The sequence below is a fragment of the Bos indicus x Bos taurus genome, chromosome 18 (assembly GCF_003369695.1).
Source record: "Bos indicus x Bos taurus breed Angus x Brahman F1 hybrid chromosome 18, Bos_hybrid_MaternalHap_v2.0, whole genome shotgun sequence".
Taxonomy (NCBI): domain Eukaryota; kingdom Metazoa; phylum Chordata; class Mammalia; order Artiodactyla; family Bovidae; genus Bos; species Bos indicus x Bos taurus.
This window is the reverse complement of record NC_040093.1, coordinates 236539-304045: the sequence shown is the minus strand read 5'-3', so window position 1 is coordinate 304045 and position 67507 is coordinate 236539. Positions and strand designations below refer to the sequence as shown.

General features: G+C 46.7%; 2 protein-coding genes, 1 long non-coding RNA gene and 1 other non-coding gene across 15 annotated transcripts; 2 read left to right on the top strand and 2 right to left on the bottom strand.

Annotated features, from left to right (window-relative positions):
* Positions 1–7515: 7515 nt before the first annotated feature.
* Positions 7516–20701, bottom strand: ZNF329 (zinc finger protein 329). 4 transcript variants are annotated; one of them, XM_027514577.1, is made up of 4 exons: positions 20406–20685; positions 17983–18130; positions 17199–17329; positions 7516–10109 (listed from the first exon to the last, which is right to left on the bottom strand). In XM_027514577.1, exon 4 carries the CDS (start codon positions 10087–10089, stop codon positions 8473–8475), a length of 1617 nt encoding a protein of 538 aa, XP_027370378.1. In that variant the 5' UTR covers positions 10090–10109; positions 17199–17329; positions 17983–18130; positions 20406–20685; the 3' UTR covers positions 7516–8472. The 4 variants fall into 4 exon arrangements, with proteins under 4 accessions (XP_027370378.1, XP_027370379.1, XP_027370377.1 ...); XM_027514578.1 differs by lacking the exon at positions 17983–18130 and having other exon boundaries at positions 20635–20701; XM_027514576.1 differs by lacking the exon at positions 17983–18130.
* Positions 20702–34470: 13769 nt separating this feature from the next.
* ZNF274 (zinc finger protein 274) lies at positions 34471–57933 on the top strand. Of its 9 annotated transcripts, none has more exons than XM_027514546.1 (8): positions 34474–34954; positions 35370–35445; positions 36176–36302; positions 37039–37134; positions 51831–52313; positions 55079–55164; positions 56085–56211; positions 56617–57933. In XM_027514546.1, exons 1-8 carry the CDS (start codon positions 34701–34703, stop codon positions 57525–57527), a joined length of 2160 nt encoding a protein of 719 aa, XP_027370347.1. In that variant the 5' UTR covers positions 34474–34700; the 3' UTR covers positions 57528–57933. The 9 variants fall into 9 exon arrangements, with proteins under 9 accessions (XP_027370348.1, XP_027370355.1, XP_027370347.1 ...); XM_027514548.1 differs by lacking the exon at positions 34474–34954 and adding an exon at positions 34955–35172; XM_027514547.1 differs by lacking the exon at positions 37039–37134 and having other exon boundaries at positions 34471–34954.
* On the top strand, positions 42280–42381 carry LOC113876903. The gene has a single exon (XR_003506635.1). It is a non-coding gene; the product is annotated as a U6 spliceosomal RNA (small nuclear RNA).
* A 3141-nt stretch (positions 57934–61074) lies between the features above and the next one.
* LOC113875899 lies at positions 61075–63289 on the bottom strand. The gene is made up of 2 exons (XR_003506354.1): positions 62218–63289; positions 61075–62123 (listed from the first exon to the last, which is right to left on the bottom strand). It is a non-coding gene; the product is annotated as an uncharacterized LOC113875899 (long non-coding RNA).
* Between the last annotated feature and the right edge of the window lie 4218 nt (positions 63290–67507).

Sequence of the window (67507 nt, the reverse complement as noted above, 5' to 3'; positions counted from 1 at the left end):
GTTGGCTCAGGCATTAGGAGTCTGTGCTGAGGGTCTTACCTCACATCCAAACGTGAAGGGAAATGAATCACTGAGAACAAATTTGGTTAAAAAACAAAACAAAACGGGAAGATTAATCTGCCCCAGTCTCCCTTTCAGAAGTCTCCCCTACGGGGAAGCCGGAACCCCTGCAGAAGCCACGGCCCTTTACCCACACTCCCGGGCAGGCTGCTTCCGGCGGGGCTGGGGCACGGGCAGCGTTGTTCTCGGAGAGTTGTCTCAGTTTTGTGTGCCCTCTCAGTAGCACAATTCTCAAGAGAGTTTTTTTTTGTCATCCAGAGGCTGGAGCTGGAGAGCTAGTAGATATCACTGAGACTTCTGCAAACTGTCCTGTCTATGCACTCAGGTGCTGGTTGGCTGAGAGAGTCCTGGGTTAAGTTATATTTTGAGGCTCGGGTTTCATGGATTTGTCACAAAAGTGAAAGAAGTCATACTCCAAGGTCATTCACTAACTCCTGCCCCCCTTCCAAGGTCTAATACCTAATTTCATCTTGGCAATTTTAAATTTTTCCTCCCAAAGAGGCACTCCTCAGTCGTGTGAGCCTCGAATCCAATGAATCTGGACTGATCCCTGACTCAAGATACTTGAGACACATTTATAGTGATGATGCTCATATATTTTATATATGCACTGAAGACATACATACCAAATATTGTACACAGAAAAACGAGTCATCTATACACTCAAAAGTCAAAAGTAATAGTTCCTATGTTCTGGGAACATGAGAAAATATTTCTTCTTCTTTTTTTTTTTTTAAGTTTTCCATGATTGGGAGAAGTTTTTTCAAAATAGTGGAAAGTAAATTTTATAGAAGCCCAGTAAATAATTTTCAAGATAATTAAAAGCAAAACAAATATAACCAAAATTCCATGACTCCAAAAAACTATTTTAAGTTTTACACTTTCTCTGCTATGATTTGACCACATTCACTGCTTTATAGTTACAACAAAATAAATATTTATAATTTACTTACTAAGCAGTGCTTAGAAATATATTTTTCCGTGTTCCCACACAGTCTTCTTAATTATCATTATGCTTATTATTCCTTTGAATGACCCTACCAAAATTCAGGTCCTAGTTCCTCTGTAATTGGGTATTTAACTCCATGTAAATGAACATCCTAGTTATTTTGTTTTTAGTATCCGACATAGGTCCAGGAAGGATTTCAGCCTCAATGTATACAGCTTTCTCCTTCCCCTGCCCCACCACCTCCCAGCTAACTGTTTAAAAAAAAATTATTTTTGGCCGTGCCACACAGTTTGTGGACTTTCGTTCCCCACCTGGGGTCAGACCCGTGCCCTGTGCATTGGAATCTCAGAGTGTTAATCACTGGACCACCAGGGAAGTCACTCCTCACTAACTCTTTAGGAAAATCATCATGTCTTTACATTTCAAGAAACACAGGTGTCAAAGTAAGTCTTAAGCAATGGGGCTGTTTGTGTTCCAAGTATTTGCACTGATTGACACTGATTTACAAAGCTCATCAACTCAGGCAATTATGGGGGCATGTATTAGTCTGCTTGGGCTGCCATAACAAACAGGTCAGCTGGCTTAAACAACAGAAATTTATTGCTGGAAGCTGGAAGTCCAAGTTATGGAGTTACAGAGTTACAGAGGCTGAAAGTCCAAGATCAAGGTGCTGTCAGGGTTGGTTTCTGGTGAGACCGTTTTCTCTAACTTCCTCTGTGCACACTTGGCAAGAGAGAGTAATCTTTGCTTTTTCTTCTACTTCTTGTGAGGCCACCAGTCCTATGGAAGTAGGCCCCACCTGTATGACCTCATTTAACCTTAATTATCTCCCTAAAGGCCCTACCTCTAAATTATGGCTTAGGGCTTCAACACATGAACTGGGGAGGGGGAGCATGGCAGCACATGACTCATCCATAACAGAAGGTAGTTAAGCACATTGGAATTCATTCCCATCTTGCCAGGTTGCCTTTTATGTGATTTTACCTCCCCCGTCCCTTTGAACATAGGCACCCTCTGACACAACAGGCTTCCCTGGTGGCTCAGTGGTAAAGAATCTGCCTGCCAATGCAGGAAACACAGGTTCAATCCCTGAGTTGGGAAGAACCCCTGGAGAAGTAAATGGCAAGCCACTCCAGTATTCTTGCTGGGAAATCCCACGGACAAAGGAGCCTGGTGGGCTACAGTCCACGGGGTTTGCAGAGTCAGACATGACTTAGGGACTAAACAAACTCTGACACTCCGTGTGAACCCACTGACACTCAAGCAGCAGCAACCACTACAAGACAGGGATGTGAATGAGGCAATAAATCCTTGATTATATGAAGCCCCTGTGATTTGGGCATGATTACAACAGAACTATGGTGCTGGAGAAGACTCCTGAGAGTCCCTTGGACAGAAAGATCAAACCAGTCAATCCTAAAGGAAATCAACCCTGAATATACATTGGAAGGTTGATGTTGAAGCTGAATCCCTAATATTTTGGCCACCTGATGTGAAGAGCTGACTCACTGAAAAAGCCCCTGATGCTGGGAAAGATTGAAGGCAGGACAAAGGGGTGACAGAGGATGAGATGGTTGGGTGGCATCACCGACTCAATGGACATGAGTTTGAGCCAACTCTGGGAGCTAGTGAAGGACAGACAGGCCTGGCATGCTGGTGTCCATGGGGTTGCAAAGAGTCAGACATGACTTAGCAACTGAACAACAGACTTCCTGCCCCAAAACTGACAGAAATAGGCAATGGTATCTATAGAAAGCAGTTAAGTTTATCTCAGGCAAAAAAAAAAAAAGAACAATGCTACAATCTGAGACTAAAGGCAGAAATCAAAAGATCACCTTATGCAGCCCAAGGAGTTAAGTTCCCCTTGTTCATGCAGACAGAGCTCATCAGCCTTTACTTGTGTTTTCGTTTTTTTTAAAATCACAATCCTCCCCACTCCCTACCAAGTAAAATACACATTTTACATGGCATCCAGTTTTCATATTTAGATATATGGCTGAAAAGTTTCATAAAACAGTATTTGCCTTTACTATATTATGAATTTTGACTTTTTTATTCTATGTCATTACTTTGTAATGTTGGTGGTCACCTGCTGGTTTGATTTCACAACTCACTAATGAGCTGAAACATGGTTTGAAAACACTCCATTACTAGGCTCTGAGTGTTTTTGTGATCTTTATAAGCCACTCCATACCTATAAAGACATGTGAGTTAAACTAAAATAGTATGCTACTGAGTATTCAGACGTGAATGTGACATCACGTGCTTATGAAAAGGCCAAAACAGCTGGCAAGATTTCTGCTTGAACAACAGCCTTCAGAAGTTCTACCAAGAGGAACAGAAACAAGGCTGACTTGGAGAAAGAGCTGGCAGATGATGCACTTTAAGGCAATTACACACTTTGCACAGAGACCAATGTTCCAATGTGTGGGTGGTGCTGAAGTGGGCATAGACGAAAGCAGAGTCCGTTCATTCTTGACGGCTTGTGTTCAAGGGTCAGCCCTCTTTAGCTCTGTTTGCAAGACGAGGGCTTCCTCGCAGCCCTTCCAGGGTTCTACCTGCTTTAGCCACATTAGCTCATTTAGAAAACGGGCGGACTTACACCCACACAGACACCACAGGAAACCACAGAAGGGTTTGGAAGGAACCTGATGTGTGATTCGGAACATTCAGGCAGGCAGCTGTCCTCCGTGCCCGCACGTACAGCAAAGTGGCCCATCTCTGCCTCAGAGTGAACAGGGCAAACGTCACCTTCCACGTGTTCTGGGACCTGCCAAGCCTCTGCTGGCCCGGGCTCCACGTGCAGCCTGGTGAGGCCCAGGGCCCTCTCAGACGCACAGACTCCTTCTCATGGTCTCCTGGTGCCCGGCCAGGGCCAGGCTGAAGTGGACGTTTCCAGCAGCCCTGCTCACCTAGAGCTTCCTGCTGTGGCTCTTGAGATGATCTGTGAAATGGCAGGTCCCCCCCGCCAGGTCTCCCCACAGGGCCTGCAGGCCCCTGGCTTCCCTTGGGACCCCCGACCCCCACCCAAGTTCACGTACTGCAGGGCAGCAGACGGCTTGAAGTGCCCTGGTCCTGCCTGGCCACAGCAGCACCTTCTTCGTGTGGCATTGCTGGCGGCTGCTCCTGCTGGAGACACCCTGGGGCCCTGCCCACCCACACCCTCCACGTGAGGCCTGTTTCTTCCCCAGCCTTGCTGCGGGGTGCCTGGGGTGACAGGCAGTAGGGCTCTCCCCAGCTACGCCACTCTCCTGGCTGGCTCCTGGATGACTGACAGCTGCGGGCTATGGTGAGAAGGCCTGGTACCCCTCCCGAGGATCCATAAACTTCTGCAGCTGGCTTTCGTCCCACATGGCAGTGCCCCCAAGGAGCAAATGAGAAGTTCTCTCGTGAACGTCTCACATGCTGTCTTTGCTTTCCCGCCGCTTCCTGCTGCCTGAAACAAGGTCACGTGAATGGACCTGACTCATGGGGCTCAGAGAAGGAGATGGCTGCGGGAGCAGGTATGGGTGAGGATGGAGGGTCTGGGCAAGCAGGGAGGAGTGGGCAAGGGCATGCCATCATCGACGAACTGAGGGAGCTGTGGACTCAGGCAGGATCAGTTGCTGAGGGCCATGGCGCGGGACAGGGTGGTCCCCAGTCTGCTTTCCCATCTCTGAGTCCCTGAGCTCGTGGCTGCCTGAAAGGCCCTCGCTCCCCGCCCACCGTATCGCTGAAGCGGCCACATGATTCAGTGCTGGCACAAAAGCACAAGCGGAAGGGCTCCTCCTGCCGTGAGAGCCGGGCCAGTCAGCCCGGACTGCGAGCTGACGCCGGCAATGGGCTGTCTGAGCTGGGACTGTCACCAGGAGGGCCAGACGCACCCACGTTGTAACTAGTGTTACGCTGGAGGCCCCAGCGATGCCCGTCTCCTGTGATTCATGCCCTTGGGTACACCCCTGCTACGCCCGAGCCCACCCCCTACACACACACACACGCACACACACACGCACGCACAGTGGCTTGGCCACGTGACCTATATAGCCTACCGGACATTAGCACACACGATGCAAAGGCTTGATAAGCACCCGTACAACAGTACTTGCTGTGTTGGTCGCTCAGTCCTGTCCGACTCTTTGTGATCCTGTAGACTGTAGCTCAACAGGCTCCTCTGCCCATGCGATTATTCAGGCAAGAACACTGGACAGGGCTGCCATGTCACAGTGCCTACCCTCCTAGAGTGCTCCCTCCTGAACCCAGCTGCCTGCCACACCGTGAGGCAGTGAAGCAACATGAACAAGAACCCAGGCCGACAGCTTCAGCTGAGCTCTGCGCCAAGGGCCAATGCCAATTGCCAGGGGGTGAGTGAGGCCACCCAGGACACGCCAGCCTGACTCAAGCCTCCAAGTGACACAGCCCAGCAGAAGGGCTGCCCGGCTGACCCAGGCAGTCCACAGAATGATAGTACCCAACACTGCTGTCCTTAAGTGACTACGCTTTGCGGTGGTTTTAGTACACGGCAGGAGATCACTGCAGCGGCCAGCGTTTGGGAAGGACAGGTGGTGGGCGGATGAGTGAGGTCAAAGTGGAGATCTCTACCGAGGACCTTGGGAAATGTGTTCAATGTCAAATACATTTAGCATGTCTTTAAAACAGGGTGGGGTCCCAACTGAAGACCCCGTGGGGTCAGGATTCCTGAGACCAGCAGGGAGGGGGAGGGTGAGCAGGGATGCTGCAGAGGCAGGTCTCGCCCACAGCGGTGGAGTCTGAGGATCTTTCTCCAGTGGGGCTGCGCTGGTCCCCCACCCCGCCCTCCCCTGTATGAAGGTACCTCTGGAGACTTCAGCTCCTGAAACAGCGGTGCAGCCACAACTGAGGCTCCTGATCCAGAGAGGCCGGCCTCTCCGTGTCAGGCCCACAGTGAGATGCTTGGGGAGCACCGTCCTGGTTCTGCCCAGGGGCCCCGTTTTCCGGCCTGGCCCAGGGCTCCGCGGCCGCAGCTTGCCGACCTTCTTGGGGCCAGGCCCGTCCTGGGCACGCAGGGTGCTGCACGGCACTCCAGCCTCTCACTTTTAGATGCCAGGATGGACACCCGAAGTGGCCCCCAGACACTGCCCACCACCTGCGCTGAGGACCAGTCCTTTAGTCCCCAGAGGCTCTTCTGTCCCTCCACCGCACACGGGCTCCGCGCCTGCGCTCAGGGTGGCAGGGCCACAACAGGGCAGACAGACATCGACAAAAGCCAGGCAGGAGATGAGATCGGGAGTCCTGGCTGGTGGGATCGGGAAGCCAAGGAAGGCAGACGCAGCAGGAAGGGTGAGGAGGGGAGCAAGAGCACACTGGGCATGGCCAGAGGGGCAGAGAGGAGGCTGCAGTGGCCACAGTGGGTTGGGGGGCAGCGTGTGGTCAGGGGCCACTTGGCAGGACCTCCCAGGAGGCGATGGGAGGGCTTGCGTCAGAGCCCCTCCCCGATCTCGGGGAGCTCCAATTCCCCCACCTCCAGCCTCAGCTCAGGACCAAGCTCATCCCCATTTCCCGGGGAGGTGGAGGCCTGGGTACCCACCCTGCTCCTCCTCTGGCCTCCCTGGGGCGGCTGGGGGTGCACTGATGATGGGGGGAGATGCTGACAAGCCAGGGTGGACGGGCCTGGGAGCGGCCAGGAGAGGGCCCTCCGGCTTCCACTCGGCCTCTGTGAGCTCGGCCTCTCTGATCTCCTCCACGACGTACCTCTGTTCCAGAAGAACAGGGTCTGGAGCCGGAGAGGCTGGGAGAAGGCGAAGTTGAGGACCTTGGATCTCACGGCTTTGTTGTTCAGTCACCAAGTTGTGTCCGACTCTTTGTGACCCCATGGACTGCAGCTCGCCAGGCCTCCCTGTCCATCACCATCTCCCAGAGCTTGCTCAAACTCATGTCCATTGAGTTGGTGATGCCATCCAACCATCTCATCCTCTATTGTTCCCTTCTCCTCCTGCCTTCAATCTTTCCCAGCATCAGGGGCTTTTCCAATGAGTCAGCTCTTTTACCACAAACCTAGCAGCTTAATATAATGCAGATTTATCATCTCACAGCCCTGATTACTTCAGTGGCCTCCCCCCTACAGGAACCACCCGGGGCTCTGAGGCCACGCTGACCAGTGGCAGCAGGCCACAGTCAGTGCTGGTCAGCCTAGGAGGGAGGCCCCAGGTCCTCCTGGACCTCTCTGTGGCCTGCTCCTCCCATCCTCCACGGGAACACCCTCTCATCATCCAGATTCTGAAGAGAGAAATTATCCTCATGCCCTGAGCTGTGGATGCTAAACCCAGAACAGATTCTGCCTGGACACTCCCGTCCATGGGGGGCAGGGGTTCCCCCTGGATACCCCTCCTCCATTCCCCCATCCATTCTTACATAAACTGCCCTGAGACCCTGACCCAGGCACTTCTGGTCTGAAAAAGGTCCAAAAAAACCCCACCTTTTCACTCCTCAACAAATTATTGAAACAACAACACATGATTTGTGATGGAGGAAAAATCACACACAGTCAACAGTCCCTTAGAAAAACCACGTTTATTTCTCTGTGATCAACTTCCAACCTACATCTGTATGTGTGCGTGCCTTTACATGGCTGCAGCAATGCAAATCTCTTTTATGCTCAGTTGCTAGCCATATTGTAAGTATTTTCAATACAAAACAAAATCTTTATCATTATGATTCGGCACGGCTGCACAAGTCCTGTGTCCCAGATGAACAATGCGGGGTGACAACACAAACACGACAACTCAGTGTTTTCTGTTCGCTTGGCTCAGCAACTAAAGCGATGCCTCGCGTTTCTCAGCAGCAGCCCCTTCCCTCTTGGAGGAATCCACTCAGTCTCCTCTTAGAAGAAACGTCATTGTTCATTCACAAGCAACTTCCTCACCCATCTGCCCCTGCTGAAACGAGTCCACAGCACTGGCAGGACAGCAACATGGGAATCCACTCAAACAGTGATCTCCTGTAACTCTGCAGTCGTTGCAGGGTGTAGCAGTGTGTAGGCTTTTGCTGATACAGATAAAGCACGTAAGGGCCCCAGCCAGAAGTCTCCCTCACTGGGCTCTAGTAGGAGTCTGCCTACTGACTGGGAGGCCAACTCCCTGTCAAGGACTCCTCACTCTGATTACAGAAGAGCCTTGCGGTCCCAGGATTCCAACGTTCGGGCGGGTGGCTTCTCCAGGGGAGCGCAGGCTTTACTCCAGCGTGTGCGTCGTCACGTACGTGCACCGTCACACGTGGTACAGGCGGGCCCATCCAAGACGACTCCACCGTGTCTATCACCGTCCTGTATTCTCCTCAGGAGTTCCCGAACCTACAGCCCAAACAGTGCGGCTCAGGAACACCTCACATCTGTCGGTTCACTGCAGGGCTCAGAGAAGTGCCTTCCCCTGCCAGGGAGGAGCCACCCCTGGAGACCCTCCTCGCACACGAAGGTGTCTGAGAGCCAGTCGGGAGAGCGCGGCCCGTGCTCACTAAACGCCCACGGGCTGCTCGCCGGGGTGTGAGCGCTGGTGTCGGGCGAGGGCGGAGCCTCTCCGGAATGTCTTCCCACACTGCGGACAGTGGCCGGGGCCCGCCCTGCTGTGGAGTCTCTGGTGCACCGCCAGGTGAGAGTTCTGCCGGAAGGACTTGCCGCACTCGGGGCACCGGTATGGCGTCTCCCTGGTGTGGATCCTCCTGTGCTTGGTCAGACAGGAGCTGTCCCTGAAGGCCCGGCCGCACTGATTACACTCGTAGGGCTTCTCGCCGGTGTGAGTCCTCTGGTGCCGGATGAGGCCAGCGATGTTCCGGAACAGCTTCTGGCACTGGTCGCAGCCGTAGGGCTTCTCGCCAGTGTGAATCCTCTGGTGCCGGATGAGGTACGCGCTCTCGATGAAAGTCTTCCCGCACTCTTTGCACTCGAAGGGCTTCTCCCCCGAGTGAATCTTTTGATGCACGATGAGGTGGGAATTGCGGTTGAAGGACTTCCCGCATTCTGTGCACTCAAAGGGCTTCTCTCCAGTGTGAGTCCTCTCGTGCTGGGTGAGGTATGAGCCGTCTCGGAAGGCCTTCCCACATCTGCTGCATTCATAGGGCTTCTCGCCAGTGTGGATCCTGAGGTGCACGGTGAGGTGGGAGATGTCTGTAAAAGGCTTCCCACACTCGTTACAGCGGTATGGCTTCTCCCCCGTGTGAGTCCTCTGATGGAGGATCAGGGACGAATTTCGGTTGAAGGTTTTCCCACATTCCGGACACTCATAAGGTTTCTCCCCGGTGTGAATTCTCTGGTGTTGTGTCAGAGCTGACCCGTCACTGAAGGCCTTCCCGCATTTACTGCACTTGTAGGGCTTCTCTCCTGTATGGATTCTTTGGTGCACAATTAGGTTGTAGTTCTTGCTGAAGGACTTTCCACACTCATTACAAGTGTAAGGCTTCTCCCCAGTGTGAGTTCGGTGATGCAAGACAAGAGAAGAGTTTCGCTTGAAGCACTTGCCGCACTCGGTACATTTATACAACTTCTCTCCAGGGCTGCTCCTCCTGCTTTCACTAAGAGATGGACTCAGGGTAAAAAGGCCCCCAAAGTCCTCGCCTTCATACAGTCTCTTCCCTCGTGTCACGATTTTCTGTTGGCCAAGGGGGGTAAGGTGGCTGAGAGGCCTAACACTGTCAGGGCATCTATAAGGCGTCTCTCGGGTCTGAGTTCTTCCACACTGAGTCACTTCCACGGAATGGCCGAAGGCTTTCCCACAGGAGTCCCTGTCACCCGCTCTCTTAGCTGTGTAGCTCTTCTGACCATTATGTGAAGCTGGGTCACAATCCAGACTTTTAACATCTGAGCCACCTACACGGAAACCGTTTGTCGCAGGAACTCTCTGACCTTGTGGAAGATCTGCGCTCACGCTCAAATGCTTCCTAAACCCAGGATGTTCAGGAGCTGCCTCCCGGGCCCCTGGCTCCTCCTGAGTTAAGGCTGATCGCCTCGAACGTCCCTCTGGGTTCTCAGAGTCCCAGCTGGCCCCTGGAGTGCAAAGGCGAAGAGCCTCTCTCGAGAATGCCTCCATCTCCACGTCGCAGGACAGTCCTTCCTCAGGCACATTCCAAGCTGTCATTTTCAATCTTCTGTCCCGGGCTGGAAAGTAAAGAGTGAAAAAGACTTAAGCCCATGAAGCTGAGTCTAGAAGAGGAATGAAAAACGGTGACAGGCCAGGTGTGTGTTTGTGTCTTTTCACTTGTTTTCTTTTTGAAATTCATATATGAACAGTGAAAGTCAAGGATGGAGCCAAGAGCAAGTTCAAGAAGAACCATGTGGCATTTCCCTCTTCCCAGAGACCAGACAGGAGGAATGGTGCTGGGGTGATGGTCACTAAGAGGACTAGTCTCAGACAAGGGAGACCAGGGGCCATGTCACGGCTCACACGGGAGCACCATCTCAGCCACTCTGTGCTCGTCCTCATGACCCCTCCCCACCAGTGGTCAGCACATACTCCAGAGCAACACCCAGCAATGGTCTTACATCAGCACTGAACAGGCAGTCCTCAACCACCTCTGTGGTCAGAGCTCTGCCTTTATGGACTGGACACAGCATGAGCCTACTTTCCTGAAACCTGACATTCCGAGATCTGTCATCAACCTCCCTGTAAAACTTCCAAGTCCACAAAGCAGTGGTTCTCAACCCCCAAAAGACACCAGGCACCATGTGGGGACAGTTCTGGTTGACACGACTGGGGAGCAGATGCTACTGGAAACTAGGGATGTTGCTGAACACCCTTGAAAACACAAGACAGCCCTTCACAACAGTGACCAGACCCGAAGGTCAACAGTGTTGCAACAGAAAAATCCTATTAGAGGAGGAAAAAATAAAGACAAACAAAAAACCCAGATTGATCCAGAAGAAGGTGGTAAGGTAAAAGTTCAGAAAGGACACATTAGAATAGAAACTATAAAATAGGACATCACCAATAACAATAAATGTGAATGACTTTGATGGGTAAGATAAAGAAACTGTGTCAGACTGCGTTAAAAAAATGTGTTTGTAACAGACACCAAAAGCAAAACAACACAGAAGACAAAACCAAAGGTTTGAGCAGACACATGCTCTCCAAACAGAGACTGTTGGTTCTTTGCTAACCAACAACAAACTTCAAAGATGACAACAGGGCTCTGTCACAGTCTACATTAACATTTTGCCTGCAAACACACCACAAGGTCAGCAAATATAACCATACTGGGTGGGTTCAACAGGCCTCCTTCCGAAATGGAAATACAGAAAGACTGAATACAGACACGCATGAGAATGTAATTAGCCTGGCCACACAGCTGCATGAAGGACCACTGCCAACAATCAGAGCCAAAGGCTTCCCACAAGTGGAACATACGCTACACTGGCCATAAACCCGGCCAAAGAACAGGTTCAACAAAGGCCAGACCACAGTCTTTTGACTACAGATGCAGTCAAGTTAAACACCAGTAACAGGAGGTGTGGCGGCCTGGGCGGGAGCAGGGCTTGGGGTAGACTGGATACATGTGTATTTGCTGCTGAGTCCCTTCGCTGTTCACGTGAAATTATTACACCACAACACTGGTAATCAGCTATGCCCCAGTACAAAATAAAAAGTTTAAAGTTAAGGGAGAAAAAAAATACAGTAACAGAATGAGCATCAAATACACAAGAAAATAATTAAGTTTTTTAAAACGCTCTTTATTTGGAAGAGTGAAAACCTGTTTCTCAGTAATTCACAGATCAAATAGAAATCCTGATGAAAATTAGCAAGCACTGACTTAGAAAACAGAGAACAGAACCACCGATGATGATGACACAGCTCAAAACACGTGGCAAAGGAAGACGCAGCTAAAGTAGTTCCTCGGCAGAAGATGTTGGTCTTTAATGCTGGGCGTCTGGGGAGAGGCCTGAGCTGGGTTTTTTTATTTGTTTGTTTGTGGCCGAGCTGCACAGCTTGCACGGAGAAGGCAATGGCACCCACTCCAGTACTCTTGCCTGGAAAATCCCATGGACGGAGGAGCCTGGTGGGCTGCAGTCCATGGGGTCGCACAGAGTCGGACACGACTGAAGCGACTTCACTTTCACTTTTCACTTTCATGCACTGGAGAAGGAAATGGCAACCCACTCCAGTGTTCTTGCCTGGAGAGTCCCAGGGACAGGGGAGCCTGGTGGCTGCCGTCCACAGGGTCGCACAGAATCGGACACGACTGGAGCGACTTAGCAGCGGCAGCAGCACTGCTTGTGGATCTTAGCTCCCCAACCAGGGACTGCGCCTGTGCCCTCAGCAACGAAGCGCAGAGTCCTAATCACCAGACCTGCAAAGAGACTGCGCCTGTGCCCTCAGCAACGAAGCGCAGAGTCCTAATCACCAGACCTGCAAAGAGACTGCACCTGTGCCCTCAGCAACGAAGCGCAGAGTCCTAATCACCAGACCTCCAAAGAATTCCCCAATGCTTGTATTTTAAAGAGAAGGCTGAAAGGTAATGAGATCATTGTTCAAATTTAAGAAGCTACACAGGAAACCAACAGAAGGTGGTAAGAAGGAGATAATAAAGGTAAAGGCAAAAATTACAGAAGCCAAAAACAAAGAAACATCCAAGAATATGAAGAAAACCAAAAGTCTGTTACATGAAACAACTAATGAAATCATTTTTGACAAGAATAATCATTAAAAAATAAGAAGGCATACAAGGTGATATTCAGCTTTAATTAAGGGGGATTTAATTAAGAAAGAGAAGAAAGTTATCAAAACGGCAACATTGGATTTATCCCAGGAAAGCAAGGACTATGAAATATTAGAATATCTACTGATACGATTCCCCACATTTTCAGATCAACATAGAAGACACCCCCTACACCCAAGAGGAGAGTGAAAAAGTTGGCTTAAAGCTTAACATTCAGAAAACTAAGATCATGGCATCCGGTCCCATCACTTCATGGCAATTAGATAGGGAAACAGTGGCTGACTTTATTTTTGGGGGCTCCAAAATCACTTCAGATGGTGATTGCAGCCATGAAATTAAAAGATGCTTACTCCTTGGAAGAAAAGTTATGATCAACCTAGACAGCATATTAAAAAGCAGAGACATTACTTGGTCAACAAAGGTCCGTCTAGTCAAGGCTATGGTTTTTCCAGCAGTCATGTATGGATGTGAGAGTTGGACTATAAAGAAAGCTGAATGCCAAAGAATTGATGCTTAGAACTGTGGTGTTGGAAAAGACTTTTCAGAGTCCCTTGGACTGCAAGGAGATCCAACCAGTCCATCCTAAAGGAAATCAGTCCTGGGTGTTCATTGGAAGGACTGATGTTGAAGCTGAAACTCCAATATTTTGGCCACCTGATGTGAAGTGCTGACTCATTTGAAAAGACCCTGATGTTGGGAAAGATTGAAGGCAGGAGGAGAAGGGGACGACAGAGGATGAGATGGTTAGATGGCATCACCGACTCAATGGACATGAGTTTGGGTAAACTCCAGGAGCTGGTGATGGACAGGGAGGCCTGGTGTGCTGTGGTTCATGGGGTTGCAAAGAGCTGGACACAACCGAGGGACTGAACTGAACTGATATGATTCCCCACATTTTCAGATCAACACAGAAGACACTCCCTACACCCCATCTCAATAAATTCAGAAAGTAATCTGAACAAATCTCACCCAGACTCATGATCAAAATGCTCTCAGATTAAAGCAACAGACCCCTTTACCGTATGTCAATAAACTGATAAAATATTTTAAGGTTGCATGTTTCCAAATTGGCCTTCTGATTAGACTGGAGCCTGGGCATCCTACAGCTGTCCTGTGGAAACAAGAGATGGAGAGCATCTCCCTACATGTGTGAAGGGGAGGATGAGTGTGTGCACTTAAAAGAGGTAAGTCAGATATGTAAGTCATCATATATAAGATGATACCACTTAGTGAAACTTTTGACACACAAAATATTCTCGAAGTAAAAATATTAAAATGCCCTGGCAACATGCCTAACAAAGCTGTGATCATGACTGTTTTGGAAGTGTGGAAGGCCACAGGCCTTGAGGAGCAAAAGCAGTGTCCATTTTATCTATAATAAATACTTCTTTTATTGAAATGAGATTTACATATCTCTAAGCAAGTAAAAAGACAAGCTACCAAATCAGAGGAAATATTTACAATGCATGAATCTGATAAAGGACTTGTAGAAGGTATTAAAAAAATTCTGATAGCCCAATAATAACAGGACAACCCAAATTTTTTAAATAGGCAAAGGATCTGAATGGATATTTCTCCAAAGACGACCAACAGATGGCCAGTAAGCACATGAAAAGATGCTCAACATCACTGGTCATTAGGGAAATGCTAATCAAAACCACAGTGAGATGCCACTTTACACCTACCAGTGTGGCCAATATTAAAAGAAAAACAGACAATAACTGGGAGTTCCCTGACAGTTCAGTGGTTAGGACTCAGTGCTTTAACTGCCATGGGCCTGGGTTCAATCCCTGAGGTGGTGGGAAGTGCCCTGGTGGTTACTGCAAACAGAACAAATTATCTCAAGTATATAGGAGGATATTAGAACAGACTTCAGGGCAACAGTATTAAATTAGGGTAATTAATGAAGGAACTGAACTGAATTTCATTAATTAAGGTTGTTTTTAAAATCTATTATTACCCTCATACATATCTGTGTATTGCTATTTTTGGCAGTACAATGATATAAAAATTATGTGGTAAAAAATTCATCCTCATGCTCTTCACAAATGTGGGGAGTTCTCTGTTTCCTTCACACACATACACTCTTCCTCTGACCTGACCTCAGATATTCACAACCACTTCTCTGGAGCCCCAGCATGACTAATTTCCCCTAGCCTTCTCTTCCCCATGGCCACCAAATAAGGTGGTCTTAAAGGTTTTTTACACTGAATGCTGCCCCAGCACATGCTGAGACTTCAGCTCTGTCTGGAGAACTGTTTTCTGCAATAAATCATCCTGATGTTGCTGCAGGTCACAGCAGAGGGGGTGATGGATCCCACACCTGTCACCCCAGATCATCCAAACAGCCTGGGTTGCCTCAACTGAGTTAAGTGCTTAGAACCTGCTTCCACCAAGGTACGTTCTTCCATTCCTATTTAATACACCTGGTCTGGACCCACCCACAACATTCATGTTCCAGCAGGATCCAGTCACACCTCCCCTCATTCAGTTTCACTGAGGACAATGAGTTCTGACTGTCCTATTTCTCTTAATCCAAACCTATAATCTCCCAGCTGAGCGCCGAAGAATTGATGCTTTTGAACTGTGGTGTTGGAGAAGACTCTTGAGAGTCCCTTGGGCTGCAAGGAAATCCAACCAGTCCATTCTAAAGGAGATCGGTCCTGGGTGTTCTTTGGAAGGACTGATGCTAAAGCTGAAACTCCAGTCCTTGGCCACCTCATGTGAAGAGTTGACTCATTGGAAAAGACTCTGATGCTGGGAGGGATTGGGGGCAGGAGGAGAAGGGGACGACAGAGGATGAGATGGCTGGATGGCATCACCGACTCGATGGATGTGAGTTTGAGTGAACTCCGGGAGATGGTGATGGACAGGGAGGCCTGGCGTGCTGCGATTCATGGGGTTGCAAAGAGTTGGACATGACTGAGTGACTGAACTGAACTGAACTGATAATCTCCAGCACCAGATATCTTCCTATGTCTTTAGGTAGCTGTGCCAAGCATTTAAACACAGAAATACATTTTTAAATACAAATGCCTTTTACTGATTCTTTACATTTACTTTTTAAAATTATACGGATATTTAATATTATCCATAGAATTCTTTTCAGGATGGTAAAAGGCACATTGCAACTATCGATCTTAAAGAGTGAACATTACAGAAAAATTAAGTCAAAATGCATCATAAGCATAAATATACAAGCTAAAACTACAACACTCTTAAAAGACAAACACAGGCATAAATCTTCCGAAACCTAAACATAACACCAAAAGCAAAGCGACACAGGAGGTGAAATGGACTAATCAAAATTAAACTGCTTGTGCTTCAAAGAGTGCTACTGACAAAGTTAAAAACACAGTCCATGAGACTGGGTCAAATACGTGAAAATCATATACCTGATGAGGCACTGGTATCCAGAATAAACTATACTTACAATTCAATAATAAAAAGATCAATAACCCATTTCATAAATGGGCAAAGGGTCCACATAGTGTTACAAAGAAGATAAACAAACAGCCAATAAGCACAATGAAAAGAAGCTTAATATCACTAACCACCAGTTCAGTTCAGTTCAGTTCAGTCGCTCAGTTGTGTCCAACTCTTTGCAACCCCATGAATCACAGCACGCCAGGCCTCCCTGTCCATCATCAACTCCCGGAGTTTACCCAAACTCATGTCCATCGAGTCGGTGATGCCATCCAGCCACCTCATCCTCTGTCGTCCCCTTCTCCTCCTGCCCCCAATTCCTTCCACTAACTATCGGGAATTATAAATCAAAACCACATCGAGATACCATTTCACACCCCCGAGGATGGCTACAATTAGTTCCACTCCTAGGTTATCTAAGAGAAATGAAGACATATGTCCACAAAAAAACCCCCACAAAATTTGTATGTGAATGTTCACAGAAGCATTATTCTATGAAAGCAACTTAGATGGCTATCGTCTGATGGATGGATAAAAAATTTTATATATTCATACAATGGAATATTATTCATCTATAAAAATGAACCAAGTACCAACACATGTTACCATGTGGATGAACCTAGAAAACACTGTTAAGTGAAAGACGCCAGAACAACAGATTACACACTGTATGACCATCAATGTGAAATGTCTAGAATAGGCAAATTCAGAGGCGGAAAGCAGGGTAGTAATTGCCTAGGCCTGAGAGGAATAGAGCAAATGGGAAGTGAGAGCTAATGCTAATGCGCATTTCCTGTCAGAGGATGATGAAAATATTCTAAAACTGGTATCGGTAATGGATGTACAACTCAGTGAATTTACCAGAAAGCACTGAACTGTGTATCTTAAGAGGGTGTATTATATGGTATGTGAATTATACTTTAACACAATTATTAAAGAAAAAAAAAAAAGCAGGTACTGAAACTGTTGGGAGTCAGAATTACTGGTCCAGACTCCACTTGGCATGTTTCTGGTACCTTGAAATTTAAAGCTTATGGAGAATTCCATACAACAGTGTCAAGTAAAAAATAAATAAAGTTTATGGAGAATTCCATTCCCAGGTACTCACCTCTGAAGGGCTTTTCCCCCAGTCTCTATGACCCTGCAGAAGAATTCATTTAATCCCGACGACTGGATGTTTAACATCAGCGGTTGCTAGACTGCAGCCGTCTGATGCCATCTGCATGGTTCTTGACATCTCTGTGGACCAAACATGGTAACGTTTACTTGCTCAAATGTTTACTTGTTCAAAGGATACATTCTTTAACAAAAATAAACTGTTTGCCACTAATGTTAGCCCTGTCCTAATAAAGTTACCCATCTGATTACCAATTGTGATTAACAGTCTGACTTCATTTTTGATGACTAACTGCTGGCAGCTTTCCACTCCCGTCCTCATCACCACCTACTGCCCCTTCTCCTTCTGCAAACTAGGCAAACAAACAAGAAAGCCTGAAAAAGGAGAGACAGAACCAAAGTGCTTTCTGCTTGCAGTTGGCAGGAAGTTCAAACCATCCAAGCCTCAATCAATGCAAGGCCACCATCATCCCAATTCCATTCTCCAGTCACTATAAAAGCCCAAAGAAAGACTTCAGTCATGGTCCAGTGAGTGGGACTCTGCACTTTCAAGGACCTGGAGTTCAATCCTTAATTGATCCCACAAGCTTCTCACTAATAAATAAATAAAGCCTAGCAAGTTTTTTTGTGGTCTCTCTTGATTTTTCTGGATCACTTTAGGAAGCCTGCCCTGCTCTCACAAAATAAGTCTCATCCTGTGAGTAACACACCTTTTATCTTCTTGGGTTGTCTGTAAAATGCACAAAAGAGTGTGTCTTTATGTGTTTGGGGCTTACCTGGTGGCTCAGACAGTAAAGAATCCACCTGCAATGACGCAGACGTGGGTTCCATCTCTAGGCTGGGAAGATCCCCTGGAGGAGGGCATGGCAACCCACTCCAATATTCTTGCCTGGAGAATCGCCATAGACAGAGGACTCTGGCGGGCTACAGTCCACGGGGTTGCAAAGAGTCAGAAATGACCGAGGGACTAAGCACAGCACAGCACAATATGTGTGTTTGAGGCAGGGCGAAAAGAAAGGTAAGCTAATGAGGCAAAGTGTTAATAACTTGATAATCTGGATGGTTTTACAAGTGTTCATTGAACTATTCCTGCAACACTTCTGTAAGTGTAATACTTTTCAAAAAAAAGTTGGGTAGGAGGAAGAGAAACAAGCAATAGAAGGGAGAAAAGTTACTGGCTGTGGGTTGAAAAAAACTAAAAAAGCCTGGTGTTCAAACATATTTTTACAAGCCCAAGTCCTTAAATTTTTTTTTAAATTGACAAAAGATAAAGAAGTATGTCAAGGCTGTATATTGTCACCCTGTTTATTTAACTTATATGCAGAGTACATCATGTGAAATGTCGGGCTGGATGAAGCACAAGCTGGAATCAAGACTGCCAGGAGAAATATCAATAATCTCAGATACGAAAATGACATCACCCTTATGGCAGAAAGTGAAGAGGAACTAAAGAGCCTCTTGATGAAAGTGAAAGAGAAGAGTGAAAAAGCTGGCTTAAAACTCAACATTCAAGATACTAAGATCACAGCATCTGGTTCCATCACTTCATGGAAAATAGATGGGGAAACAATGGAAACAGTGACAGACTTAATTTTCTTGGGCTCCAAAATCACTGTGGACAGTGAGTGCAGCCATGAAATTAAAAGAAGCTTGCTCCTTGAAAGAAAAGCTATGATCAACCTAGACAGCATATTAAAAAGCAGAGACATTACTTTGCCGACAAAGGTCCATATAGTCAAAGCTATGGTTTTTCCAGTAGTCATGTATGGATACGAGAGCTGGACTATAAACAAAGCTGAGCACTGAAGAACTGATGCTTTTGAACTGTGGTTTTGGAGGAGACTCTTGAGAGAGTCCCTTGGACTGCAAGGAGATCCAACCAGTCCATCCTGAAGGAAATCAGTACAGAGTATTCATTGGAAGGACTGACACTGAAGCTGAAGTTCCAATACTTTAGCCATCTGATGCAAAGAAATGACTCATTGTAAAAGACCCTTACGCTGGGAAAGATAGAGGGCAGGAGGAGAAGGGGACAACAGAGGCTGAAGTGGCTGGATGGCATTACCGACTCGATGGACATGAGTTTGAGCAAGCTCCTGGAGTTGGTGATGGACAGGGAAGCCTGGTGTGCTGCAGGCCATGGGGTGGCAAAGAGTCAGACACGACTGACTGAACTGAAAGGATCTTTTGGGGCAATGGTAATTTGGACAAAAGTTTGAATTACATTTGTCACAACTCATCCAGTGGTGCATTTCACTCTAAGTCAGTTTTCCCTCAAAAATGTAAAGAGCAATACTGAACTCTAACTGATGTTAAGCACAGTGAGGTGTTTGAGGGGGTAAGTAATAATGATAATCTGTCATTTATTTTGAATGTATCCCCAAAAGATTTTTGAGCAAACTCAGGGAGACAGTGAAGGACAGGGAAGCCTGCTGCCATGTAGTCCATGGGGTCGCAGTCAGACACGACTTAGCAACTGCGCAACAACACAAAATGATTGGTGGATGGCTAAAAGGGTGGACAAAGGGAACAAATATAGAGCATACAGCAAGCAGAGCAGGTGTTAATGGATTAGTATGGGGACGTACGAGTAACTCAACCTCGCTATATGTAGAAAAACTTACCCTAACCTACTGGGTGAAGAAGAGCTAAGGAAAGGAACCACTAAACCAAGAAAGAGGACTTCCCTGGTGGCCCAGCGGCTAAGACTTCACTCTCCCCAAGCAGGGCGCTCAGGTGTGAGCCCTGGTCAGGGAACTAGATTCCACATGCCACAACTAAGACCCAGAGCAGCCAAACAAACAAATATTACCAAAAAAAAAAAATTCAAGGAAGAGGAAAGTGAAAAGGCCACTAACAGGTGGGGAAAAGCGGTTTTCACTGAGAACCCGCAAGACCCGATTTTGCAGCTCTTAGGTGGTAAAATACAGGTGATCTGACACCTGCTGGTCCGCCGGGCGGTCGGAAACCGCACAGTCCGTGGGCGCGATGGGGCCACCTTGGCCAGACACCTACCGATGCCCACACCCGCTCGCCCGACACCTAGCAGGAGAAGGGCGGCAGACCTGGGGCTCGCCCAGCAGCCGGGCTCGGACACCTAGCAGGCAGGGGCAAAACGGTCCCTGCAGAAGGGCCGGCTGGCTCCTCACGAGCGCGGAACCGCCGGGCCATGCGATGGGAATGGCTAGGGCGTTCTCACCAGGAGAGGGGGCGTCCACACCCGCCGGGGGGCATCCTCACTTGCAGAAGGAGGGGGCGTCCTCACCCCCAGGAGAGGGGCATCTACATACACGCGGGCGTCCTCACTGCCGCCGGCCGACGCGTCGCTCTTGAGCCACTCGAGCCCAGCGGACACCGCCCCCGCCACAGACACCCCACCCTCGAGGGGAAGCCGCGGCGCTAAAGAACGAGCGGCGCGGCGAACTCACCCCCGGTAGGTCGGCAACGCCGGCCACGGCGGCGGCCATGTTCCTGCGAATGAGCGTGCGCGCGGCGGGACCGGAAGTGCGCGTCCCGGGGCTCCGCGGACCCCGCCCGCCCCGCGTACAGAACCGCGCCTTTCGCTTCCTACCCGCGCCAGGGCGGGCCCGCGCCGGGTCCGGTCCCCGCTCCCTGGGCTGGGGTCGGCCCCAGGGTTCCGGGCTCCCTCTGCCCGCCCGGCGCCCAGCCTTCGCCTCTAGCCCGGGGCTTCAGAGAAGTGCATTGGGGCAGAGATGTCCTTTCGCCGCATCTACTAATTCAGTTATTTATGGCGATCAGTGTGGGTTCGCCGACATTTATTTTCGCCTACGGCTTTCATCCGAGGACATCATTATTGTGCAGCCCTATTTTTGTGTACTGCATCAGTTCAGTTCAGTCGCTCAGTCGTGTCTGACTCTTTGCGACCCCATGAATCGCAGCACGCCAGGCCTCCCTGTCCATCACCAACTCCCGGAGTTCACTCAGACTCACGTCCATCGAATCAGTGATGCCATCCAGCCATCTCATCCTCTATCGTCCCCTTCTCCTCCTGCCCCCAATCCCTCCCAGCATCAGAGTCTTTTCCAATGAGGCAACTCTTCGCATGAGGTGGCCAAAGTACTGGAGTTTCAGCTTTAGCATCATTCCTTCCAAAGAACACCCAGGGCTGATCTCCTTTGTGTACTGCATAGATTGCCGAAATAATTCTATGCCATCCCTTCTTTGTTGTTTTTAAGAAAAATATGTTCAAATTCAGATAAGGGCAACTCAGTATCAATTAACAGTACAGTTATTTACTTAGAAATCTAAACAGAAGCTACACATTTTTGGATTTGATGTGACAATTAGTTAAGGATTTTTTGATGGATTAGGACTGCGAATGAACGTATGTGTTGTGGAAAAATCACCATACAAAAATAATATAACAAGCAGTTAGAAAGTATGCTTTGAAAAGGTCGCAGTTTTGTGTATGTATATAAAACAATCCAAAAAGAAATCATTCATGTATATACAAAAAATAATAAGTTGCCATACTTCCAGCATGAATGTGTGTATGGGGGTGGGGGGGCGGTGATCCTCAGAGTAAGCCCAGGCAGGACATGTCTGGGAGGCCTAGGAGACCAGGCTCAATCCCTACACAGCCAAAGTCAAGGTTAAGGAAACAATTCTCAAAGAATCTTGCCCAATATTTATACCTTTTTGCCTTCATATTGGTGATCGTAGGGTTTTTTTTAATTGAAATACAATTTATTTACAATATTGCCTTAGTTTCAGGTGTGTGTGCCTGCTGAGTCACTTCATTTGTGTTCGACTCTTTGCAACCCCATGGACTGTAGCTCGCCAGGCTCCTCTGTCCATGGGATTCTCTGAGCAAGAATACTGGAGTGGGTCACCATGCCCTCCTCCAGGGCATCTGACTCAGGGATCAAGATGATAGTTTACGGTGAACAATGTTGGATTCGTGATATCCGAAGATAAAGATTTAGCTTCGGGACCAGGGACCAGGCTTCAGACAGTCAGACTTCGTGTGGCAGAAGTTTTATTACCGTGAAGGACAGAGAAAGCTTCTGACGGAGACATCAGAAGGGGGATGAAGAGCGCCCGCTGGCTAGGCTTCCGGGTCTCCCGCATTGGCCGGCGGGTTCTTTACCACTGGCTCCATCTGGGACGCCCTTAGTTTCAGGTGAAAACCAAAGTGATTCGGTTATTTTTTTCAGATTCCTTCCCTCAATAGGTTATTATAAGATACTAACTATAGTTCCCTGTGCTATACAGTAGATCCTGTTGCTTATCTATTTTATACATTGTAGTTTGAACCTGCTAATCCCATATCCCTAAATCATCCCTGCCTCCCTCTCTTCCCCCTTTGGTAACCGTAAGTTTGGTGCCAAACCAAATGCCAGTGCTACCCTCAACTCCAACTCCTCTCACAGTACTGCCTGTCTGGGTTCCTAGCGTTTCCACTCTTTGCCTGGTGCAGGCCAAGTCTTCACTGGTGTCTGGATTCCCCTCATATCCTACCTGTGACTGGACAGCATGTCCTGCCAGCATCATGCCGACCCCTACCTAGAATGCACCCGTCTCTGCCTGCCTGACAGCCAGCATCTCTTACAGTGATCCTGTCATCAGCCTCCCTGCTGTCCTTTTTCCCAACTCAATTTACCCATAGCAGCCAGAGGGTTCTCCTGCCCCCTGCCTCCTTTGCTCAAAAGTTTCAAGGGCTGCCGCTCTCTCAGTGGGGAAAGACCATACTTAGCCTGAGAGGTGGCCAGGTCAGCTCAGTTGCCTTTCTGAGCTCATCATCCACATCTTTCTCTCTGCCTCAGCTCCAGCCACACCGGTCCTCTCCCTGGTGCTCACATGCACAATACACTTCCACCTCAGGGCCTTTGCACATGCTCTTCCCCCTTGCCCAGAGTATGTTTCCACCAGATACATGCTCAGCTCTTTCCTTCTTCTAAGTCTTTACTCTACCTGGCACACACTAGGTGCTTAGTGAACATTCATTGGCTGAACCCTAGTCAGTTGATTGTTGGTCCCAAATTCTCACCGCCTTTCCTGAAGAAGGGTTACATGTCCTGACGTGTTGCTAGTGACTTGCAAAGTATCCCTGTGCAGGTGGGAAGGAGGCATATATATGTGACATATATATATATGTGTGTGTGTGTGTGTGTGTGTGTGTGTGTGTAATATACATCGGTTCAGTTCAGTTGCTCAGTCATGTCTGACTCTGCGACCCCATGGACTGCAGCACATCAAGCTTCCCTGTCCATCACCAACTCCCAGAGCTTACTCAAACTCATGTCCATTGAATTGGTGATGCCATCCAACCATCTCATCCTCTGTGGTCCCCTTCTCCTCCTGCCTTCAATCTTTCCCAGCATCAGGGTCTTTTCCAATGAGTCAGTTCTTCGCATCAGGTGACCAAAGTATTGGAGTTTCAGCTTCAGCATCAGTCCTTCCAATGAATATTCAGGACTGATTTCCTTTAGGATAGACTGGTTTGATCTCCTTGCAGTCAAAGGGCCTCTCAAGAGTCTTCTCCAACACCACAGTTCAAAAGCACCAATTCTTCAGCACTCAACTTTCTTTATACATAAATGTCTATATTTGCATATGGGTGGTGCAGTGGTAAAGAATCCACCTGCCAATGCAGGAGACACACAAGAGACGTGGGTTGAATCCCTGAGTCAGGAAGACCCCCTGGAGGAGGAAGTGGCAACCTACTCCAGTATTCTTGCCTGGGAAATCCCATGGACAGAGGAGCCTGGTGGGCTATAGTCCATAGGGTCACAAAAAGTCAGACACGACTGAGCACTGAGCACTTACACTTTTTTTTCCAGGTCGGGAAACCCAATTCAAAAGCAAAGAGTTAACCAGAAAGCAGAGCATTTCTCCTAGAATCATGTGCTGCTTGAAAACAGAAAGATTCGTAAAGGATGAACTACATCCCTCCACGTTTGGCAGAGACTAGGAACAAGACTCACTTAAAGCAGCTGTAGGAGAACCAGGAGAGAGAGGTGGAATACATGGCCCTTGAGGAAACACTGTTTCAAGACAATGGGAGCAAGAATAATACACTTGGGGGAAAAGTTAATTAGGACTGTCCGTCCTTCTTCCTCTATTCAGTGACATCAGAGAAGTCATACTCAAGAGGGATCATACAAATATATCGAGACTACAGAAATATGAATAGAGCTCAGCCTTAAAACCATGAACAAATTCTCTCAGGAGACACATCTTACAAATATCTGAGTGTCGGAGAAAGATTGCCTATCAGTACATTTTAGAACTTATACAGGAGAAAAATCCTATAAATATACAGGCACAAACTACCCATTACTGTGCATGAGAGAAGTTATACTTATGAGACATTTCATATTTGCAGTGAATTCAAGAAATTATTTTCAAGGAGTGACTGCTCTATGCTACAAGGTTCTGTAAAGAAACCCTACAACATACTCATCAAGGAAAAGTTTCATGCTATTCTCCTTTAGTCAACATCACAGCAAACACACTGGAGAGAAACCTATGGATATATGCATTGTGGGAAAGGCTTTAAACATAGCTCAGCACTATGATGCGACATCAGAGGACTCATACTGGGAAAACCCTATACAGGTACACAGCGTAGAAGAATCTTCGGGAGGTGTTCTCCCTTTATGCAACACAAGAGGACTCATACTGGAGAACAGAATAGAGGCAAGGTTGGCTGACTTTTGATTACGGCTTTCATGTTGTTTGACACCAGGAAACTCAGAGATTAGAGAAACTCACTGAACATAATCAATATGGAAAAGCTGTTGCTTGGAATTTCATTCGATGTGCCAACATAAAGAAACCAAAAACAAGGCAGAATCCACAAGTTATCTTTGACCCATAAATAGGCTGTTGTTGTTGTTTAATCACTAAGTCATGTTTGACTCTTTGTGACCCCATGGATTGTAGCCAGGCTCCTCTGTCCATTTGATTATCCAGGCAAGAATACTGGAGCCAGTTGCCATTTTCTCCTCCAGGGATCTTCCTGATCCAGGGATCAAACCCGAGTCTCCTGCATTGGCAGGTGGATTATTTACCATTGAGCCACTATGGAAGCCCTGAATGTAATATGACTGCACCTGTAGCTCCCCATAGTCACAGACGATGAAGTATGAGCAGTTATGCCCCATATATGCCCTTGATTTGCTGTAGAAACATCATTTAGTGGGACTTAGGGTCTAAGCCTCAGGGACAATGTCTCATAGAAATGATGCTATAGATAATAAAATGTAAATGTTATCAGTGGCAACACCCTATTTTTTGTATCATATAAAAGTCAGAGAACCATCAAATTGAAGTGTCATGCAAAGATCATTGATCTTTTAGTATCACAGGGATTAATATATGTACAATTTTATACTAATCACAGAAGAGAGCTGAAAAATATGCCATCCATTTCTTTCTTGCATAGTCCTGTCACATCAGACAAATTACAGAGTTTTATACTAACTCACGAATGTTTCACAAATGGCATTCTATTACTAAGTTTAAGAGAGGAATCATAAAGAGTTGTCTGCATCTTCGTGTTTCCAGGGGCACAGCCAGTGTCCAGGCAGGACTAAACAGACATACCCATGTGCTCTGCAGCCCACAGGCCACACGAGAGAGAAGCCCTTGTGCCCCAGAGAAGACCCAGTGCAGCCAAAAACAAGTAAATAAACACAATTTTAAAAAGGAAAACACAAACTAAAAAGGGCAGAGGATTTGAATAGACCTTTATCCAAAGACAAACAGATGGTCAACAGGCACCTGAAAAGACATTCAGCATCATGAGTCACCAGGGACGTGAAAATCAGAGCCACAAGATGTCATCTCACACTTGTCAGAATGACCGTCATCAGAAAGACAACAAATAGTAAGTGCTGGCAAAGACGTGGAGAAAAGGGAACACTCATCCACCGTGGCTGGGAATGTAAATCAGTGTAGGCACTGTGGAAAACAGTGTGGCTGCTAAGTCACTTCAGTCGTGTCCGACTCTGTGCGACCCCATAGACAGCAGCCCACCAGGCCCCCCCGTCCCTGGGATTCTCCAGGCAAGAACACTGGAGTGGGTTGCCATTTCCTCCTCCAATGCATGAAAGTGAAAAGTGAAAGTATGGAGGTGCCTCAAAAAATTAAATCAGGGAATTTCCTGGTGGTCCACTGGTTAGGATTCAGTGCTTTCACTGCCATGGTCCGGGTTCAATCCCTGGTTGGGAAACTAATATCCCATAAGCCACCTGGCATGAACAAAAAAATAAATAAAAAATAAAAAGTCTATTTCTGGGTATTTATCCGAAGAAAATAAAAACACTAATTTGAAAAGACACATGCAGCCCTATGTTCATTGCAGCATTATTTACAATGGACAAGATGTGGTCCAGATCTCTGCTGCTACCAAGTCCGACATTTTCCAGCACCAGCTGCTCTCCAGGGGCACGTGGCCCTACAACCCAACTGCAGGAGAGGGTTCTGGGGCCGATGAGTTTCCCCCAAGCTGACTTTTGTGCCCACCGCTGAGAAGAGGTCAGCTCCAGATGCCAACACGTGAGCCACCCTTTTCCAGCTTTTATCAGAGGCAGGACATGGATACAACAGGGCCTGAGAAAGTCTATGGAAAGAGGGCTCGAGAAGATAATGAATTCCTTCCTTGTGGTTGGCAAGGAATAGCTCCTCAAAGCTGTTCGCATCCTAATAGCTGGAGCCAGTGACTATTTCATTACAGGGCAAAGAGCTCTTTGCAGGTGCAATTAAGTTTTATGGCTTTGAGATAAGATTATCTTGGGGCCGATGTAATCACAGTTGTCCTTGTTTAAGAAGCAGCAGGAGAGGGGCTTCCCTGGTGGTCTAGTGGTTAAGAATCTGCCTGTCAATGCAGGGAATGCAGGTTTGATCCTTGGTTGGGGAACTAAGATCGTACACAGTGCGGAGCAACGAAGCCGACAAATCACAGCTTCTGAAGCTGCGTGCTCCAGTGCCTGCATGCCACAGTTGAGAATCTGTACACTGCAGTGAAAGATCCTGAATGATGGAAGGAAGATCCCGCATGTGGCAACTAAGACCTAACACAGCAAATACAGAAAAAAAGAAAGAACCCTCCAATTCTTCAAAAAAAAAAAAAAAAGAAAAGAAGCAGGAGAATCAGAGTCAGTGGAGGCAATGTGATGATGAAGCAGAGGTCAGAGTCAGAGAGAGACTTGTAGATGATACACCACTGGCAGGAAGTCTCTAGAAGCTGGAAAAGGCGAAGAAACTGGTTCTCCCCTAGAGACTCCAAAGAAGGCAGCACTGCCAACATGTTTATTTTGCCCGGAAACGTCTATTTCCCTTCTGATCTTCACAGCTGTGGGATGATACATTTTTGCTGTTTCAAGCCACAAAATTTGTGGCAATTTGTTACAGTGTCAAAGGAAACAAACACTCCCTGGTGCCAATATCTTCAGCCAAACGTTGTATGCTTCAAGCGATGCATGAAACAACCACCTGAGACCATGAGGACAGGAACCTCTGGAAAAACCAAGACAATATACTGAGGAGTGATGAGCAGGCGATGCAGAGTGCCTGCAACCACCCCGGGAGCTCTTGCCTCTGAAATGCATGTGATGTAAGATAATGTATGGTGGCACATTCTGCAACTTGTGGCCAAAAAAAAACACCCATCTTGCACAATAATTCTTTCTTGTTCCCAACCAACTTCTGCTCTGCAGTCTCATTTAGTCATGCTGAGCCAATTCAGCCATAGACTTGGCTCCTGCCGCTGTGCTCAGTTGTGTCCGACCCTTTGCAGCCCCATGGACTAGCCCACCAGGCTCATCTGTCCAGGCAATTTCCCAGGCAAGAATGAGTTGCCATTTCCCATGCCAGGGGAGCTTCCCGACCCAGGGATTGAACTCTTACATCTCCTGCTCTGGCAAGTGGATTCTTTACCACTAGCGCCACCTGGGAAGTCCCTTAGGGACTCCTAGAAGAAGTCATCCCAGGTAAGCAGGTTGTACAGGCTCAGGCTGACCCTTGCTTACCCGATTCAAAGTCCTTTCTCAGGAGGTGGACACACCACAAGGAGCAAAGACTCGCTGTGGTAAGCAAGACGGGCCAAGCTACCTCAGCTGCAGTCTCAGAGGCACTGCCAAGGGGCTACAGAGGACACAGATAGACATTGCAGGCTCCAAGGATACGATGTGCTAGTACACGGGACCAAGGGCATATGGGGGATTCATCAAATTACACACGCAGACGTGGGTGCAGTATCCCCCTGAGTCTTCATTGTGGGTTACAGGAGTCCTCTCTGGATGGGAAAAAAAAAAAAGTGCTTGAAAAAAGCCACACTCTTCAATTTGAAAAAATTGGGCCAACTTGCTGAAAAGATGAAACCCCTGCAGCCAGCACCACACACACAAGAAAAGTTATACGATTATTACCGCATGCTGTTGATGGCTTTGAAGTCTAAATTTACAGGAAAGAAACGAATTTTTTGGCACTTGTACTTTTGGGGGCATTTCTTAGAGAAAATGAGTTTGAATCCAAGTAGTTTCCCAGTGAGGATGGTGGTTCGTTCCATCACATTTTCAAGAGGAAAGAAGCATAGAGCCAAGTCCAGGGACCAGACGCCCACTGTGGTCCTGTAATCCCACTTGCTCTTGTATTGAGCCCAGTGATGGTCTGCGACTTATAGTTGGCCTTCCCAACCTGGAGCACGATATTCATCTTCATTTATACCATTTTACTTGTAATTCTTTCCAGAAACGTATCTTCCTGTAGATTCCTTGCATTTCCCAACAAATTAATCCTAGACATTTGTCTTTATGCTTCATCTGTGAATCTCCTTTTCAATATATTTGTTTGTAAAGATTTTGTATGTTACATGTGTGTTGAGTCACGTACCTTTATTTCTTTATTGCCTCATTTACTGCAATCTTGTTTTTTTTAATTTCCAATTGGATTTTGTATATACAATAATGTTGTGCTCAGATGCTCAGTTGTGTCCGACTCTTTGCAGCCCCTTGGACTGTAGCCCACTGGGCTTCTCTGTCTGTGGAATTTTCCAGGCCAAGAACACTGGAATGGTTACCATTTCCTCCTCCAGGGGATCTTCCTGACCCAGAGATTGAACCCAAGCCTCTTACATTTCCTACATTGGCTGGCAGATTCTTTACCAGTATTACATGGGAAGCCCAAGTATTCTATTGTTGCCTATTTGTTAAAGCATTTTTATATTTTCTTCTCCAGTAGTTACAGCCCTTAGATCTGTTTCCTATCTTACTCGTGATAATAAGAACACCAGGAAATCTTAAACTTAAGGTTGCTGAGAGCAGATATCATCTTCTGTTTTGGATGTGTACATCAATCCATGGCTATTGAACAGAAGAGTGAACAGGCAAGAGAATGAAGAAAGGTCAGATTTCATGGGAGAGGAAAAGGTCAATTTCCTAAGGTAAAGAGAAATGTAGAAATTGGTGGTATTCAGAACCATAAAGAAGGCTGAGTGCTGAAGAACTGATGATTTCAAACTGTGGTGCTGGAGAAGACTCAAGAGTCCCTTGGACTGCAAGATCAAACCAGTCAATCTTGAAGGAAATCATCCCTGAATATTCATTAGAAGGACCGATGCTGAAGCCGAAGCTTCAATATTTTGGCCACCTAATGCAAAGAGCTGACTCCCTGGAAAAGGCCCTGATGCTGGGAAAGATTGATGGCAGGAGGAGAAGGGGACAACAGAGGATGAGATGGCTGGATGGCATCACTGACTCGATAGACATGAGCTTGAGCAAGCTCCGGGAGTTGGTGATGCACAGAGGAGCCTGGTATGCTGCAGTCCATGGGGTTGCAAGAGTTGGACGTGACTGAGAAACTGAATAACAAAAGGACTAGCAGTAAGCAGGTTGTTGGCTTATTCTTTGTCTACCCTCCAGTGGCCAGGAAGGGTGACACACTCCTACACTGATGAGAGCAACAGAGAAAGTAAGAGTCTGGTCCTGGGTGACACTGGCAGCTTAACCAATCCCAGGACATTCATTTTTGAGGAAACGGTGTTTATGATAGCTAAATTCTCATTTACGGCCAAACACACCCTATAGGATACAGGGTACAAAGCTATTGAAAGGGATACCAAACCCGACTTACTGGTTTGTCCAGTTTCTGTGGACTTCCCACACTCCTCTTTGAAACAGATCACTTCTGGAAGCTGCATGTGGTCTGTCTCTGCTCAGACCTCAGATTCTTTACCTTTCCTCCATGTGCTACACCCAGTCTGGATTATCTTGATTTTGAACTCACCCTTTATCTTGGGGAGAACAGGCATAGAACAAATGTGTAGTAGTCACGACCCCAAAGTCTGTTTGGGGAACCAGTTATGACACTAATAATTTACAGTTAATGTGCTGATTGATTTATTCCTGCTTCTCCAAGCTGAAGTTTCAAGCTCTGAGGAGTTCTGAGAAGGTCCTAGATGCTCATGTTTTAAAGACAAAACATACATCTTTCTTCCTCTTCTTTTTTTAAATGAGTTTTAAACACATGTTCCCCTTCACATGAAACACTCTGAGATGTTCTGTGTGATGAAATAAGACAATAATGATGAGTGGAGACCAAATCACAGGTCCATTGTTGAGTGGACTGAATGCCACCAGCTGCTATAGTGATTTGGTCAATATATAGTTTCATATCTCTTATTCAACCAATAGGACACTGTTGATTTTAAAAGCATATGAAAGAATACTATTTCAACAATTCAGTATCTCAGTAAACATGCTTGTTAAACTATATAAAGTATACAAAGAAAGATGAAGTGCAAATTAAACCCTGCAATTGAATGAAACTATTATTGCTTATCCAGCTGTTTTCATAAATGATCCACAATGCCTTTTCTGCAATTCTAAAACCTTTTCTAATGAAGAAAGTTTCTTCCCCTATTATGCATCTGCAAAATTTAGCTGAAATGACAAGGCTGTGTAGGGCTTCCCAGGTAGCTCAGTGCATAAAGAATCTTCCTGCAATGCAGGAGACACGGGTTTGATCCCTGGGTTGGGACAATCCCCTGGAGGAAGAACCGTCAACTTCTCTCCAGTATTCTTGCCTGGAGAACCCCATGGACAAAGGAGCCTGGTGGGTTACAGTCCATAGGATCACAAAGAGTCAAACACGACTGAAGTGACTGAGCACAACACAGCTATTTACAGTTTTTCTCCAATTTAGTGTGACCCCTTATATATTTTGCTACAGATACACCCAGATGCTGCCCCAGACCTGTTGGGGATGTCACATGTGATATGGTGTGTTCACCTTCCTATACTGCTAAAATTCAAATGCTTATGAATTCCAAAATACTTCTGGCTCTGAAGGTTTTGAACAAGGGGTTAGGGCCCTGTATGCAAACAGGATGCATAACATTTTTTTTTTTAATTGGAGGCTAATTACAATATTGTGGTGGGTTTTGCCATACATTGACATGAATCAGCCATGAGCACATGTGTTCCCCATCCTGAACCCCACTCCCACCTCCCTCCCCATCCCATCCCTCAGGGTCATCCCAGTGCACCAGCCCTGAGAACCCTGTCTCATGCATCGAACCTGGACTGGCGATCTATTTCACATATGGTAATATACATGTTTCAATGCTATTCTCTCAAATCATCCCACCCTCGCCTTCTCCCACAGAGTCCAAAAGTCTGCTCTTTACATCTGTGTCTCTTTCACTGTCTCGCATATAGGGTCATCGTTACCATCTTTCTAAATTCCATATGTATGCATTAATATACTGTATTGGTGTTTTTCTGACTTACTTCACTCTGTGTAATAGGCTCCCATTTCATCCACCTCATTAGAACTGATTCAAATGCATTCTTTTTAATAGCTGAGTAATATTCCATTGTGTATATGTACCACAGCTTTCTTATCCATTCGTCTGCTGATGGACATCTAGGTAGGATGCGTAACATTTTTGACATTTTACATACGTAACAGTTAACATTCACCCAAAAATGTGCTCATTTACTTCTTCATCTTTGGCTGCGCTGGGTCTTCGCTGCTGTGCACAGGCTTTCTCCAGCCGCAGTGAGTCGGCTTCTCACTGCAGCGTCCTCTCTTGTTGTGGAGCACAGGCTAGGCAAGCAGGCTTCAGTAGTGTGGCATGTGGGCTCAGTTTCTCCACGGCACTTGGGATCTTCCCGGACCAGGGGTCAAACCTGCGTCCCCTGCACTGGCAGGCAGATTCTTAACCACTGAAGCACCAGGAAACCCCCCCAGAAATGTTTTTAATGTAATCAAGTTACAGCAAATTAAACAGCATTCTTAATTTGCTAAATGGCAAAAAAACCCCATGCAATTTATTATTAAACATTGTACTAAAGTGAGTTTCATGAATCAATCTTAAATAATATACTTAAGATCACCTTTTAACCTAAAATCATGTTTTTACTCTATAGTATACAAACAGAAAGAACTGAAAGAACTTCCAAGAAGGCCCAATTCCTTAAGATGTTCAAGCCTCCATCAAATTGACCGTAAACTACTAGAAGGATCCCTAGTCATAACCAGAAGAAAACAATACGGCTAATTGCCTTGTCCTACTACCTATGGCTATAGAACACCATTTTTTTAAGTGAAAATATGAGAAAGAGGCTTGAGTTATTTAATGAATGGGGATGCTGTTTTAGCTATAACAGCCAAGAAAAATTCAGGGAAATGCATAGTTAGTGACTCAATGCTAATATGCACAAGTCAACAGACACACTGTCTTAATTGCAACAAATAAGATGAACAATATGCAGCACACCTGTGAATATTCTCCACAGTGGCCACAGAAATGTACAACTGCTGGAACAAGCATAGCATGCAATGGACAGGATGACTCAAACAGAGGCATAAGGCCACTGAAACCTGCTACAAAGTGGAGAGAGGATGCACTGGGCCCTGGGTCTCAGGAGAGTCCCAAGCACCAAGAAGGAGAGAGGACATCAGAGTCTGGGCCCTGGAACCTCAGGAAGATGGAAGGACACCAGATACTGGACTTTGAGGAAGACATGAGACTATTTTGTTCTGGGCTCCAAATAAAGATGAGAGTGGACTGGGCTCAAGGAAGAGGTGCACACACCCGGTCCTGGGCAGGCAAAGACTTCTTCCATTTCCTAGACATGGACACCTGGCTCACAGATGAGGACCCGGGGCAGAGGAGCCTTCCTGTCCACCCCACACCACACCAACTCCCTGATTCTCTGCTCAGCCAAACGTTAGCAAAGTTACTCTGAACCTTCTCCCCATAAGGCCCATACCTGTACTTCCTCATAGAATCCCATTTGAGCAAGAATCCTAAGTCAGTTTATGAAGACTCCCCTACTCTTGATATCTGATCAAATTCCTCACCCCTACTCTCTCCCCAGGTGATACATCATCACCCTGGCCTGCCTTCCTTAAAACCGTCTATTAGCTTTGTCCAGCTAGAATCCCCCAGACAGGATGCCTCCTTCTCCTCATTTTCTACCCACTGGTACGGCTCCCCTTACTCCTAGGCCATAAATCCCCACTTACTCTAGTTGTATTCAGAAATGAGCTGTTCTACACTGGAGTCTCCCGCTTCCCCCGTTGCAAGTTTATTGAACAAAATCTACTTCCATTGCTTTAACCTCCGTCCAGCTCTGATTTACCCGTGGACAATCCTCCCTCCACTCTGCTGCCTGGGTTCCACTTGCTCTGCCCTTCTCTTCACAACTTGAGTAGACAGTTAGTCCTGACCCCATTCCCCTCCCTGGGCCTGCAGGACATGTAGCCTCACCCTCTGCACATTTCCCTGGTGGCTCAAACCATAAAGAATCTACCCGGATTCCATCTCTGGGTCGGGATGATCCCCTGGAGAAGGCAATGGCAACCCATTCCGGTATTCTTCCCTGGGAAATCCCATGGACAGAGGAGCCTGGCGGGCTACCGTCCATGGGGTCGCAAAGAGCTGGACACGATGAGCGACTAACACCCGCACAATTCACGGCAGGCCCTTTACCTCTTTTCCTCCCAGGAGCTCGGGAGGATTTCAGTCCCGCTTTCTGAACACGTCCCACCGGCCCAACCCGACCCCTTTTCCTCTCCCTTAGAGGTGTGAACACACACATAGTATCCTCTTCCCCGAAACTTAGCAGGACTTTGTGCTCAGCTGTATGGGAACCTTTGGCCTGAAGTCCATCAGGCTCCTCTGTCCATGGAATTTTTCAGGCAAGAATACTGAAGTGAGCTGCCATTTCCCGCGCCAGGCGATTTTGCCGACCGAGGGATCGAACTCGCGTCTTCTGTATCTTTTGCACTGCAGGCCAACTCTTGACTGCTGAGCCTAAGGGGACCAACTTTACCGCTGCCTCAAGGCACTTCCGGCCCGCCCCTCCTCTCTCTACGGTTGGTGTGAGAAGCTCGCCCCGCCTCTCAGCACTTCCGGCCCTGCCCCTCCCATGCCTTCCCTTTCTCCATTTCCCATTCGTCCCACGCGTTGCAGCCCTCGAGGCTTGGCGAGCCTCCCTCTCAGCCTGCGTCGCCGCCCATGCAGGTGCTGGGACCGACCAGCGGACCGACTTGCCCCTCGAAGGCCTCCTCCTGTCCAGCGGGATCACCAAGGGCACTCTTTCCGCGCCCGGGGCTTCGCCTACCGCCCCGAGTTGGCCGCCAAGATCTCCACCGCCCACAACGTGGGGTGCGCCGCGCCGCGGGGGTTTCTGGGAGTCGTAGTCCAAATGGACGCACTGACGCAGTTCGCCGGGGGCTGACAGGCGCCATTGTGTGGCGCGCGCGCGCAGGGTGAGTGTGGCGCGAAACCTGCGCCCGTCGGGGGCTGTGTTCCAGGGCTGCTCCGCGGGGAGCACCCAGTTGCGGCCCCTACCCCGCCAATCGCAGGAGCCCAGAGCCAGCCTCGTCTGCCGTCCTTCCGCCGTGGGGCCTTTAGGGCAGTGAATCGGGGACTCGGGGCCCATAGGGGCGCGAGGCGGGGCAACCCCATCCGGGCGCTTGCGGGCTGGGTAAGGCGCCGACTCCATCTGGGTGAGGAGGTTGGGAAATTGCCCCTCTGGGTGTTTGAGAACAGGTGGAGACGACTTTTTAGAGCATTTTCCGAGGTTGGAGTTAGATCTGTCATTTCCTGTAGATTGGGCCGAGGGGGCGGGGGCCTTGATCTAACCCTCACGCCCCTTCCACCTCCCAAATTCGACCTTCTTAGGACTCTGCCTACTCCCACGGGACTCGTTGAGGAAGAGGAAGTTATGGCCTCCGGGCTTCCGACGGATTGGTTCCGTGTGAGTAGAGGTTTCTTGATAAATTTCAGAGTCTACCGCTGGATTTGGGAGCGGGGGTGGAGGGGTGATGCAGGCACACGCGTTCCCTGGGGTGCCTCCAGGCCCCCTTGCATCTAGGTAAGGGGTGGGGGACTGTAGGAGGAGAGACCCTAGTGGGCAGAGGGATAGCAAGTTGCTTAGCTTTCCAAGGGAGCAAATAGAGGACATATCGCGGGGGATTCTAATTTATCTTTTAAACGGAGCGGGGAAAGCCATTGGCAGGTGTAAGCAGAAATCAGGCTTCACTTAGCTTTCAGTAGTACTTTGGAATTAAAGCTTAGTCACTGGGTGAAGCGCGAGATGGGCATGAAGCCCTGATAGGTGAAGGTAGCAGCAGAATAGCCAGTGGATGGAGGCTACAGGCTGAAGTGTGGTGATTTAGCTCACGGAATTCCGTAGGAGAAAGGATACACCTGATATCACTGTTGGAATCCTCAGGTTACTAAGAAGTGGAAAGGTTTTCAGAGAATGAACAATGTTTTCTGACCTCATGGGTTGTCCTACTTGCTGTGACCTGATGGGATCAAGCTTGGGTTTGCTGTTTCAAATTCAGGAACTCGTGATGAGATATCTGGAATGCTCGAGTCACCTTATTAATTGTGCCTACATGTGGTCAGTCACCCTCCTCCTCCTCCTCCTGTCAGCATGGGTGACAACAGGCCCTAGCTGAACAGGCACCTGTGGGTTTTAGGAACCAGTGACCTTTGAAGATGTGGCCTTGGGTTTTACCCCAGATGAGTGGGGAAAGCTGGACCTCGAACAGAAGTCCCTGTACAGGGAGGTGATGCTGGAGAACTACAGGAACCTGGTCTCAGTGGGTAAGGATGGCCTCTGTGTCAATAAAGATTTGTGCTTTGCAGCCCGAATGTGGTGCCTTTGAAGTGTGTGTCTGCTTTGGCTCAGTCTGCAGGGATCTGAGTTCAAGGGTCAAGGCCCTGGAGCCTGAGGGAAAGGGCAACTTTACAAATAATTTTTGAAACTTTACCTAGTCCACCCCTCAGAGGTGTTCAATACCAGGGATGTGGGCCTATCAGGGATGTTTCCAACTGCTGATGGATGCTTACTATTTTTGTAACAAGAATTCCAGAACGTGGTGTCAGTGTCTGACAGCTCAGGTGTATCATCAAAGGCCTTGCTCCCTTCCATCTCTGCATGGTTAGCGTGAAGTTGTCATTCTTAGGTTAGCATGGGCCTGACTGACGCCAAGCATTATGTCCATCCAAGTTTAAGGCAGAAAGTAAAGCCAGGGCAGCCCTGACTAGTTCTCTTTCTATAGCTGGCACACTTTACAAACAAACAAAAATGCAATAAGCCCCCAGATGACAAACTTCCCTTAGTGTTTTACTGACCAGAACCAAGTCCCACTAGCTCCTTTACAGTCAAGAGAACCCAGAAAAGGAAGCAGATGGCAAAGGGGATGGGTGAAGTTAGCAACACTGCCCTAGACCAGAAGCCGTTTCTACCAGGGAGAACACAGGGACAGAATTGCTACAGCAGGAAAGTACTTTCTCCCGAACACAGACCCCCAAGCACTGTCTCTTTTCCCTTGGGCAGAACATCAGCTTTCCAAGCCAGATGTGGTATCTCAGTTAGAGGAAGAGGAAGAGCTGTGGTCGGTGGAGAGAGGAATTCCTCAAGACACCTTTTCAGGTGAGAACCAGGCACATGGGAGTCCTGGTGTGGGAGTCCTGGTTAGGCAGGAACTAGTGTCTTAGCAAAGGAGGTGGATGGGGAAAACCCCTAGTGGGGTGTTGTGAGGAGTAGCTGCAAACATGCTGAATCAAGCTCTGCATTTTCCTTGGCTTCAGTCGGGGGCACTGCTTGGCTGAATGGGAACCTCTTGCTGGTGCCAGGTTGGCAGTAGGGGCGTCCTCACCCTGCTTCACTCATGGTCTATTGCCCTTCCCTTTTGTAATCTCCGGTAACTGGTGTGTGGCTTTGGCCAGATTTTATGTAAGTTTATGTTTTGGGGGGGGGTGACCATACTCAGTGGAGACAGATTTGCATCATTCATTCACACATGCAGTGTAGACTTGACTTTTACTTTTTTCTCTTGATGGACATTCAAGTGGTTGCAAAAAAAAAAAAATCCTTGCATACAGTTTTTTGCACAATCAAGTTGGGTTTTTTGTGTAGATAGCATTTCTAGAAATAGAATGTAGACTCAACCAAGATGTAAGTGAAAATATTTGGTAGCAACAAGTTGTTGTCTTAAGTTCCTTTAAAATACATATAGCTGCGTAAGGTAGATGGTGACTTACAGTCCTGTTTTTAAGGGTTACAGATCTGATAGGAAAAGATATATTCAGTTTGGTTTCTAAGTTTACAGATTATTTGTACTTTTGCTTTTGTGAGTTTTTCTGTTTTCCTTTTTTTTTCCTCTGTTGGTTTGTCTTTTGTGTGTGGTGGTGGGGAGGACCCTACTATATATTATGGATAGTAACACTGCAGGTTAACAGTCCAATATCTATCTCCTACCTTTATTTAGTCTCCATAAAGTTTTATGATTTCAGATTTTTTTCTTTCAGATCTGTCTTTATTCCTAATCTAGGTTTCATGCCATCCATGGGCAGATTGTACAAATACTTTATTCTGGTACTTTTGGGTTTTGTTTAGCTGTTTCGTGTACTGGGTTCCTTGTGTAATTGGTGTGGGGCACAAGTTTTTTCAATGCCGTTTTCTGATTATTGGAACACCATCTATATCCTCTCATAGTCACTGTTTGTTGCATGCAGGCCTTCTTGGCCCCTTATGGTGCCTTGATCTCTGTCGGTATCTTAGTAAACACCGTATTACTGTACTTACTGTAGCTTTATAACAATCTTGGATAAACGGTAGGCCCTCTTTTTTTTTTTAATTAAAAAAACCTAATATTTGTTCTCAACCAGATGAATACCTACCATCAGCTTGTCAGGATTCATTGAGAAAATGCTGTTAGGATGTATATTACATTTAACTTCATTCAGAAATTTGATCAGAACTGGTCTGTCACCTTCCGGCTCAGGTGTACAAGGGGCAGGCTTTCCACGTGCGGTTGGGCATTCCCTCCATTGCTATCTTATCTGCTCAGGTTACTCCTCCCTTGCAGTCCTGCGTAGTTGCTGCAGATGAACCTATCCTGCTGCTAAATTCTTATTTGTAACAGTTTTCTTAGGTTATCATTAATTTTCTTAGTACGGAGTCATATTATTGGCAAGTATAAAGTATTATTATTTTATTTCTTTTGCATTCAAGGTAGGTGAGGAGGTAATTACATTCCTCACAGCTACTGCTTCCAAAACACTGGGCTGAGAATGTGATGATTTTAAGTATCTGGTCTCTAACTTAAAAGGGAAAGTTTCTGGATTCTGCTTTGATTCGTATCACTTTTTATCTGGATAAAGGAACAGTCATCTCACCCTTTCTAGTAAATGAAAATTAGTAAGAGCCCCAATTTTCCCCCTCCAAAGCCCTCCAAGGTGATCATGGAGATTTTCTGATTTGAACAGTTAACAGTGACATAATTATAGATGTGCCCCTGTTGTAATATCCTGATGTCTATTAACTTTTAGGATTTCTGCATCAGTGTTCATAAATTATATTGGGGAGGTGGATGGTTTTCTTTATGCTTGTTATTTTTGGACACTTCTGTATCAGAGTGTGCTGGCTTTGTAAGGAGAACTTCTTGTGTTCCCCTTTGTTCTCTGTGCTTTAATGCAAGTGGCTCTGGAACTACCTGGAACTTTCACAGTGTCCAGCTGTGAAATCTGTACATGGCCTGCATCTTTGGTGATGACGACCTTCCAGCCATGCATCTCTGGATGATCTAGCAGTTTCCTGAATCTAGCTGCCATGGGGGTCATTGGGCACTTATGGTTCTGCACGTCAGAAAGGCTGGCTTTTCAGGGGTGGTGTCCTAGAACAAAAGATCCTGTGTTACAAGCTAGGCCTGGGGTGATAGGTGCCTAACATGTTTATGCTTCGTCACAAAGAATCCTTTATGTGATGTTTTTTCTCCACTGTCTCCCCCTGACCTTAGAAATATTTGTAGAAGGCCCCTCGTGTCCTATGCAATATAAAAAAGAGAAAGTATGTACTTGGTAGTAAGCCAAAGACCTAGTGTAATCCCTTTGATTGTAGACTCCTCCGTCTAACAGAGGAGCACCTTCTACCAACACGCTACACAGATCTAACTGGGTAAAGGCCAGTTAACTAGTGGTATGGACAGAGAAGAAAAAGAACATGGTGTAAAGCAGGGAGCAACAGGGAATTACTCTAGAGGTGGCGTCAGGGGACACTGCAGGGCGAAGATTTTAAGCCAATGCCTATAGAACAGAAAGTCGGCAGTGACGGGCAAGAATAGAAGTGAAGAGCTTCGTTTCCTGGTGCAGAAACGCCACTGGGGGTTACCCTGAGAATGGGGCAAGGGTGGCACATTCTGGGAATGGAAAGTCACCTATTAGGCTGGAAGGAAGTAACTGAGGTGTACTGATAGGTGAGTTAAGTTTGGGGCCTCCACTGTCAGGGGGGTTTGATCTTCCTTGAGTAGGTGTGTGCTGTGCTTTTTACAGCTCTCTGAGGACAGAAGGGCACAGATGCCAGCAGGCGGGGGGCTGCGGTAGTAGCAGATAGGGAAGAGGTGGTTAATATCTGCCCCCAAGAGAGTACCAACAGGGCTGGGAGAAGCTGGCTCCTCTCTATGTGAGGTGGATCCAATGCGGCCAGTTGAGTAACTGACCAGGAGGGCACGGAAAGGAAGCTACAAAGAACTGCTCACAGGTGAAGGCTTCAAGGGATTTCTTGTGACTGTTCTTTGTAATGTATGTATTTATATGCATTTTTCATGCACACTTTTAAAATGTATCAGTATCTCATTTTTAAAATACAGTAACAGAGATGAGATGGTTGGATGGCATCACCAATTCAATGGACATGAGTTTGAGTAAGCTCCAGGAATTGGTGATGGACAGGGAAGCTCGGCGTGCTGCAGTCCATGGGGTCGCAGTCGGATACAGCTGAGCGACTGAACTGAAAACAGAGGTACTACTACTCTGGACTTTTTGGCATTGGTCAGTGACATGGAAGTCTGGTAAAGGCCAAGACTTTTGAAGGGTGGAAATATGTTTTCTTTGGCTTTTCTTTTTATGTTGAAATAATTTTAAGCAAACAGATGAATCATACAAAGAACTACCTAATAGCTTCCACCTAAATTCACATATTTTTGCAACTGTACCATGTCCTGACTGGTTCTATTAATGGAGTATGAATAGGAGGCGACTTAGAAACACCCATGTAAAGGTCTGTGAAGCCAGTGGCATGCCCCTGTCTGAGGTCCAGGCAGTGCATAAAAACATGGGAGTCTGAGGTGTTTGGAATGGCCTGCTTACTGTTAAGAGAATATCTCCTTCAGTGGTCCCTTTCTCCCAGCGCTAATGTAGCTGTGCCTCTCCTCAAGGCAGAGAACGAACTGAACAAAAGCTAGGCCTCACTAATACAGCCCAGTTTGCATGTGTCTTAGCTCTCCATGACAGCAAAAATGGCAGCACAGACAGTGGCTGAAGTAGAAAGGAACCTGGGTAAATGCTTAAGACATGGAATTAATCTTCAAGAAGGCACTAATTTGAAAAGATGCTGTGAAGATAAGTGTGGAGAAATATTTGATGGCACTCACATCTTAAGCCTTCTCACTCAATGTTCTTTCAAGAAAGTATTACCTACCATATGTGTGGCTTGGGTGGAATATCTTGAGACATAATCTATATAGATTCAAACATTAGGGACAATGCAATGGAATAAAGACACTATTTTGAAGGTCATGATTGTAGGAAAGCTTGCAGGACAGTTACATTTTTTTTGGTTTGTCAAGAATTTAAGCAAAAGAGCCCTGCAAATATGAATGTGGCAACTCAAATTAGTATAGACATTAGTAGGAAAAAAAGGCTAGTACAAGAAGATTGTATTGTTGAGAGGAATAGAAGGAAATTCTTCTCAAGATTTTTTGTGTAGCCTGAGAGGACTCACATGGGCTATAAAACCAACATGTGGCGGATGTAGGAAATTATTCGTTTTATACAAAGGATAATTCTTTCAGGAACAAGAGTAAATATGTTTAGTGTGAGAAAACCTAGTTTTAGCTCAGCTTACAGAGGAGACTCACATGGAAAAACCTCAAATGGAGGAAGTCCTTTTCATCATGTGTTTTTCAATATGAGAACTCAAACGGAAGAAATCCCAGGAATCATAGCAGGAAATGCTTATAGCCTGATTTGAGAGAATTCATACTAGACAAAAAATTCCAGTTGTATTCCGTTTGGAAAAGTTCTTACATCAAATCATTGTATCTGAGAACTCTGAAATCACAGGGAAATAGTTGCTGCGGAGAGGTTTCATAAACAGCTGTTTTCAATATCATAGAAGTAGATATTGAAGAGTGTCTGAGAATGTAATCAATGTTAGGCATGAGGAGTCACAGAACCCACTGACCAGAAGCCCTTCAGTAGGAGTCCTCATTGTGTTCAGCATCAGAGGACTCATATGAGAGCAGATTCTCAACGTAATCTGTGCAGGCAGATCATTCATCTTAGCTCTCCCCTTGTTTGACAGAACAGAAAAACAGACTGAAGAGACCCACACTGAATAGTACAAATGAAATGTCTCATTCTGTTTTTACACCAGATTGTCATAAGAAAGACAAACTCTAAAACCTTGATCACATTAGGACAGTTATCCCTTGATATCCATGGGGAATTGTTTTAGGACTCCTACAGATACCAAAATCTAGATGCTCAAGTCCTTTATATAAAATGGTGCAGTACAGTGCTTGCTTCGGCAGCATGCACACTAAAATTGGAACAACACAGGATTAGCATGGCCCCTGTGCAAGGATAACAGGCCATTCGTGAAGCCCTCCATACTACTTTAAAAAAATACAATAAAATTGTGAAGTATAGACAGATGTGAAGGGTCAACTGTATGAATATATAGTAAAACAGGTTCTGTTTCTCCAATTTGGATTCTATTATCTTATCTGAACATCTAGAACAAATGTTAAGTAGCACGAGTGAGCCCGGCATCCTTATTTCAGTTTCCTTCACATGTCCCCAGTTGCTAGGAAATAACTGACGTTACAGCTCAGGAAACCGTTGAGTGAATAAACAGTTGGAAAAATTACAAGAGATGAGGAAATCTTCAAACAGGAGAGTCTGAAGACTAGGCCAGGCTCCAAGAGGATGATAAAAGAAATCTTAAAATAGTGCTACAAAGAACTTTGAAGTGGTCACATTCCTGGGGACAAGGTCAAAAGTCTATAACCTTGAATGGCTATCAAACATGTTTTGGCAGGAATCCAGCCTATCACGGTGTGGTCACATACTGTGCAGTCTTTATTCAAGAATACTTCATGTTCTCTGTTACCATCCATTTGCTCTCTAGGACCCATGTAACCTTAATCCTATTATCTGAGGACCACTTTCCCTAGCGTCTAGGTACAGTCTCCGGAGTAATTTCAAGACCCGAAGTGCTTAAACTATTAACTGAAAAAGAAGGAAAGTAAATGAACTAAGCATTGGACTCAAACCTTTTTTTGAGGAGAAAAAAAACTAAGAGTCCTGAGGAAAAATAAGATAAAAGCAGTAGTAAGTCAGAAATGAAGAAGAAAAAAAGAGCCCATTTTCTGGATAGATAAGAATAAATAAGTGGCAAGTTAAAAACCTATACAGAGAAAAGAAACTATGTAGATATTCAGCAATACATGTTCCCATTATAGTGTTTTAAACAACTGTCAAAGAATAAGCCTGCTAGGGACTTCCCTGATGGTCCAGTGGTTAAGACTCAGCTCTTCCATTGCAAGGGATGTGGGTTCAGTCCCTGGTTGGGGAACTAAGATCCCCTTGCCATGTGGTATGGCCAAAGAATGAAGAATAAGCCAGCTTTATGTACTGATATGAAACAATCACCAAGAGATATTTGTTTCTTACAAATATATACCTTTTAACATAGATAACGTGAACGTGTGAAGTGAAAGTGTTAGTCACTCCTGTCCGACTGCAACCCATGGACTGTAGCCTGCCAGGCTCCTCTGTCCATGGAATTCTCCAGCCAAGAATACTGGAGCGGGTAGCCATTCCTTTCAACAGGGGATCTTGCCAACCCAGGGATCAAACCTGGGTCTCCTGCATCACAGGCAGATTCACCATCTGAGCCACCAGGGAAGTCCACCTTAACGTATATAAAGGTGTACAGACATACAGGATACCAATGTCTTTTTTTCCCACTTAAAAATATACATGCAAACATACACCAGGTATTAATATACCAATTGTTACCACTGGGAGAATATAGAAACTATAGGATGTGATTGTCTCCAGAGAAGGAAATTGGGTGGGAGGGTGACCTTCCACTTTCAGAGGTCCTGCCAGTAACTATGCTCATAAAATGGAAGACTGTCATCTTCATGCTGTGTCACCAGCTCCTGACATAGCATAGGTGCTCAGTAAGTATTTGTTAAGTACAGGAACGAACAAACAATAAGATGGAAAGATTTCTGGAAAAGTGTAAAGTTGGCCCAAGAGAAATCTTAAAACCAACTTTTTCTTAAGAACAAAGTAGATAATTAGTTGTATCTCTGTATTAACCCAGGCAGTGAATATTTTCTAGCTTCCTATTAAAAGATAGGTTTCCACAGAACATGAGCTACTCAATGACAGAACACTAGGTGCTTTGTTAACAGGTTCTTTCTGCAACCTATACATAGCATTGTTCTCACTAAAGCACAAAATGAGAAAAATATGAAACGGAGAAAATATCTGTAGCTTGTAATAATGAACACCTATTTTATCTATTTTTAGATAATGTGTTTAAAAAAAAAAGTATCCTCTGAAATAGAGTTGAGCACTTACAACAGAGTATAAAATACAGAAACTTAATACTTGTGGCTTAAAGCAGAAATAACCACTTCAACATAGAGGAAAGACTTTGTTATTGATACTTTTTTGAAATGGAACCTAAGAATAAATTGGTAAGGAATGAGCAGGCTCTACTTGGAGAAGGTTATGTTAGAGGGCCATGTAAGACTTAAGTATGTAAAAACACTGACTTCTTTTGAGGGGTTAAAAGGCTAGAAGTGCATGAAGTCCCTTTCTTAAGTCCTATAATTATTCCAGCCAGCAGCCCCAGAGAAACTCCACAGCCCCATTCATCCTGTGGGAGCATGAAGGCAAGTCCCTGACCTGGCTTGTCTGGGAAGAAGCAGGTGGGGGTTTAAACCAAGGTCCTCTTACCCCATGACCTGCTTAGGCTCCCAAGTAAAAGATGGGAACTTTGCAGCAGCGGCTGTCTTCCCATGATAACTTACAGATGGACACAATTTCAGTACCAATGAGATTTCCTGAAATTTGAAATATGGGCAAGCATAAGCCTTTGAAAGGCCCAATGTCTTGGTGCACTGTTCATCAAAGCACTTAGAAGCTCTGCTGTGTCAACAAATACTTCCTGAACAAACCTGCCAAAATGCCAAGTCCTGTTATAGGGAAGGGTCACCATGATAAACAGGGTGGAAAGGCCCCTGTCTCACTGGGCTTACACTCATTCCAGAGAAGCTACTAGCCTGTGTTGCTGAGTAAATGTAAACCTACTAAAACAAACTTACCAGTTCAGTTCCTTAGTTGTGCTGGCCTTTCAAATGTTCACTGGTCACTTGCAGCTAATGGCTACTACATTGGACAGTGCAGATCTGGAATATTCCCTTCACCAAAGAATGTTCCACTGAGCAGTGCTGTTCTAGAGAGGGTGGAGAGAGAAATTAATGAGCCAGATACTTAAAGGTGGCAATCAATGGTATGAAGAAAAAATGAAACAATATAGAGTATATATATGGGGAAGATACAGGAATGGGGAAGCATGGCTGGGCAATACTAGTTTAGAACTGGGTGGGAAGATAGCTCCTAGATGACATCTGACCTGAGAGCTGGATGGGGAAGGAGAAGCAGAGATGTTAGGAAAGACATCACCTGGCAGGCAGGTGCAAGTGCAGTGACTTCTGGATGAGACACTCTTGGGCACATTTGAGGAAAAGATTGTAGCTATGTGAAGCCCTCTTTGGTATAAAAGGCATGAAAGAACAGGGTTTGGTTCCCAGGTGCTCCCTTCTGCAGATTCTTAGCCTCTCCCAGCGTGGATCTGTGTAAAAGTTGGTCACTTGCTTAATGGGGCTGGGGTGTTGTAAAAGCCCAGGTAGGTCCTTGGAGGGTTTCATGAAATGGTAGCTGCTGTTACTGATTTGAAGGCCGACTGTGTAATGATCATCAACAGCTTTGGCACATCCTCCTCTGGGCTTGGCTTAGGAGTTTCCAATGCATGAGACCCAGTTAGCAGCCTCAGCAGGCCAGTGAGGGGAGACACGTTTAGAAGGTGATGTAGCAAGATGTCCAGAGCTGAGGAGTAAGAAATGGGGAAAGGACGAGACAGGATGAGCTGAGGGCATCCTAGACAAAGGGAAGGTGCAACAGGGATGAGGGGAGCTGCCCCTGCACCCTCAACAAGCTCACAGAAGGACATTGTAATTAGTTACTATTATTTTTGTGGTCTTGTAGCAAAGCTTTCACTAGAAAACTGGGCACTGTGAGACAGACAGCTTACCTGAAGGTAGCAGAGAGAGCATGAGAGAAGAAAACAACGACTGCCATCAGCCTTTACAACTCCCCAGTACCTGCCTTGAGGTCCCTATTCACTTAGGGTGGGGAAACTGAGGCCCAGAAGGATTAAGCCCCTTGCCCAAAGGCTCAGTGAGTTTGTAAAATAGCCCCCTAGCTAGATAGGGAATTGCAGGTGGCAGGGACTAAATTCCCCAATCCTACCCCACCCCCCACCCCCCGGGGGTTTTTCAGCTGGTGGATTGAAAGCCAGCACTTGGGATTTGTGGCTGAGAAATCATTTTATGCAGCTCCCAAGGCAGGTGGGTAGGTTAGTCAGCCCCGCCTGAGTGAGGTGTGGATCCAGGTTCAGCCTACACAGAGCTTTCATTTTTCTGTCAAGTGGGGCCAATACAGACAGCATTGAGGGTTCCCTTTAGAGGGATTGGGGAGTTGTTCCTGAGATGAGACAGAGGACTGAGGTGCCTGGAGTGACACTTACCCGCGGCCATTTCAGGTACTGCACAGCATCCAGTAGGTGTTTATGATAACTGCATAACCAGTGTCCACCTGAAGGGTTGCTACAGCAGAGAGAGGGCGGATACACTGGATTCAGCAACAAAGGAAAACACCCTGGTGCCCACAACGATAAGGAGGAAGTAAATATATGGCCCAGATTAAAGAAGGGGTGAGGTTAGAGAGAATGAAGTAGAATACAAAAAAAAAATTTTTTTTAAGGGAGAAAGCACTAAATAAAAATTCCTCTGATTAACCAAGGAATAAAACATGGAAATTTCATAAAGTAAAAAGCTATTAAGCAATCTGGAGAATTAAGGTTTTTCTTTTAAGTGTCATGCATGATTATTGCTCAAAATGGTGCTTGTGGCCCAGCACGGAGCCCCTAGGGAGCCCCACCTTGTTATCCTCAGAGAGAAATTCCAAGCCTTAAGAGCTGTAATTAAAAGGAAAAAACTGTGCTTTCAAGTCAAGAATGACTGGGCGGGGAGGCGGGAATCAGTTCTGTTCAGTCGTTAGTCGGGTCCCACGCTTTGCGACCCCATGGACTACAGCACGCCAGGCTTCCCTGTCCATCACCAACTCCCAGAGCTTACTCAAACTCATGTCCATCGAGGCGGGAATAAGCCTCCAGAATCCTGAGGAACAGGAAGGGAACTAAATAAATGTTCAAGATAACGCAGGTATGACCTAAGGCAGGCAAGCATCCACATGAAGCTAACTCAAAGCCTTATTTGAGAGGAAGTTGGGGGAAGGGTTTGGAAATGGAAGGTCAAATGTCTGTCATGATTTTCATCAAGGAAAAAATCCTTTAAAAGTAGGAAAGGAGTGACCGGGCAGCGGCCATTACGTGACAGCGTGGCCCAGGAGCTGTTTTTCAACCCTGGAGCGCCCAAGGCCAGTCTGGATGAGCGGCCCCAGCTGGCACTGGGCGACTTGTGACTCCGAGCTGACTCACTACGCGCCAGCAACGGGCAAAACCCGTGAGGTCCGTGGAGGCCGCTGCCCAGTCGAGGTGTGTAATCAGAAAATTCGGAGAAAGGAGGACAAAAAAGCCCAAAGGAGACAAGGAAAGAATGTGGGAGCGGGGGAGGAAAATGGGTCGGGAATCCAGGTGCTCGTTACTCTCGAGCAAAGTGGCCGCGCTCCCGACACCCAACGTCACCCAACAAGACAGACTTGCAGCTCGGGAAGGTGTGTATGGAGGCTCCGCCGCACTGACCCAGGGAGACCGGGAAAGGGAACGCGAAAGGAAGAGGTGAGAGGCGAGTGAGCCGCAATCCTGCCAAAGGCCTCAGAGAAACCCAAAGCCTCAACATGGCGGCGCCGGAAGTCGCACGACTTGGAGGCTCTTGGGAGTTGTAGTGCGGCGGGAACATGACGCATTTCCGTCCAGGCCGGAAGTCGCGGTCCTAAGCTCCTAGAACTTGGAGAGGAGCTGGTGCGGTTGTGAAGGGAGCATAGGCATCTAAATTCTTCACCCTTGGGAGGAGGGGTCGGGCGCACTTCGTACACAGTCGTCTGGTGTGGGCACGGGCTCTACCAAAACCAGCTCCGCAGCCGCCGCAGCTAAGTGCGCGGCGACATACGCGGCAGGTGCTTGGGTGGCCACAGACGGCAAGGGAAAGCACGGAGACAGCGAACAAGCAGCCGCTACTCCTAGTCGCTTTCAGATTTTTTTTCTTTAAGCAGCTGCAGTTACTCCACAGTAATATAACTGACCTCGTGTGCGCCAGGCGTAGAAAGCCAAACTCCAACAGCGGGAGTTTGCAGCAAAGTAAAGGTTTATTATGTGGAGACAAATCCTAGGAGTGTTTTAAAGGGAAAGATTGGAGAGGCTGGGGTTAATATATTTTTTTTTGGACATTTCTTAATCCTGTTTTTTGGCACCCTGCTCCAGTATTCTTGCCTGGAGAACCCCCATGGACAGAGGAGCCTGGTAGGCTCCATAGCGTCGCACAGTTGGAGATGACTTATCACGACGTCTCTGGCCAGGTGATCCATGGCTCCAGGATCTGTTAGCTCATCTTGCCCTGGACAGACAGCTTCAGTTTGTATTAAAGTACGATGCTATCGATCACAGCAGTTTTGGTCGTCTGACACTGGTGGATTCCGGAATTGAAGTCAGAGGGGACAAGAAAGGGGATAAAGTTTTGGATAATAGAGGTTAAGCGTAAACTCGGTAGGGAAGTCGTTTTTAGGGGGACTCGTTTTCAACAGTAGTTTCCTGTTCTGCTTTTTACTGCATGTGACAGGAACATTCCAATGTTGTCATAGTCCCCCTAAAATCAACGTACGAATTTTGTAATGCTCACAAGGGGATCTTTCACAATTTTCTTGACCTGTGTTTGAATACTCCCTGTGTCTTCCAGTTTTACTCCATCATTTACCACATTGCCCTGGAAGTGAGTGTTGTGGAAATAAAGCCCGCTCAAAAGAGGACATGCAGAGGCTATTACTCAAGAGTTGAACCTAGCAGGGGAGGTCAACCACCATCCTTTGTGTTTGAAGTGAAGTGAAGGTCGCTCAGTTGTGTCCGACTCTTTGCGACCCAATGAGTCTATACAGTCCATGGAAATCTCAAGGCCAGAATACTGGAGTGGGTAGCCTTTCCTTTCTCCAGGGGAATCTTCCCAACCCAGGGATCGAACCCAGGTCTCCCACGTTGCAGGTGGATTCTTTACCAGCTGAGCCACAAGGGAAGCCCAAGAATACTGGAGTGGGTAGCCTATCGCTTCTTCAGGGGATATTCCTGACCCAGGAATTGAATCAGGATCTCCTGCATTGCTGGCAGATTCTTTACTAACTGAACTGAGAGTAAAGCAGATTGGGAGGGGGAAGATCATGGTGAAAAAAAAAGAGAAGGTTCTGATTGGAGAGTATTGGCTTGGGGGTCAGAAAGAAAAACTGGAAGTTATCAACCAAGTCCTGAGAGCTGGGCTTGTTGCCACAGAAGTTGTAGTTCCGAGTTCTGTTGTCTTATACTGGCTTTCCTTTATCTGTGTATTCATTCTCTGGGTATCACAGAAGTCACGTCTTCATCTCTGGCTGGCTCCCTGCTCATAAGTAGATTAGTATGGTAAAGTTCCTAGGCGTCCATTGTGAACTCTTTGTGTACTCAAATCAGTTGCATGGTGGGGATCTTGGGAACCCTGGGCTGCGCTGAGGTATAGCAAGTGGGGTAGGCACTGGTACAGCTGTTCTGAGGTGGATCAGAGGCTCAGCGTGGGCTCCATTCGGCCAGAATCTGTCTCCGGGCTGGAACGGGAGCTGCCCTCCTGGGGCCCCTCCGCCTACCGACTCGGCTGGGATGGCTGTACTGATGAGTCCAATTGAGGTAAATGCTTTGTCCACTGGGCCCCTCAGCCAGCATTTTTTTTTTTTTTTTAATACTTTTATTTTGCTGTTGCTGCTCTGGCCTTTCTCTAGGGGCGGAGAGTGGGGTCTACTCTCTGTTGTGGTGCTCGGGCTTCTCATTGTGGAGCTGGGGCTGTAGGACGTGGACTCAGTAGTTGTGACTCCTTGGCTCTAGAGCACAGGCTAATTATTTGTGACACAGAGGCTTAGTTGCTCCACAGCCTGTGGGATCTTCCCGGATCAGGGATGGATCCCATGTCTCCTGCATTGGCAGGTGGACTCGGACTCTACCACTGAGCCTGGTGGCTCTTGCCAGAGACCCAGGTTTGATCACTGGGCCTGGAAGATCCCCTGGAGAAGGAAATGGCAACCCACTCCAGTATTCTTGCCTGGAAAATCCGTGGATGGAGGAGCCTGGCAGGCTTCAGTCCATGGGGTCCCAAAGAGTCGGACATGACTGAGTGACTTCACTTTCACTTTCATTTTGGCTGGCCATTGTCTGTGTGTTCATTCTCTGGGTATCACAGAAGTTGTGTTTTCACCTCTGGATGGCTCCCGGATATATGCAGATTCATCTGGTAAAGTTCCTAGGCATCCATTGTTAGGCTTTGAGTTCATCTATAAATTCCTTTCCAAGTAGAGCTGTGCTTAACCACTTATACTTACAATAGCAACGGTGAAAGTACGGGTTTGCTCTGGATATCAGCTATGCCATTTCTGTCTTTATAAAACAAGTCTAATTGAAAGTAAATCATAATCTGTGTTATTCACCTTTTTAAACTTATTTTTTGAATCTTTAACTCATTCAGAATTAGCATTTATTCTTGGAGTTGTAGAGAACTCTCTTGTTTCCTGTTACTTTGTGCGTGTTCCTTAGCATTTCAGGGCCATCCTGGAATTCTGTTTAGCAAATGCTCTCTGGACTCTATGCCAAGACCCAGCACCCCTGTCTTTCCCAGATATTTTCATTCTTGGCCCCCATGGAGGTGGGATCAGGTTCAGTTCGCCTCATGGGCAGGCATATATAGCGACACAGTTCTTGTTGTCTCTTGGGGTTTTTTTGTTGTTGTTGTTATTCTGTGTTAAGAAATAGTTTATATATCATAAAGTTCACCCTTTGAAAGTAACAGTTCAGTGATTTTTATTATATTCACAAGGTTGTGCAACCATCAGTATGATCTCATTTCAAAATAGTTTCTATATCCTAAAGAAGCCGTCACCCCCCAACCCCCTCATCTCTCCTTTCTCCTGGAAACCACTCTACTTTCTGTCTCTCTGTATTTGTTAATTTTGGACATTTCATATAAATAGAACCATACATATGTGGCCTTTTGTGTCTGGTTTCTTTCACTTAGCATCATGTTGTCAAGGTTCATTCATGCTGTAGTATGTATCAAAACTTCATTCCTTTTTATTGCCAAAGACAAATGTATCATATGGATAGATCTTATTTTGTTTATTCATTTATCATTTGATGGGTGTTTGTTTTCCTTTTTTGGCAATTTTGAATAATGCTGCTGTGAACGTTCTTGTACAAGTTTTTGTGTTGACATGTGTTTTGAATTCTTTTGGATTGAAACCCGTGTATCATGATATAACTCTATGTGTAACTTGTTGAGGAGCTACCAGACTGTTTTGCAAAGTAGTGTAGCATTCTGTATTCCTACTACTGTGTGCAAGAGTTCTAGGTTTTCCACATCCTCACCAACAGCTGTTACCACCCATCCTTGATAATAGCCATCCTAGAGACTGGGAAGTGATATTTCACAGTGGTTTTTGACTTGTATTTTCCTGGTGGCTAACAACATTGTGAAACTTTTCATGCATTTTTTTGCCCATCTGTCTTGCTCTGTTTTCAACTTTCAGAGTGTCCTGAGGCTCAGTTGGAACCTCAGTTGGATCCTTTTCCTGCTGGGAATCCCCTGATGAACATCGAGGTGGTTGAAGTCCTCACCCTGAACCAGGAGGTGGCTGTTCCCCGGAATGCCCAGATCCGGGCTCTGTATGCTGAAGATGAGGGCCTGAGCCCAGAGGTTCTCAGGGAGCCCCCTCAACATCTGGATAAGCCTACGGCTGATCCTGAGATGGCTCGGCAGAGGTTCCGGGGTTTCCACTTTGAGGAGGTGGCTGGTCCCCGAGAGGCGCTGGCCCAACTCCGGGAGCTCTGCTGCCAGTGGCTGCGGCCCGAGGCGCACTCCAAGGACCAGATGCTGGAGCTGCTGGTGCTGGAGCAGTTCCTGGGCGCACTGCCTGAGAAGCTGCGGCTATGGGTGGAGTCGCAGCACCCAGTGGACTGCCGGCAGGCAGTGGCCCTGGTGGAGGACGTGACCTGGATCTCTGAGGAGGAAAGTGAGTTCCATGGAAGGGTGGGGAGATGGCTGTTCCTGGGAGGGTGTCTCGAGGGTGGGAGCAAAAGAACCCAGCCTTCCTGATGGGTGGCAGAAGGGTGGCGCCCACTCCATCTAGGCCAAGGGCATCTGCTTCCTCCCCTTCCCCGACCCCATTTGGGGAATCAGTTTTAGATCATCAGTCCCCAACCTTTTTGGCACCAAGGAATGTTGTGAAAGACAGTTTTTCCATAGACAGGCGTGGAGGGTGTGGTTCGGGCTGTAATGGAAACCATGGGGATCAGCCGATGGAGCTTTGCTGTCTTACCCACCACTCACCTCCTGCTGTGTGGCCTGGTTCCTAACAGGCCTTGGGCTGGTACCTGTCTGCAACCCGGGAATGGGGACCCCTACTTTAGATGTTTCCTTGCTGACATACCTGTCACTACCACTAGATCAAAGAACTTTGAGAATGGCCTCATCCCTGGACCTGTTTGTGGAAATGGAAGGCCTCAGGCCCTACCTCAAAGCTGCTGAAACTCTTGGGTGGGGCCTGGCACTGCGTCCCTTTTTTTAAAATTGGAAGATAATTGCTTTACAGTGCTATGTTAGTTTCTGCTGTACAACAATGTAAATCAGCCATAAGTATCCATATGTCCCCTCCCTCTAGAACCTCCCTCCCACCCTGGCACTGCGTTCTTTAATGAGCCCTCCACACATTTCTGATGGAGGCCAGCAGATAATGTGCTTCATTTTTATCCTAGGATCCCTGCTGCATCCATTTCAGTCACACAGGTGTATGTGTATGTATTTCTGAAGTGGCTTCTAAGATCACACACTCATTGGGGGCTGTGAATAATGTGATGACTGAGACGGGATTCATGGACTCGTGAGGTCAACAAGCCTCCAACCTAGCAAGAAAGATGGGAGTCTGACAAGTGAACGTGCATCTGACAGCAGTGGGTAGAGTGGTGACGGCAGCAGTGGGCCAGGGAGATGGTACAAGTTTGGGATGTACTGGGGATCCAGCCTTGATGAGACTTGATTTTCATTAGGCTGAGTTCTATAGAGCACAGACACCTGTTGGCTCACCTCCATTTTCTGTGTCCATGACCGGTACTCAAAAGATGCTTCTCGAGTGAGTGAATGGTTGACTGACTGACTGATGCTTGAGGAGGAGGGAGGGAATCTGAGCCTGGAGAGTGGCATCCAGAGAACAGGGCTTCCTGGAGAAACAGGTGTGGGCAGAGAGCAGGGCTGGCAGCCGCAGGAGTGGTCTCTTCACGTGCACCGAGTCTGGGGTGCTGTGGTCAGCAGGCTGAGGGTCCCAAAGATATCCACATTAGAACCCTGTGAACCTCACATGGTGAAAGGGACAAGGGACTTCACATGTGTGATAACGTTAAGGATCTAGAGATGGACAGGTTAACCTGGATTATTTGGAAGGACCCAAGGTCATTGCAAGGATCCTAAGGAAGACAGGCAGGAGGGTCAGAGTCAGAGTAGATGTGACAGCTGAAGCAGGGGTGCTACAAGGAAAGTGTCATGGGCAGCAAGCCTCCGGGAACTGGAAGGAGCAAGGAATACATTCTCCCTAAGTCTCCAGAAGGAATACAGCCCTGGGAGCACTTTGATTTAGCCCCTTGAGTTTGTATCAAACTTCTAATCTCCATAACTGTAACACAGCAAATTCGTGTTATTTTGAGCCACTGTCATGGCAGCTTGTTAAACCAGGGAGCTAATACAGGTGCCAGGAAGACGGTTGTCAAGCTCATGAGATGAAAGTCAGTGAGTCCATGTCACACCACGGGGGCAAATGAAACCAATTAGTATTACAGAAGACAATGGAATAGGCTTTCTAAGGAACCCTGCATTTTTGGTCAGCATTCTGTTGAACGTGGGTGTGACTGCTGTGAACCCTTGCACAGAGTGGTTCAAGGGAGAAATACAATTTACTGAAAATGTCCAGAGTGATTCAGGTTCAGGCGTGGCTAGACCCAGCAGTTCCAGACGTCTTCAGGGCTTGTCGTCTGCTACATCATTCCTCTGGGAGCTGCACGCAAATGCACACTGTTTCCATATAGGGCTCCCAGCATGGGGTTTCTCTTTCCTGTATGTTCCAGCAGTTGCCTCTTCGGCTCTCATTGGCTGGCTGGGGGGCCGGGGTTTGTCCCTGAGGCAGTCATTTTGGCCAGGAGGAAGCAACAGCCTGGCGGCCCAGCCTGGGTCATACCATGTGTCCCCTTGATAGTGGCGGGGGCGGGGGCGTGGGGGGGAGCGCATCGTCATTATAGAAGCCTAAGGATCGTGTGGGGACACATGGGGAGAGTCACGTCAAAGCATCACAGAGCTGGGCAGAGCTGTTTTCGAAGGTGGAAGAAACTTGGTAAAATTGCATCAAGATACGTTTGAGAGAATGAGTCTGGTCCTGGCAGCCAGAGAAAGTCCCACCCTTCGTGGGGAGGGGGGACAGAGGGAGGGAGGACTCGGAGGCCAGCAGTGGGTCTCTGTGTTTGGGGAGAAGCTGTGAAGCCAGCTGCTGAGGTGATGTGGCGGTGACTCGGCTGCCTCAGTGGAGGGCCTGCTTCCAGAACAGTCCTTGGAGAGGCAGGGAGAGGGGCCAGCAGGAGGGACGCCAGTGCCCTGTGGTCACAAAAGTGGGGTTTGGGTGCAGGTCACAGAAAGGACTGATGGGATGAGCTGCAGGTGTGTGCCGGCCCCAGGCATCCCAGAGCCAGAGGTGGGCTGCCCTTGCCCTGCTAACCCTGTGCTGACATCTCTTCCCAGCACTGCCCACCCAGGGCGCCCCCGGCACTCTCCCTCCCGCGGCTCAGCAGGACACAGCTACCTGGCCCGTGAAGGCGCTGCCTGAGGTGAGTGGGGAGTGTTGCACTTTCCTTCTCTGGTCCTGACTTCCCCGGCAGGTCTGCCCTCCAGTGTCCATAATGTCATTGGAGACCATGATGGGGCACACTGACCTGGAGTCAGGAAACCTGGACGGAAGAGGAAGAAGGGCCAAGTGAGAGGCAGGCAGCCTTGAGCCCTGGCGTGCAGATGACTGCTGGATCTCAGTTAAAACAAAAGAGACTTCATTCTCTGGAAACACAGACTTGGGTGTTTATGGTGTTTAAAACAAAGCCTGGTATTTGCTTCAAAATAACCAGAGCCAGGTTGTAGACAAAATAGGACTGGTCCTGTCTTACTGACTGTCGAGGCTCAGAAAGTGGCCGGTGATGGTGTGTATATGGCCTTGGTCAGGGCTGACACCTGGCTTGAGCACAGAAGTGGTCTCGTGTAACGACTGGTCTGAGGCAGGCTTCAGGCTTCGTACAGGCAGGTATGGCTGTATTCAGGTGTTCCAGCCTCTTGCTTCTCAAGCAGGCTCTGCCCCTTGTGGGCAGAGTGCTTCCCATCTGGGTTAGGGCAGTGGAAGACCTCTTACTCCCAGAGTCCTGGTCAGCATCTCGAAAGGACTGACCATACTGCAGCTGGTCTGCTGCCCCACCCCGAGGCAACCCGAGGGGTAGTCCCCTGTGGGAAGTCATGGGGAAAAGGAAGCAGTCTGTGGCACTTGTAGTCCTTGTGAAGGAACTCCAGTCTGGGCCCCAGACTCTGGTTTCATCAGCACACACTCACTAGACCTCTTACAGGCCCCAGGCAGTGTTTCCCAGTAAACCCCCAAAGCTGGGGAGTGCCAGCACAGTGAGCTCTGTTGGAATGTCCCTGCCAGCCTCTCTTGTGTACCTACCAAGGAGTGTGAACTTCCTGCTGAGACACGTGTGTGACGTTGCAGGATCCAGTGACCTTCCTGGACGTGGCTGTGGACTTCAGCACGGAGGAGTGGGGGCTGCTGGACCCAACACAGCGGACTGAGTACCACGACGTGATGCTGGAGACCTTCGGACACCTGGTGTCTGTGGGTAAGGCCCCGCCACCGTCCCCAGGACTGGGATGCCCCAGAGGCTGTAAGTCCAGGCTTATACCTCCTCTGGGCCCAGCGCAAGGCCTATATGTGCCTTCAAGAGTCCCCTGCAGCCTCCAGGCCTTTAGCTGACGCTGTAGACCTAGAAGGGCAGGCAAGGTGTGGACAGAGGCAGCCTCGGGTCCAGTGAAGGACTGATTTGCTGTCCAAACTCCAAGGGGATATGAGAACCCAGACGCTCAGCCATCTGCTGAGCTCTGCTGCTTCAGTGCTCCGGTATCCCTCCCCAGCCTGCGTGGCTGCACTTGGGGCGGGAGGAAGCTTCTGGATATCTGATTATGTCGTATTATCGACCCGTTTCAGCACTTTCTCAACGCGGTCCACACGTCTGGGTTTCTTTCAGGGTGGGAGACGACCCTGGACAGCAAGCAGTTAACGCCACAGCCTGGACCTCCTGAGGAGGGGCCCGCCTGCCCCCTGAAGGAGGAGGAGGGGTCCTCGGCGGATGACGCCCGGCCCTCCACCTCCGGAGAGGCTCTGGAGGCCGGGGCCCCGGGAGTCTGGGACACAGCGCTGAAACCGGTGACACTCGCTTCGGAAAATACCCTCCCCCCGCAGCCGCCCGGGGACAGCCCCCAACCCCAGGCGAGCACAGGCCCGGACCGCGGCCGCGTCTCCCTTCAGAAAGCTGTTCCTAGAAAGCGCTTGCGCAAGCGCGACCCCTGGCTTAAAAGGGGGACACGCGGCGCATGCGTAAAGCTTCCTCCAAAGCGCGGCGGCGCCGGGAAGGCTGTGGAGAGCGGCGGCGACGGGGGCAGGAGGCCCTGCGCCCGGAACGCCCCGCAGATCACCTTCACGCGAATTCACAAAGGGAGCCAGGTGTGCCGGTGCAGCGAATGCGGGAAGACGTTCCGGAATCCCAGGTACTTCTCGGTGCACAAGAAGATCCACACGGGAGAGAAGCCCTATGTGTGTCGGGACTGCGGGAAGGCGTTCGTGCAGAGCTCCTCCCTCAGGCAGCACCAGAGGGTTCACACTGGGGAGAGACCCTTCGTGTGTCACGAGTGCGGGAGGACTTTCAACGACCGCTCGGCCATCTCCCAGCACCTGCGGACCCACACCGGGGCCAAGCCCTACCCGTGTCCGGACTGCGGCAAAGCCTTCCGCCAGAGCTCCCATCTCATCCGGCATCAGAGGACTCACACCGGCGAGCGCCCCTACTCCTGTAGCAAGTGCGGAAAGGCCTTCACGCAGAGCTCGCACCTGATAGGGCACCAGAAAACGCACAGCAGGGTGAAATGCAAGAAGAAATAGCCTGCCTCCCAGCTCTCAAGCCGTTTGAGGAGGCGTCACCGTTGCAGCAGTGTCACCTGAGGAAACCTGGTTGGGATTCGGATATGAATGAAAGTCTCTGGTGATGAAATTCTCAAGACCCAAGGACGACCAGGAACACCGCCCTGCACTTAAGAAAACCAGTGGGGAGTTACTGCTAATGAATACATCAGTCGCTCCTAGGTGTTTGCTCAGTTGATTTGCCGTTCTAATTTGTTTGTTCATTGGTTGTTAAAAGTAATAACTAGTGAAACCTGAAAATGCTTGTAACGTAAGTTTAAAAAAACAGATACCAAGAAGTCTGTGCACTGATGTTTGTGGTAAAGTATTTATGCATATGGACAAGGGTTGAAAGAGAACTTGGATAAATAAACTATATATTTCTGTAGTAGGGTCTCTGTGTGTTTTTTTCCACCTATTTAAACATCTTTTCACTAATGACTTAGTTAAAAGAAGCAATGTTAAAACAAAAGGATGGGCCCTGGGTGGATGTGGGAATTTGTCCCAGAGTGCATAAGGGGAGTGTGTGGGGAGGCAGGTGAAGGAAATGCTCTGGGAGCATGATCAGCAGGTAGGAGGGCGGGTGTTGCATGGACCTCCTTCAGATGAATGGACATCTGTCAGGATTATATGAGCAGCCTGGATGGTGAGCTAGAGGATGATCAACCAGGGAATGGTGGATGATGCCACCAGGAGGGCAGGCAGTGCCCTAGTCTCATGGCAGGAGCCTCTCTACTCACCACTCTCTCACTAAAGGAAACGTGAAAGTAATAAAGGCTCAGTTGGGAAAGATTTCAGGCTGTGGGTAACTTCATGTCATAAGTTGACTGCTTCGGAAGGCCAGAGACACCTCATCTCTGATGTGAATGTAAGAGTTCACACTTAATATAGCATAAAATGACGCGGGATTTATTACATTGTGTCAGCTGAAGGCTGGAGAAAATGGAGAAGCTAAGATCTGGTTCTCTTCTGTCTCATATCCACAGATCACAGAACATAGAAACAACCACCATTACAGCTGTTCTTTTGGAGCTGGAATTAATGCATGCCAACCATCTAGACAACCAAGAGAGCTCCCATGCGGCTGCAGTGTCTTCTTGGTGTGCACAATAACCTTCCCAGGTTGGCAGTCTTCTTCCTATTTGTGGGGACAGAACCGGTGAGCAGCAGAGCCAAGAGATCTACATATATTTAGTTATTTGCTCAACAAGCAGGCCTTGAATGCCTACAGAAAAGAATTCAAAGGCCACGTGAGAATCATCTTCCAGCCCCTAGCGGCTTAGATTGTAATTGGAAAAATATGGCCAACGGAAAATAGAAGGTAAAGGTGAAACAGGATTAAAGCAATTTTTCAGGGCTCTAATAAGGGTCAAATAAGGACTTTGGTGTATGAGAGTGGAACTTTTTCAGAGTATAGAATGAGCTAATGGATGACCAATTCCTCAGGATCTTCATCCACCAAATTATATGGTCTTCCTTCTCCTTGCTCTTCATTCACAATTGCCACTTCCAGCATTGTTCATGATATTTGTGTATGTCAAGACCTACTGGAGGTTAGTGTCAAGTTTGAAACACTCCCTCAAAGGACACTAAAAATTGGAGGTGTGTGTTTATGTCTAGAATTATAGGACTTAACTCATACTGGAGACTGACAAGATTAGTGTGGTAAATCTATTAAGTGGAGTTCTCATATCTAAGAAAAACTGCATAATGTGATCAATGGTGGGAAGTCTTTCACCGGGTGCTCCTACCTGTTGACATTACATAATTTGTACTACAGAAAGGCTCCATGAATGCCATGAATGTGGGAGGCTTTCTGTGGGAATTATCAACTAATTAGGCATCAGAAAACTCATACTGAGGAAAAACTGTTCTTTTGCAATCAATGTGGGAAGTCTTTCAGTCATTTATTTTAATGTCTATCAAAGAATGGAGAGAAGTCTTAATGAGTACAATTAATATAAGAAATCTTTCCTTCAGAGCTCTGATGTAACTTCACATCAAAGAACTCACACTGAAGAGAAAGAAGCCTTTCTCTTCATTGGGAAAGTGTAATCAGTTGGGAAATGCTTCAGTTGGAGTTCTCACTTTGAAGTGTTACTTCAGAGAACTCACACTGGAGGAAAACTTCATAAATGTCATGGGAAAAGTATTCCCAATGGAATTCTCACCTTATTCGACATCAAAGAATCCATATTGGAGAGAATCTCTGTAAATGTAACCAATGTGGGAAATCTTTAGATGGAGATTTTGATCTTAGTGTGAATCAGAAAATTCATATATAGGTGGAAAAACCACATGAATGTAACATGAAAAAGCCTTCAGCAGACCATCTGAGTTACGGAACACCAGAGAATTCATAGTGAAAGAAACCTTCTGCATACAATCAGTGCAGACATGCTTTCACTTGGTGCTCTTCCCTTGCTGCATATCAGAGAACTCATCCTTGAAGAAAACCATTAACAGTTTTTAGTGTAATGACATATGGTCAATCTCTGCTCCTCTACTTGTATAGGACTCCTTAAAAGACAATCCTACTAAAGGTGATCAACTAGACAGTGTTCTTAGTACCACTGAGGCCTAGATTTGAGAAGGAACAAGGACAATAGGCTCTGATGTGGGTAAATGTTTCCTTAGATGATTAAAAATGGAAACAGTTGATTAAAATGTAGTGTCAATGTTTTTTACTTATAATATCAATGTTCTTTTTCACTTAGATATTTTTCCGTTTGGGAATATTTGCATAGTTTCTAATCTGTTTTATGTGGATTCTGTAGTTTCTAATGTTTATGCAGATTCTATAATTATATGAAGTGAAAAATACATTATGTACATGGTCATGCTGTCATGTTTAAAAAAAATGTTTGCATATGGATGAGAATAAAAGTGGAATGGCTAAATAGTTGATTGGTCCCATTTAAAAATATTTAAATGCTCCTATGATAATTAACACATTTGTAAAAAACAGAACAAAATTAGAATCGTGTGGACTATCTCCTCCTTTGTCTGAGGATATCAGGAAGAACCAGGATAAGGAACTGAGAAGCTAAGTGTACCTGGCTTCTGGTAAGTAAAAAGTGTGTGACAGCCACACCTCCTATCATTCTTAGGTTCCAGGAATTTACCATTAAGAGTACCCAGTAGTTCCTCTGGAGGGGACTTGAAATCCATTGAAGAATCTCATCACAGAAGTGAAAGTTCCAGATAAGAGACCAGATAAGAAATTCAGGCAAGGCTTTATTGGGATTCGTGCTGCAGCTCAGGGGAGGGAAAACAAGTAACAGCTTCCTTTGCTGGCTTCCTGAGGAGGAGACAGCTGGTTCCTTATGTGGCAAGAGAGCAGAGGTGTGTCCAGGAGTTGGGGTGGAGGGGTCACTTAGGTGGTCTGCCCACCCCTGGGTGGCACTGTGTACAGGGTGCATGCCAGTACCCTGCTTCTGCTCATTTTGGTCTTTTTGTATCTCTTCATTGATAACGTGCCCCAACTGTGTAGGCACACAGCTAGTTGTAGTCCCTTTTAGCTTCTTAGTTTTTTTTTTTTTTTTTTTTAATTTTTTATTTTTAAACTTTACATAATTGTAGTTTTAAGTTTACATATTGAGGCCTAGGAATTTTTGTAATGTATCAGTAATATTGGGAAAGCTTTATCAAATTATCTAAATCAGGGATTAGAGAAGGATGGGGCAGGGGGTTGGAACAAGTCTCCCTATCACTTGTTTTTTTGATTAAGTGATGTCCAACTCTTTGTGATCCCATGGACTGTAGCCTGCCAGGCTCCTCTGTCCATGGGATTTTCCAGGCAAGAATACTGGAGTGGGTTGCCATTTCCTTCTCCAGCTTCTTAGTTTTTTGTTGCTGAAAGAGACCATTTGTCCAGGTGCAGGCACTGCAGCAAAGGATCCCAGGGTTCAGGTCCCAGCCTGTCTCAGGAGGGAACAGCTTTAACCATTGCCCATCTCCTGAGTGAGTGTATCTCACCTGAGTGTCTGACATGAAACAAGCTTGGGATCCATTCCACGAGCTGGCTATGGTTTTCCTGGTGGTCACTGTTTGCTGCTTTCACTTAATGAAAGACAATCTGTATTTTAGGAAGGAACAAGAAAAAGTTAAACCTAAAATTGTTTGCACCTCCTCTCCCTAATGTGCAGTGTGCATCTACATTAGAAATTAACCAGAGCTCTTCAGAGATGGGAGTGCCTGCTTGACCATTCTTCTGACACCAGCAATGTAACTTCTTAAAGAGAATGGCATTTGTTCCCACCTCTGTAATGGGTCCAAAAGCTGCTTCCCTATTGGATCCTACTGTTTGTTGAAATCAAGCTCTCAGGAACAAGAAGCCCTCTGCCAGGTTCACTTGGCACTACTCCAAGGTGCATCTTAGGTGTTAAGTTGGTGTGAGGTGCCCACTTTCAAACTGTTTATATAGGACATCTAGCAAAGAAGATATTTCCAGGAGCACAAGAGCAGAGGCTTCTTCCACTGCTGCTGTTTCCAGGAATACAGGGCTGGGTCTCAGGGTGGGCATTCTCACAGGCAGCGCTGTTAACATCTTAACAGAAGTGTATCATCAGGGCCACACTGGTGATGAGACAGAATTAGAGATCGTACTTAGAGGTTAATTAACATTTACTCACACAGGATGCAGCAACAGGTGGCTGACAAGTCTCCTTACCTCTGAGAGGTAATCCTCTGATAAAGCAGGTTATCAAGTGGCAGAGAATATCCCTGCTGCCTTTTCAGTGGGAACAGCCAAAGGCAGGAGTTCCTTTCATGACACCAAGAGAAAGAAAAGCTAAAAACTCACAAAATGGGAAAGAAAGAGATGAGAGCAGTGTTCTGCATGGGAGGGACACCCCCTGGAGTTGTGTGAGGCGCTGCCCAACAGAGCAATGATTGTTCCTGGAATTATGAGCACACCCAAGCCTGCAGGGTCCGGTTGGTAGGAGAGCTGTTCAGCAGTGTTCCATCTGTTCCTGGGTGGGGTGCTGGGTTTCTGCCTACAAGCTCCACTCATCATGTGAGGCAGAGTGGTTCCTGCCAGTGACACCAACACTCAGCTTTGACACCCCAACTTTGAGGGCTCCCCTGGCAACAATGAGAAAATTGATCTTCCAGAGAAGAGAAGACATGGCCAAGACCAAACCAGGAGTGAAGGGAATCTCAGATTTCCAAGTGAGTCTGGTCTAGAACTGGCATATATTTGGGTAGGGGGGAGCTCTGCAGCAAGATGCCCTGGATTCAAAATCTTGGGTCTTGCGTACCAGTTTTGCCACTCAAGTTAATTACTTAACCTCTTTGTGCCTCGGTTTTCCTATCTGTTCCAAGCGGAAGTTAATATAGGGTTGCTAGGAGGAGTACTCGTATTTTACTAGTCATATTTTAATATCAGACTAATCTTGCCGTGTGACAGAACTTTCATTTGGCTGTAGTTTCTTCTTTGCCTGCAAACGTACTTACGTTTCTATTTATTTATAAAAAACAAAATTCAAATAATTTTTTAAGTTATTATCTTTCTTTCCCCTTCCATTCAATAATAAAAATATCAATAACCTCAGATATGCAGATGACACCACCCTTATGGCAGAAAGTGAAGAGGAACTAAAGGGCCTCTTGATGAAAGTGAAAGTGGAGAGTGAAAAAGTTAGCTTAAAGCTCAACATTCAGAAAACGGAGATCATGGCATCCAGTCCCATCACTTCATGGGAAATAGATGGGGAAACAGTGGAAACAGTGTCAGACTTTATTTTTCGGGGCTCCAAAATCACTGCAGATGGTGACTGCAGCCATGAAATTAAAAGACGCTTACTCCTTGGAAGGAAAGTTATGACCAACCTAGATAGCATATTAAAAAGCAGAGACATTACTTTGCCAACAAAGGTCTGTCTAGTCAAGGCTATGGTTTTTCCAGTGGTCATGTATGGATGTGAGAAGAAGGCTGAGCGCCGAAGAATTGATGCTTTTGAACTATGGTGTTGGAGAAGACTCTTGAGAGTCCCTTGGACTGCAAGGAGATCCAACCAGTCCATTCTAAAGGAGATCAGCCCTGGGATTTCTTTGGAAGGAATAATGCTGAAGCTGAAACTGCAGTACTTTGGCCACCTGATGTGAAGAGTTGACTCACTGGAAAAGACTCTGATGCTGGGAGGGTTTGGGGGCAAGAGAAGGGGACGACAGAGGATGAGATGGCTGGATGGCATCACCGACTCGATGGACATGAGTGTCAGTGAACTCCAGGAGTTGGTGATGGACAGGGAGGCCTGGTGTGCTGCGATTCATGGGGTCGCAGAGAGTCGGACACAACTGAGTGACTGATCTGATCTGAAGAGGAGTACTGAATCAATACACGTGTGTGCTTTACCAGGCTGGTAGTCGGCAAACTCTTAAGCTATTACTATTCTTATTATTATCATTACTAGCTCCTCTTTCAACACCTGTCAGTTTATAAGGGCTAAATAATAAACAAGAGAGAAAAGCCAGAAACACCCTGAAGATGAAAGGTAATGTGGGAGGGCCAACTCTACTAGATAGTAAACCATATTATGAAGCATCTATAATTTTAAAGTTGTAGTACTGGCACATGAGTAGACAGACCAATTCAAGAGAAAAGAAAATTCAGAAATAGATTTAATTGCATGTGTAAAGTAAGTGATAAAAGGGGCACCTCAGTGAGGAAAAAGTAGACTTTAGCTAAACTACTTAGTATACCATATACACGTATACTTAGTATACCTGCAAAAGAGAAAATGAAATCCATTCCTCACACTTCATACTAGGATGAATTCTGAGTGGATTAAAGATTTAAATGTAAAATATGACATACAAGCACTAGGAGAAACATGGGTGAATTTCCCCAAAACTTGAGAATATTTACTACCCATGAATTAAAATCCAAGGGCAATAAAGGAAAATACTGATAAATTTGATAGTGTAAAAATAAATGTTTCTATTTATTGGGGAAGAAAACCAATTGTTGGGGAAGAAAAACCCCACAACACTGTTAACATGAACAGATTACAAGCTGTCAAAAATTGCAACCTGCAAAGTTATTATTACCAGTAAGGAACTTTCAAAGGTAAAATAAAAGATCAACAAACCTACTGAAAAATGGATACAATATGAATAGATCACAAAACAAAAAAATGCTTCTTAAATATATTAAAAATGCTCATAACTAGAAAAATTCTCATTAGGGGAATGAAAATTAGAACTATTTTGAAATAATACTTTTTACCTATCAGATAAAGATTCAAAACTATGATGCCATAACCAGCTGATGAGACTGTGAGGAACAGGCCCTACCAAACACTGTTCAGTTCAGTTCAGTTGCTCAATCGAGTCCGACTCTTTGCGACCCCGTGGACTGCAGTACGCCAGGCTTCCCTGTCCATCACCAACTCCCAGAGCTTATTCAAATCCATGTCCATTGAGTCGGTGATGCCATCAAACCATCTCATCCTCTGTCGCCCCTTCTCCTCCCGCCTTCGATCTTCCTAGCATCAGGGTCTTTTCCAATGAGTCAGTTCTTCGAATCAGGTACCAAAGTATTGGAGTTTCAGGTTCAGCATCAGTCCTTCCAATGAATATCCAGGACTGGTTTCGTTTAGGATGGACTGGTTGGATTTCCTTGCAGTCCAAGGGACTCTCAAGAGTCTTCTCCAACACCACAGTTCAAAAGCATCAATTCTTTGGCACTCAGCCTTCTTCACAGTCCAACTCTCACATCCATACATGACTACTGGAAAAACCAAAGCTTTGACTAGATGGACGTTTGTTGGCAAAGTAATGTCTCTGCTTTTTAATATGCTGTCTAGGTTGGTCATAACTTTTCTCCCAAGGAGCAAGCACCTTTTAATTTCATGGCTGCAGTCACCATCTGCAGTGATTTGCTGGGATGCAAACAGGTGGGTGCAATCTCAAAAATGACAGAATGATCTCTGTTCGTTTCCAAGGCAAACCATTCAATATCACAGTAATCCAAGTCTATGCCCCAACCAGTAATGCTGAAGAAGCTGAAATTGAACGGTTCTATGAAGACCTACAAGACCGTTTAGAACTAACACTCAAAAAAGATGTCCTTTTCATTATGGGGGACTGGAATGCAAAAGTAGTAAGTCAAGAAACACCTGGAGTAACAGGAAAATTTGGCCCTGGAATACGGAATGAGGCAGGGCAAAGGCTAATAGAGGTTTGCCAAGAGAACGCACTGGTCATAGCAAACACCCTCTTCCAACAACACAAGAGAAGACTGTACATATGGACATCACCAGATGGTCAACACCGAAATCAGATAGATTATATTCTTTGCAGCCAAAGATGGAGAAGCTCTATACACTCAGCAAAAACAAGACCGGGAGCTGACTGTGGCTCAGATCATGAGCTCCTTATTGCCAAATTCAGATGTAAATTGAAGAAAGTAGGGAAAACCATTAGACCATTCAGGTAGGACCTAAATCAAATCCCTTATGATTATACAGTGGAAGTGAGAAATAGATTTAAGGAACTAGATCTTATAGAGTGCCGGATGAACTATGGATGGAGCTTCATGACATTGTACAGGAGACAGGGATCAAGACCATCCCCATGGAAAAGAAATGCAAAAAAGCAAAATGGCTGTCTGAGGAGGCCTTACAAATAGCTGTGAAAAGAAGAGAAAGGGAAAGTGAAGTCACTCAGTCGTGTCCAACTCTTCGCGACCGCATGGACTGCAGCCCACCAGGCTCCTCCGTCCATGGGATTTTCCAGGCAAGAGTGCTGGAGTGGGATGCCATTGCCTTCTAGCAAAGGAGAAAAGGAAAGATATAAGCATCTGAATGCAGAGTTCCAAAGAATAGCAAAGAGAGATAAGAAAGCCTTCCTCAGCAATCAGTGCAAAGAAATAGAGGAAAACAGAATGGGAAAGACTAGAGATCTCTTCAAGAAAATTAGAGATACCAAGGAACATTTCATGCAAAGATGGGCTTGATAAAGGACAGAAATGGAATGGACCTAACAGAAGCAGAAGATATTAAGAAGAGGTGGCAAGAATACACAGAAGAACTGTACAGAAAAGATCTTCACAACCCAGATAATCATGATGGTGTGATCACTCACCTAGAACCAGACATCCTGGAATGTGAAGTCAAGTGGGCCTTAGAAAGCATCACTATGAACAAAGCTAGTCAGGTGATGGAATTCCTCACTATTTGAAATAGTTGAGCTATTTCAAAATCCTGGAAGATGATGCTGTGAAAGTGCTGCACTCACTATGCCAGCAAATTTGGAAAATTCAGCAGTGGCCACAGGACTGGAAAAGGTCAGTTTTTATTCCAGTCCCAAAGAAAGGCAATGCCAAAGAATGCTCAAACTACCACACAATTGCACTCATCTCACACGCTAGTAAAGTAATGCTCAAAATTCTCCAAGCCAGGCTTCAGCAATACGTGAACAGTGAACTTCCAGATGTTCAAGCTGGTTTTAGAAAAGGCAGAGGAACCAGAGATCAAATTGCCAACATCTGCTGGATCATGGAAAAAGCAAGAGAGTGCCAGAAAAACATCTAATTCTGCTTTATTGACTATGCCAAAGCCTTTGACTGTGTGGATCACAATAAACTGTGGAAAATTCTGAAAGAGATGGGAATACCAGACCACCTGACCTGCCTCTTGAGAATCCTATATGCAGATCAGGACACAACAGTTAGAACTGGTCATGGAACAACTGACTGGTTCCAAATAGGAAAAGGAGTACATCAAGGCTGTATATTGTCACCCTGCTTATTTCACTTATATGCAGAGTACATTATGAGAAATGCTGAGCTGGAAGAAGCACAAGCTGGAATCAAGATTGCCGGGAGAAATATCAATAATCTCAGATACGCAGATGACACCACCCTTATGGCAGAAAGTGAAGAGGAACTAAAAAGCCTCTTGATAAAAGTAAAATAGAGAGTGAAAAAGTTGGCTTAAAGCTCAACATTCAGAAAA

Coding starts and splice junctions, on each gene's coding strand:
- ZNF274 (XM_027514546.1), top strand. CDS start 34,701: ATGCAGGTGCTGGGACCGACCAGCGGACCGACTTGCCCCTCGAAGGCC. Junction 34,955..35,369: donor GTGTGGCGCGCGCGCGCAGG/GTGAGTGTGGCG, acceptor CGACCTTCTTAG/GACTCTGCCTACTCCCACGG. Junction 36,303..37,038: donor CAGGAACCTGGTCTCAGTGG/GTAAGGATGGCC, acceptor TCCCTTGGGCAG/AACATCAGCTTTCCAAGCCA.
- ZNF329 (XM_027514578.1), bottom strand. CDS start 10,089: ATGACAGCTTGGAATGTGCCTGAGGAAGGACTGTCCTGCGACGTGGAG.